The sequence below is a fragment of the Apteryx rowi genome, unplaced genomic scaffold, assembly GCF_003343035.1.
Source record: "Apteryx rowi isolate R43461 unplaced genomic scaffold, aptRow1 scaffold_192, whole genome shotgun sequence".
Classification (NCBI taxonomy): domain Eukaryota; kingdom Metazoa; phylum Chordata; class Aves; order Apterygiformes; family Apterygidae; genus Apteryx; species Apteryx rowi.
This window is the reverse complement of record NW_020448219.1, coordinates 87544-159632: the sequence shown is the minus strand read 5'-3', so window position 1 is coordinate 159632 and position 72089 is coordinate 87544. Positions and strand designations below refer to the sequence as shown.

Genomic DNA, 72089 nt, shown 5'->3' with positions numbered 1-72089 from the left:
GATCTCTTTAAAAAATTAGAGACCAACTCTATACAGTAAAGAACCCTGTTGGCTTTATCACTTTTAAGAACAACTGAGAGAAGTGATTCTGTAAGGCTGGTGATTAGGAAACTCTTCTGAGAGATTGTAGCTGTTGCTGTAAATCTGCTCCACATCTGTTATGGCAAAAAAGGGGGAATCCAGCTTCCCAAATCTCCCATCTCCCAGCTGAATGCTTTTATTACCGGACATGGGCAGGACATTACCCATCTGCTTCCTGGCTACGTTTTAAGGGAGGGTTAGGCATGCTCTGGCTATTCCTGCTAGACCAGGATCAACAGGTGACAAAGACCGGAGAACTCCTGTGTTTGCATCTCCCTTGCTCTCACCTGTGAGGTAGGCTCTGAGCACCCTTGTGACTCAAGGGGTGACTTTAGATGCCTGTAGGGTTAGTTCACAGCTGATCACAGAGATATTATGAATACGCCTGAGTGCCAATATCTAAGCGCCAATATCTAAAAAGCCTGCTAGGCATCTAAGACTTCCTTGTGAATCTGACTCATGATGGATACTGTGATAGAACTCTAACTCTTCAGCCCCGATTCTTCCTAACTGCATTTCCATAATTTTACTCATCTTTGGTAAGACTTGCTTGCTCAGATGCTTAATCCGACACATGTAATTGTTTGGAAGATGGGAAGCTTCTCATTCCTCTGTAGCCTGCTTCTGGCAGAACCATGTTGTTCATTATTCTTGCACTTTGATCTTTTGGAACATACCTATATTTGAATGTCTCATAAAAAATGTGTGTGTGTGTGCATGTGCACACACACACATATATGTATTTATCTGATTAAATAAAACTATTTTCATTTTAATTCAGTTCAGCACTAGATTTTAGTGTGAGCAGTAAAAAAAAAGCCAAGGTGTTCTAGACAAATTATGAGGTGTTAGACAGAGGGCTCTTCTGCCATCAGTGCAGTTCAAAGTTGTATATGGATTCTGAGCCTGCGGAGGTGGAARTGCAGCTCTGGAAACAGTGAAAGAACTGTCAGTGGGAGTACAGGAGAAAGGAAACAAAGGAAATGCAGAGGCATCCCCTGGCATGCTTAGTAAATGAAGAGCATATACGTGATTTTATCAGTTTTAAGTGTTCAGGTCTTGTAAGAAACATTTTGAAACACAATGGTGAAGGAGTACTGTGTATGTGGTGGTAGGAGAAGGAGAAATGGAGGACCCTCATCTGAAAGCATCCGAAAAGCCAATGAGTGCAACACCTGAAGTGAAAGGTTCAGTGAATTGCCCTAAAAAAGATTAGTATCAATTACAAAAGCATTTTGAATAACATTTCACAGTGGAAGAAAATTGTGGATTCCTTTTTTTTTTTTTTTTTTTTAAACAGGAAGAAAGATGACACAGATGGATTAGAATATTCCAACATGAAGATCCTGGATAAACTAACTCGGCATCAGTGCTTCAGGCTTTCTCAAAGGACATGACAGGGTATCTAGAACAAAAACATGCTGAGAAAGGCCATGGATTCCAGACACACAGTGACTCATGCATTTCCAAAACAGTGTTATAGCAAGTTGCTGTCCAAATTTCCTGCTGTATTATATATACTGCACATTCAGTGGTGCTGCTGGCACACTTCCCTCTGAGTCAGTATTGAACCAGTGCCCCAATTCAGAGTTAGGCGACCACTGTGCTGCTGGAGCTTCTGTTGTTACAAACAGATGCAAAACAAATGTCCAAATTCCTTGTAGTCAATAGTGTCCCCTTACAAATGGTACAGTCTAATTCATGTCTGACCTGATGATCACATTTAAAGGTGTGCAATTACCTTTTGCATTTCTGTGCCCTACCAGTTGGTTATGATGATAATTTTCACTTGGATTAAAGTGACATTTAACATTGCTCTGGGGAACTGTACTCTAACTTAAGGAAAGAGAACAGAAAGCCAGAAAGGAGAATTACTCTATACATGTTTTCTCTTATTTTAAGTACCTAATGAAAAGATATTATGTCTTAATGCTGTGTGACCTTTCCTGTGGATCCTCCTTGCACTGTGTGTTTGACAAGCTCTTAAAGGCATGGGAAAGCATGGGGAGTGGTGGGATGAAGTGGAGAGAATTACAAGTACTGGCCTTACCAATACAGACATGAAGGGATTCACAGATTCCAGGCACAAAATAACCTGCTTACTACACAAGCCCTGGAGTAATCCCCCACGGGAATTCCTCTCAGATTCTCTCTTTTTTCTATCCTGAGTTTTACTGTTAAAAGAGGTACTCTGGCTTTTGGGAATTCTTGACCTGTCTACGGGWAGTTCACTACAGCTTGTAAATGGACTAGAGAAAAAGGCAGTAATATCGAATTAGCACCAAGGAGCTTGAACTGAAACAACCATATCCAAATATTTTGAAGTTGCACAAAGTAAGGAACCAGATTCCAGTCCAAAATTTAGTCCCCTCTCTAATTATTAGATGCCATCACCAATATGAAAAAAGAATAGCAAATGCCTCCTCTTTTCCTTTTTTTCTTTCCTATGAATGTTTTGGTGGTTTCCTTGAACAAAAGACATCATGAGGGTCTATGTGCCTCCCTAGTAAAACTTTTGCCCTCTGTAAATGTGAATCTGTTTCATACCATGTGGAAATCTGGAAATGAGAAATTGTATCCTAAAGGCAGTCTAGTTGAACTGATAGTCTGGTTTTAAGGAACCAAGTTTGAATTTTTCCCAGAGCACATTACTTGTCTGCTGAAATAGAGTGAATTTTTCATAGGTTAGGTGTTGCCTCATGTGTGCTGGAAAACCACCTTTTGTAGATTTGCACTGAGGCAAGATGGTATTTGAATTTGCTGGAATGCTTTACATATTCATATAGCCTGAAGGTTGGAAACTTTATCACCAGCAGAGCAGCACAGATGACAGTAAAGATACAGTTCAGGCAATGGAAAATGAGATGAGACTCAAATTTTCGTCAAAACACTTTTTGAATACAGAAGTCCAGATGTCTTTTGCGATTTGCAGGTTATGTTGCACTGGATCCCAGAGACATCTCAGATTAAGTACAGTTTGGTCCCTGAATGGATTTTAGACATAAATATGGCTAATGCAGCAGCTTTTCCTGGCCCTAAGGAGAAGAGTGACGTGCCATGTCCCTGCAGCTCAGACTAAAGTGAATAACTACCTACTGCATTTCCTACTGGCCAGATCACAATTAGTTTTTTAGCACTGATGGCTTCAAAAAATCCTACTCTTGGGCATATAAGCATTCCTCCAAGAACCTAGTCTGAATGGCAGAGCACTAAAAATTAGACATTGTAATAGACAGCAACCTAAATCTGGTATCTTTTTTAACGTAGCGCTTTTTTAACCTACTGCTTAGAAGTCCAGGAAAACCAGTTTACAATCTGTTTTACTCCTGTCTGAAGTAATCCAGATAGACATCTTGCAATTGTCCATTTTTGCAAAGACCATTCTACAGCATGACTCTTAAAAATGTTTAGTTGCAAAATCAGATGAGGCTGAGAACAGAGTTACTGAAGAAATGAGGAAAGGACACGGGTGGCTCTCATACTAACGCTTAGTTTCTGGTCCTGCAGCTGACAGAATCCATAAGCTTTATTGATGTCTCCAGATCTCTGGGTGTGTGCAGCCACATTCCTGTGCATACAATAGCTGGAAAAATTGCTGTTGCAGCCTTGGAAAATATGGCTTTTTTCACAATTACGATTCATTTATATAACAACAAGATGCAAACCTAAGACTGCACAGCAAATAATTAGGTGTATGCTTTACCTTGTGGGATATATTCATGAGTCATATTAAATAAAGTGTTACGTGCTCACATTAAATAAGAATATTCATGTACTCTATTACATGACATATTTAAAAAAAAAAACCCAAAACAGAGTACGATGCAACATGCACACACCCAGGAAAGAGAAAGAAAGAAAACCTGTTGARTAAGTAGTGCTATAAAAAACTGCAAAACGTTTGCCAGAGAACTTGTAGGCTCTTATACAGATTTACAATTGTGTTTGATCCTCCTTTTCCAGTTTCTCATGGGACCCTTGTCTAGCTTTGTCATTCTTTATTACGAGACTGACATCAGTCAGCTGGTTTGTAGCCAACTGCACTAATAATAAACTGGCAGGGAGATCAGAAATTACTGGAACTATTTGGTCATCTCAAAACTGAAAAAGGAGGACTACTCCAAAACTCTTGAAGGCAGAAAAGGAACACTCTTAAATGCCATTTCTGTAATAGTAGTTTCACAGCAGAAAAGTGTACAAAGTTCAAATTGCTTCACTTTATTTAATGCTATGCTGCCCTTAAAGTTGTGAGTTGGGCCCAAGCAACAGAATCTAGCTCCTCCAAAAGAGATTCATTTAATATTAGTAAACAAAAATATATATTTTTGAGGATCCAAACCTTTAAAAATAAGAAATAAGATGCTAAGGAGAAAGACTTTCCATATCATATTGTCTACAGCTTTATAAATAATGTACTCCATTTGTCTCATATGGTTTATAGTCTAAAACCAAACCTTAATAGAGACTGCATAAGCTTTTGCCTCAGCTACACATGCACACTCTTAGTTTGATGATTTGCATCTCTGACTTCCYCACTTGCACTGTTTCTGAAGACACTCAGCTCTGCTGTGCTGAGGTCATTCACTTACAGCTTTATAGTGCTAATTTGGCTAAACTGGTGTATGTATTGCTTTGGGATATCTGGCTGATTGCTTTTAACTAGCTGAAAGGAGAGCTTAGTGAAGCTCAGGAGTATCTTACTAATACTCTTGAGAGTGGTAAGAAGATAGAAACTATCACCCAGTGCTCTTCTCTATCTCTGTGCATCTTCAGGTTTTTGGGTGGAACTCCCCATGTCCTGAAGTAGCTTTTGTCCTGACATGCCACTTTTCTATTCATTTTCTACTACTTCTTCTACAGCTTTGGTGTGCTTCAGTAAGACATCTAACAAATTTTATCCCTTTTGAAAGTTCCTGGAGTAAGAACAGCAAAGCAATCCAGGTTTAGCAGTGATGATGTAACTTTTCAGTCGGAGGGCACCACCTTGTGTGTGTGTGTGGCTGGAAAATGGATATAGCCTGGAGCAGCTGCAACTGTGTGTACCTGTATTATACCAGCAGATCTGCTTATTGCTTCTTCTTTTATTGCCAGCAGGAAACGTGACTCTTGAAGTCACTCATGCCATCATGGCTAAGACACAGCATTAAACCAAAAGCCTCAGACCTAAAAGCACGAGGTTTTATTGAGAGCTAGGCTGTCATGTTGACAGTTGTTACATACTCATCTTCTTGGTGCACTAGATATCAAAATGGAAGCATAATGCAAGCAATGACAGGCCAGCATGACAAAAAGGTGTAATGTATACTTTGGGGATGCATGCAACAGAACATAGCTGCACGTTATTGGTGTGTAAGGCACACCCGGCTGTGCCCTCTCTAAGTATGGCAGCAGAAGAATGTAGACGCTTAGGCCTCTAAATCCCAAGAGATTCTTTGTACTTGAGCTGCACAGTCAGTGGCCCCTCTGTAGCCCAGTCAGTGGAGAAGAGCTTGACATAGACATACCTAAAGGGCTTTACAACCACTCATTCATCTGGTATAGGAAAATTGTGATCAGGAATGCTGGATCAAGGATAGTTTATAGTTAGATTAAGCAAAACTGGATTAGCTACTCTAAAAAGCAGTGTAATATAATGGACAAGCTGTGGTGCTGACTGAGAAGCCTATGCTGGAAAGCTGAGTTCTGGGTCTTCTGTGACCCTATATATACTTAGGTGTAACATTTTAAAATAAATGTGGTCCGGAAAGTTCACAGCTCCTTTCCAGCTGTCTGCTGGTTTGAGGTTTGTGGCTCTAGTCAGTAATGAAGGTAGTGAACTGCATGGAAATTCACACAGCACTTCAGAAAGGGCGGATCTTTTGCAGCTCTGGGATCATTCCTTACAAGTGTATTTGAAGAGGAAAGAGTGCTCTTAGTGTTTTTTTTTCTTCCCCAGAAATACATGGCAACATCTACACACGACAGATTATTCATCAAGTTTAGCCTGTTCAGCCTGGTGCATACTTTCCATGTGGTTAAAATGCTATAAAATACTCCATAGACAAACACTGACGAATACCTAACATGCAAAGAACAAGCACGTAAGAGAACAACAATATAACTAAGCACAAATCCCAGACTGCTTACGCATTTTTGTCCAGAGTCAAAGAGCAAAATACCCTGGCATAAAATAGCCAGCAGGGGCATCTTTAAAGGTATTATGGTTCTTCCTGTATGAGTTATCACTGCATCAGAAAAAGATAAAAAATTCGGGTTGCGCTTCCCACTTACACTCTGTTTTTTTCTTTGGTACTTTCCTTTTCAATTAGATGACTTTTAAAAAGTAAATCTGTTATATTACACTCTACAACATAAGGTTAACTGTGATACATGTCCCATTGTACCTGAATAAAAGCTGGTGAAGTATATCCAGCTTCTTGCTTGGAAAGCTGAGTCCAGCTGTTTCTGCTGGAATCTTTTCGTGACTGCCAAAATTTTTTCAAGACCAATTTCTCCAAGGCCTGAACCACTGCCCATTGAAAGCAAAGGGAAAGATTCCGACTGATGGCAGTGGGCCCAAGTAAGCCAGAGGTTTAGACTGCCCTTGCCAGAAAATTTTGTTTATGTGCATTCTGATGACCTTTAAAGCTTCTCCTTTGTAGTTGTCTTTCTTATGGATCCTACTTTTCAGTGAATTTTTCTGGACACTTTGCTTACTGGATAAAATGGGGTTGATAGGTTTCTATTCCTGATCCAGCACAGAAGATAATTTTATTGGATTCATTTTTTAGAGACCCTCTTTAGTCAGGTTGTAACATGAAGCATAAGCAATGTTAAAACATTCTGCCATCCACTGACCTGATTTTCTCTGTATAAACACATGGGATGAAGGTAAAAGACTCAGTCATGTGCTAAAGAAAACTAAGCAGTGCCTTCACAATAAAACCATAGAAGCCAGGTTTTTAACAAGTTCACCGAACAGCTGAAGTTTAGCTGCAGTTTGGCCTAGGAGGTAAGCATAGACATTGCAGTGTGAACAGGGATTGAGGGCAGATTTCAGTGTGGAAAGAACTAGGACAGTCTCATAAGCTACTAGGGAAGGTGGAGGAGCCTGTGGTCAGGTACATACTCCTTTGATGCCACTAAAAGGTAATTTACTACACTAACCTGCAAATCAGGTGAACAAACCTGTCTGAAAGAGGCTCACTGGGGCAGCTGAGTTATCTGTGAAAGCATACAGGAAGGGAATGAAAAACTGTGCATCTTGTAAACTGCTAGGTAAGAGTTTATTTTYGGAGGACAACTAACCCATCATTCTTGCAGTCAATATGATGGGGTAGTTGGCTGTCTGCAGAAGTGCTTTCCAGGGTATAAACAAGTGCACTCAGAGCACAAAGACTGTCTTCATCTGTCTTTCTTTAAACTTATTTTCTTCAAACTTACTTTCTGCTGTTGGAATAGAAGTCTACACAACTGCATTGTTTTCATCATAGATCAGCATTGTTTTAGCCCAGACATATTAATTAAAAAAGGGGGGGAGGGAAACAGAAAAAAGCCCAGTATTAAGAATAGCAAATGTTGCTACCCTTTGATATCACAGCTAATTATTCAAACAGCAAATCATAGCTAGCTGGAGTTTGGCTATCAGAAAATACTCCTCCATTTCACACTGCTTTCGTGTAAGACATGCCTGAAGGAGGGACAAGATAGCACTTGAACCTGAACCGCTATTAAAAAAAAAAAAAGGTTAGGGAATTGGTGGCACTATAAAAAAAAAAAAAAGAAATGATGTCAAGGGTTCAATAAGTTTAGTTTCAGGAAGAAGACAGCAGCTTCCTGGGCAAGCGTAAACCTCTCATAGTAACTTTCACAGAAGCAGGACTTGATCTTTAGCCCATTGTGGTCTATCTGGCTGCCACTCTAAATAGCAGCTACATTTCCATAACAGAGGAGGACTTTAGTCATGTAAATTTTTCCTCTCAAGCCAAAGGGCTGCACACAGGATAGGTGAGATTCAGCCTTCAGTTTGTAAAGAATGTTGTGCTCCTGTATGAGAAAAGGTACTGTGTGAAATTAAGCTCCCCCAAACCCAGACCTTATAATGCCAACACAGAGGAGCAAGGGGGATCATCCTTACTGCCTCCGTGACCCTCCACCAGCCCAGACCCCTAGATCTCTCATGCTGGAAGGTGAAGGGATCTCTCCCTGAGGTTATGCTAACTTGCTATCCTGAATCTGGGGCTTTTATTACAAATCTGTATGCAAACAACTAGATATTCACCAAAAAGATAAAAACAGTCTCAAAGCAAAACACTCTTCCCCTCTCCTCCCATAACTGGCCTGTAACTTGAATCTCTTGTGGTAATTTTGTAATACAATCTCACTTTGCTCTAAAAGCTGAAGCCAGCTGGGCAGTGGGGACAATGTTTCTGTTTTGTGTGGCATTTAGTATCTGGTAGGGAACTTGGTGTGTAGGCATTTCTCCTCCCCTCATATTGCAGCTGAATGGCTCTGCTGTGTTGATTTGAAATGACCTGACTAATCTCAACTTCCTCTAACAGTTTAATGAAATGTCAGAAGTGAACAAGGTCCACAGAACTGAAAAAAGACCATTCAAACAATCTTGAAAAGAAACACACGGACAGCAGTTTTTAAATGGTCTTTGGGCAACTGGAAATAATTCAATTAGCTTTAGCCAAGTTGCAGTATAAACACAGTAAGAAGCAACTGAAAAATGTTTTATACAAAGCTGCATTTTTCATCTGGATTCTAATCTAATTCAGGATTACAAAACGAGACATATGGGAAAAGCTACCGTTAGGTAAGTGAAGAAAAAGATCCTCCCTTACCCCCTCAGATCAGCTGGTGTTTGGAAATACAAACCACAGAGCAACTGCTACGTAGCCCTGGTTCCACCATCTGAAATTACAGCAGTTCATGGTAGAAAGGTTCTGGCAGAAGTGAGTCCTGTTCCTTTCCAAGAAAATTTTAATGGTGTTCTCAACTGCAGAAGAAATTAAATATGCTGATCGTGATTCCAACCTCACGGAATACCAACTCAAAGGGAAAAGCTTATACTACACTCCCCAGTCAAGCATAGTACAATGAGCTATGATAAACACTTGTTGGTGTTTGGCAGTATCATTAATATTTTACTTCATATTAGGAAGTTATTTAGAGCTCTGCTACAATAGCATTTTCACTACAGCCCCCACTTTTCAAGAACTATCCCATGGAAATAAATTTCTGCTTTTCACTGCAAGAGGGACACTGCTTTCCTGGTATGGCATAAAATCTCTTAGCTATTACCTGAGCATAAATCTTCCCCATTACTATTTTTCCTCAGGTGCCTTCATATCCATTACAACCGCAATAGATGTTTAGTACAATTGTCCTGTAGAATAAAACATCCCAAAAGGCAAAAATTTGCTTTCCAGAGTTTAACATATCTCTCACCTCCCATATTACTATTTGACTGCAGAACAAATGTAGCCTTTGCAGCAAGAGTCTGACAGTACAATAAACGGGAGTCTTTCAGACTTCCCTGAATGCAGACCATATTGGAAAGATTTGGCTGTCTAAATTATTATGGGAAGCCTCCTTCCTGTAGCAGCTCCAGCATCCAAATACAGTCACTGCCTCTCAACTTTCCACTGTTATGCAAAGTTGAATGGACATTCACCAACACAGGCCTCAAGGGAGTTCTAAGTGACCTTCAAGCTGACTGCACATTCCTGAATTTTAATTAATGTTTGCCCAAAGTCCAACACTCAAAGTTGGGAGGTACCAAATCTAAGCAATGGTAGAGAACCAACCATCCTTGCAACCTTTAAACTCTCAAGCTGACACCCTATGGAAAAGGAGTTACATGATCATGTAATCAAAAGCCAACCATCGTGAAGAAACCTAGCAGAAGAGGGGGCAATCTGGAGGTTGGGCAGGCAAACTGTCAATTCAACAAAGCCTTCAGCATTGCAACCAACTGCCATTATCCTGATGTAGTTTTTGTATGTGGAGTTTGAAAGGCTGAATTTCAAGAAAAAAAGAAAAATGTTACGTTGAACAACCTCCCTTAACCCCCACCTCCCATCTAAATGATACAGTGTTTGAACCCTGAATGCTCATTTCTTCTGCACAGATCATTTAAGTTACAGGATGAAATACATTAACTGGCACCCAGGCACATATTAATCCAGATACAGCAGGAAAAATGAATTTGTAGGAACAGATGCATCTGTGGGTGACTGACAAAAGCAAGGGGAAACAGAACTAATAAACAAAGGAGAGATTTTGAAGCCTGCTCAAAGCTGAAAGGACAAATCTGGATCACGACAATATTAACAAACTGGAACAGATGATTTTAGGTCATTACAGAAAGGCAATGAGGTTAGTACAAGCTAGAACGTGGAAAAGGTAGTTTGTTCTTTCACCCTTGCTAAGAGCTGTAATACTGCAATGGCAGAAGGGCTGAAGGCTGACATAGAAGCCCAGTCATCTGTGTCCTTAGACAGAAAGGCTATTTCTGCTCAACACAAAGCTCTCACTGAAAAACTAATCTCTTACATTAGGTCCTTAGGCCACATGTAATCACCCGGACTTTCCTGCACAGACATGTCAGTAACTGCTCTTGGAGCTTCCTAGGATTGTCCCTGGATCCTGATGCTTTGGCAATGCTTAAAGGTCATGTTGGGTTAATTCCTTATGCATCCTGAGATCTGSATTTTAACTTGACGATATCAGCAGAGATGATTACAGCTACTTGAGCCTCACAATGAAAACTTCAGTTTGCATCACAGAGTTACCACACAATATGGAGGGCAATGAGGTGGGGTTGCTGCCAAACAAAGAGCCTGGTAACCTTATAAAGGAAAATATGGAATCTTACTCAAGGCATGGCACCTTCCAGAGCTGACAGTTTTTCACCTCTTGGCTTACTCCAGCAAAACTCAAATGTAAAGACAGAATACAGTATTTCCAGAAGAATTTCTTTTTCCTCTCTAAAAAAAAAAAGATAATGACATTGCACAATATACCATTGGGTCAATGTATTATTTTTTTCTGCTATAAATTACATGATGATTTGCTGGAACAGAGAATATAAGGAACTGGAATTAGCAGACCATCACTGGAGGTTGCATGGGCAAGTGGGATGAAGCATGTGTGTTTGTGGAGAACTACATTTTGTGCTAGCATGAAAGGAGACACTGCAATTTACTTCTGGTCTAACTTTTAAGCTGGCATTTAAGCTGCCATTAAATTTTAAAACATTACTTTTTAATTTAAGATGTTATGATTGCTGACAAAGAAAAGAAAGCATAGAAAACTTTGCTCTATTTACACACTCATAACTCGCTTCTGGCACTTGTGAATATCCCAACTGCATGTAGTAAAATGAAAAAAATACTTTCACCTAAGTGTACGTACTTCAGGTGATGTCAATGTAATGAAATATTTGCTATCACTTTAATACTTATCAGTTTATAATTCAAATCAAAACTGTTAGAAAGGATTGTATAAATAAACAGTGCAGCAAAAAAAAAAAAAAAAAGTATCTTTGTAACCCAGATCTAACATGGGCTTTTAAAAATGTACAGAGTAATTTGCTTCCAAATATTAACTCAATATCATTGTACGTTGCACAACTGGAAAAGTGACAAACAGAAGATGCAATTAAGACACCTCACCATGAACTTTGGTCTTATCTGGGAATTTCTGTTGAACTACTAGATCCTATCAAAATTTAACTCCACTGAAATCAACAGGCACTTTACTCTCAACTTCAATAGTACAAATACTCATGGGATCAAATCCAGATGGAATATAGAAGGGCATCAAATTGAAGTACCTGCATACATCAGAGTTTGTACCTAAATTAAGCATTGGACCAGTAATAAGCAAGCATAGAAAACTCCAGCTTAGCTTAATGCGAGTCAGACCAATGATGCTTGAAATCTTGCAACTTCTGCCCTTTTAGTTTGGTGTTCAATTACTCTTCTTCTCTATCAAAGAGCTGCTGAGGTTTAGCAACATTACAGCTGTGGAATGATATAAATTTCTCAAAAAAGGGGAAGGTTTTTGGAAAATAACAAAATACAGAGGGGGTGATTTATGAAATGCACTACTGAGAATGCTGAAGAAATGCAGCCATCATGTTGCGTGTAGAGATGACTACCTAGACATTCAAAGAAGCTTTACTCAGATTTTCTGGGAAAGGTCAGACCCAGTCCCTAAAGAGCTGATGTGTAGGACAGTGCTAATGGTTCAGCACTGCAGGATACACTCATTCTGAGGCAGTGAAAAGGGTGGGCAGATATGCCTTAGAGAATATGGAAACCAAGCAGTGGAAGATAAGAGTACACAGGGAAAATGACAAGGATGGGGGCAAATGTCTCTCTCTAATACAGAACAGATGGTGGGTGTATTCTCCAGTTCTGATTTTAAAGGCACAAGACAAAAAAGAGAATTTGAAATAATTATTCTGTTCTGCAGATATTATTCCAAATCTATTTGCTCCTGTATTTCATACAAATCAAAGAACATTTAAGAAAGCCAGCTTCTGCACAGTTTGAGGAGCCTAACTCAAACAGGTCTACAAAACTACTACAAAAATTCATGTCATTTCCTAGAGGAACATAGTAAATTATCTAGGTTATGCTTTTCACTATCTTTCAGATAAAAATAAAAATTCTTATCCTGCCATTTAATTTGCTTTCCCAACTCAACTCCCACTTCACAAACATTGGATCACTCCAACTTTTTTCCTCTTTTACTCATTTTGGAGTTTAGTGTTGCTTAGAGTCCTCTTTCAATTATTTTACATTTGCTGACTTTTTTTAATAGACTGAAATTCTGTACAGAAGAGTTTTTGCTCTTTCTCTCACCTTAAAAGATGAGATTCCACTAGTACCTGGCAACCTAATTAATGATCATTTTGGGTTAAGACTCAGACCCACAGGTGGCAGGTGAAGGAAAGCACATGCTTGTGCGTACACACACACACACACACACAGCCTCTCAGTTAGTAAACAAGAAGTTAAAAAAACAACAAAGCCTTTTCCAGATTCCTCCAACTTCTGTTAAGAATTATCTAAAACAAATTATTTGATTTAGTCCACAATTCAAGTGTTCTAGCTTTGTCTATACTTTCTGTTCAGGCCCAAAACATTTGGGCTAATGTAGTTGAAGAGCACAGTGAGAGATCACTGATTACCAGATTAAGACTGTACAGGGGAGGAAGGAAGCCTATGATGGACATTGTATCCACAATTACACCCATAAAAGCACACTCAACTCCTGACAAGACACGTCACAGCACATAACAGCCCAGGTAACGGAGCTGAAGTGAGGTCAAGCCTGGAATTCTGATTTTAATTGAGCTACTGTCTGGTTTAAAATTTTTTTACCCTCCTGATTTTTTTCATTGTAAGTTCACAAATAACTTGTGTACATATTGGTTCTGAATAAAACACTGAGACATTAGTTTATTGTTTCTCTGATTTGGAATTTCCTAGAGGAAAAATGTTGCCAAAAAATTAATAGCATATTCAAAGTTAAGAGTGCATTTTGATCCAAATGACTATAAATTAACCTAAAAAATACATATACAACCATTTTTTCCATTTTCCAAACAAAACAGGAAAACAACTGCAACAAAGAGCATTTCAAACAGTTGCTGAATAATACTGTGAAAGCATGTTTGTTAATGAAGGTAAGAACACTTCTTTTAGAAAAAAAAGAGTTCTACAGCCTAAGGCTGAAAGCTGAGCGTTTTGAGACATGGGCTGTAGGAAATTAAAATATTTGGGCTTAATTAATCCTTGATGCATGCTCAACAAAAACAGTGGAACTACCCCACTCAAATTTGAACTATTTCACTTCTCACAAAGTCACGTTTATAGAGGAGCAAGCAGGTTTCCTTTCAAATGCCTAGAAGACGTGATCCAAATTCGTTTCAAAGGCGCAGCTTTTCTCAGGAAGTTCATGTTGAGGACTGCTCAGTTCTCCTGTGTGATAGTGTTGCTCAAGGCTGTTGTGCCAAATGTCACAGTACCACTTGTGACAGCCACAGAGAGAAGGGGGAGTTTTCACAATAGGAATTGTGCAATCAGATTAGCCAGTCCAAGGAGGATTATAAAGATGTGAATGATCAATGCTGGCCACGTCAGCTGCCCAGCACGATGCAGGGAGATCACGTAGATGAGGGATGGATACACAAACACAAAGGCCAGACCACATGTTGCTCCAGAGTATCTGGGGAAGGAGGGGAGGAAAAGAAAAAAAGAAAAGAAAAAGAACACTTTGTGTTATCTCGTTTCTTGTTGCTTTTTTTCCTCCTTCAAACCAACGAACAGTTTGACTGAACAATGACTATTTGCAGTCACTGAACACTGATTTCTGTTCTTTGCTGTCCTCCACCTCCTTCACTGACATTTAACTACCTCTCCCCCGCTTCCCCAAGTAGCTACACTCTGATATTTCTCTGATGTTTCAGTCACATTCCCAGATGCTTCTGGGGACTGACTCCCTACCTTTGACTTTTATGTTTTTACTTTCTTTTGGGAAATCTGTCAACACACAACACAAAACGACTGGACAGTGCATCCTTTGTTAAGCATCCTTTACTGTCAGGACTCCTAACAAATCATTCTCCAGACCCGAAAGAAAAATCAACATGCCCCTCCTGGTAATGTGATCAACCACAGCTACTGAAACATTCAGCTGCTCTTATTACCACTCCCTTGCTTACCAAAACCTTCTCATTATTTTCCCTACTGTGGGTTTCCACCTACTAGCTATACTGCAGCCAAATGTGCATTATTAACTAGCACCATTTGTGCATTATTAACTAACACTATTTGTTATTTCAAATATTTGAACTGTCCCTTCAGACAGTGGAAACATTATAGTAGTGAGTAATCACCTGCACAACAGAAAAGGCAAATATATAAGTTAGATTGTATATAGACAGTTTATCAGCTGAAAATTCATTGTTCAAAATGTTTGATTATGATGCACGATGAATAAATCAGCAGAGGTCAGGATCATTTTGCAAACAGAAAAATGTATTGTGTATTTTTTTTTGCAGTTAATAACTGGACCCTCTCTATTACTGGAAAAAGAAAGTTTTCACTAAAAGAAGAACAACAAAAAGAAGAAATGGAGAAAAAACTCAAAGATCAGCTATTGAGCAAAAGTAAATTAGTCTGCTACACTGGTCGGATCCATGCCTGTGATTGTGGTTTTATAATTGCAGATTTCTATATTTTTAAATACCTCCCTCTCCTGGTTGCTGTAGGAAAGATGCAAACTAGCAATAAATGAAAATGATTACATATATAGTGGTGTCAAATGTAGAAGATAAAACTGATTAGATAACTTCCTCTAATATTTCTCAATTATAGAAAACCTAGGTGTTTATAAACATGGTAAATTTAAGACATCATTTAGAAAGCAATTTTACGTCAGCTTTCCCTTTGGAGTTCTTTACTTGCTTGGATTTTTATCACAGACTTTCAAATCAACTTCAAATGGCCTTAAAAGAAAAACTGAAAGAAACTACATGGTAACTGGACAACTTTTATACTGACACAATATTCTTTAGCCTGGATAATTACCAGGTCCTCAGATAAGGCTTCAGTGAAACTTGGGGAATCATCCCAATCAGATACAAAGCAACAATTACAGACAGCTGCTTGTCAGAGCTTTAAAAGAGCTGATCTTTTTTTTTTAAAATCATTATTTACAACTTATAAAAGCATAAGCCCCACAAAATATAAAGATACAATTACTCACTCTCTTATAGTTCCTTTTGAACACAAAGAGGTAAACATATAGTAACACCACAGGTAAATTCAATGTGCAAGCAACACTTACCTTATGATACCTCCTATATTTGGATAAAACCTCGCCATTGCTACTCCAGCTCCTACAATTGCTATGTTCAGGACCAGCACATGGAAAACACTAAGGGAGGTTAGGAAACAGTGTTAAAATCTATGCTCTATTATTACAAAATAAGACCATCATCCTTCATTTACATTAGCATTTAACTGGTACGTGGATGGCGTTGCCATTTACGTGACTTGTTCTATTAAAGCTGATTAATTTCATAGCAAACATAACATCTACAGAATATTCTGAGTGCCAAACTCTAAATATCTACTGTTTGGACTCAAAATATTATTAAGGAGCAAGTATGTGTAATTTGGCAATTCTTCTGAAAACACCATACATGGTACTCAGCACACTAGTATTTCAGATGGATATTCAAATACCAAAGAAACAATACTGTATAACACAAGAAAGAAATAGCTCGTTCCAGAGAATGATCCAAGTTGGTCAAAGTGAACTAATGGAAACCAGAAGAAAAGAAAGGATACATGACTGAGTGGAAAACATGACACAATAATAATAAAAAAAGTTAATATTTAGCCCCTAATGTATTTTGATAAGAGGACAAACATTTAGGATATTGGACCTAATTTAATGCATGACCTACATACTATTTATACTAGATCTTTTGTTGATTTTGTTTTTATAAATCATTTCCTGCTGCTTTCCTTTTTGCATTAAGGATGAAAAAACTGGAAAGTTTTTGTTCTGCACAAGCAGCTTTTAATGCATGAGACTAACTCAGTGTAGTGATTATGCACAGAGCTCAGACTCAGGAGAGTATCATTTTCTTTAGAGAATATAAAATGATTTATCTTAACATAAGGTAAAGTCAGGAAATATAACAGAAAACAGTGAGATATTTTGTCCATTCAGCTGTTTCTGTGAAAGGAGAAAAGAATTCACACAAAGAAAACGTACATACACTTACAGTTTTTGTTTATTCTTCTGGATAATTTGATTTCTTAAAATAAACAAAACCTGTAAGCTGACACTATTTTTTTTCTTAACTATAGAAAGTATCTGTGTTATGGAGGATGTCACCACCTAACAAGCTTTCAAGGGGATTACATCTGAAGTGCCAAGAGTGACCGCTTCCTTAGCTGAAAGCCTGGGTGTCAATTTGGCAGACAGAAAGAAAAATCAGGAGGAGTCTCATTAAAGTTTAGGGGAATGGAGATAATTCAAACACAAAGGAAAATTTTAAGATTTAGACTACTTCTAATGTCTGTTCTTAAAAGCATATTTCAAAAAGACAGACATAACATCCTTAATTTTGCACACAGTGTTTTGATTGTGGTTCAAGAAGAGGTAGACCTCAGAGACTGAAGATAGCAGTGGGAATACAGCAGCTCAAATTTCAACAAAAACATCATCAGATATCATAAACCTAGTAAAATCCCAAGATTCAGACTGTAAGTGTTAGGGAAAGATGGACCAAGCATTTACTGCTTCTCTCATTTGCAGAAGAAAATCAATTACCTAAACTGTTCACAAAAACGTAAGAGTTTGCAATTAAAATTTACTTCCTCTCTCCCCATACACATGGCAGATTGCAAATCTTACTATCAGACAACACAATTGAAGCTAAAAGTTGATGAACACAGAAAATGATGGCACTATTTTCATTCTTTTTTGGCTTGCAAGAGTTATGAAAAAGAGTACAGGCTTAGTAATTCAGAAATGTTTTGCAAATTTGGATCAGTTCAGAATATTTTAGAACAAAAACTGAAAAGTCTGAAGTATTTCATTCTGACATGCTTTAAAACAGAGAAAGTGATTTTTGAATTCAAAGTTGTTGCTTTTTAAAAAATTCATTCTAGCTTCTTAAAAACAACTGTTCAAGAGCAAACGTGTGTATGTGTGTTTGATGCGAAATGATGCATTTTTAAACTTCTTGATTTGGGAAATAATTAGGGCGGGGTGTGTGTTTTGGCTCAGTTGAAAAAAAAAAATCTCAAAATGCTGGAGTCTCTGAAACAATCCATGACTTGCACAGTACTGCTCTGCAGTTTTAATTGTTACAAATAAGGAGCATCCTCAAGAACAATACCAAAATCAAAAAGCCTGAAAAGGACTTAAATCCACCTGTTTCAGGGTAAAAGGTTATGCTATATTTCTTCCCTGGAATACCCTGCATCTTTTTCTATCACTTTGATAGCAGCCCAAGTTGGAACCATGTTATTGGACCAGATAAGCAATGGTCTAAGAGGATACCTACACATTTAAGCTGCAACCCCCTTCTTTTACCTATATAGATATTCATAGTTCATCTTCCCTCCAAGAAAGGAGGAAAAGGCTCATTCTCAATGGAGAGAAAGGCATCAGCATTTAGAAAAAAAACTACACAGAATAAATAAGAGTCAAATACCTAGGGCTACGAGCAGCTGTATTATTTCTGATAATAACTAGGCTTCATAAGATTCTGAGTTTTATGCAGGTGTGCTCCAGATGGGACAAGCATTACTTACAGCTACTGACATTTTAACAGGTTCTAAATGGCTCGGTTTAAGTCTGACACTAGCTTACAGTACACTTCACAGTCACCACACACTGCAGAAGGGCAGTCGGGAAAGCAGTATTTTTTCTGGGCATATCCCTACTACCTCTATTATAACTACAAAGGGAAAAGTATTTAGAAGACATGAGAGATTAGAAGAGATTCACTCCCTTTTTACCTATCCAACCTGCTGGCACGTAGTTCTTCTCTAAGCAACACTATAACCTTCCTCCTTATGGGCAATGGCAGTAAAGAGTTGGGTGGCCCAGGCAAGGGCTGGATTGCCCACCTGAGCAGCCTGCTTATGGTTGCTGCACTGAGGCACACATTGCATTGCCTCAAGGAGGCTGTAAGTCACAAAAAAGGCATATCTACAGCAATCTGAATGTGGCACACATGGCTCAATCTTTTCTACTCTGTCCCCAATCTCAATATTCTAAGTTGGAAAGATTTTTTAAGGGAATCATTGCTGTCCTGCAAAACCCCACAAAAAGAGAGAACCGCCCTCCCATCCAACTTTTCCCAAATTTTGCTGATTTTCCTTATTGCAAGGTTAACCTTTCAGATTGATGGAGTCCAAAAACAACCTGGCATGCCAAAAGACCACTGGAGGATTTGCTACAGCAAGTACTCTCCTAGGGCAGTAGTAACTACAGTTAAGTCACTAAGTGATAGTGACCATACACATTTAGTTAACTTCAGCATCCTCAAAAGATAATCATGCCGAAAACTATGAAACCAAACTCTAGGGAGGGGGGATTTAAAGAAAGAGATAAGAAACTGATTTAAAACTCCCTCAAGTCAGAAGCAAGGAAATTAAAAATGCTAGACTCACAGGGTGAACACACACAATTAAACAATACAGGAAACAGGAAAGCAAGGAAAAAAACAAATCAGGATGATTTAAGTGACAATTTTGGAAAGGTTACTAAATCAAAAAACACATTTTCTTCCTGGAAATCTCACTCCAGTGACATGAGTCAAAGGCTATAAACCACAGCAGGTAAGATGCAGATGAAGCTAGGTGAAAAACAAATAGCCAAATATGCACACGAACAGCAGAAATGTATTTCATTGCATCAGAAGAAATACATCTGCAGAAGAACTGGCAGGTCTGCTGGGCTACCATGGAGTGAAGGGAGGACAATCTTAAGAAAGCCAAGTGATTTCCTCCCTTCAATTTATTTAACCTTTCAGAACAAGATGTTAAAAAAGTTTTAAAAACTGATCAGTACAAAGTATTTTATACACAGCATATAATTAATCAAGGGAACTCTCTGACACAAATATCACGGTAGCCAAGAGCCAACAACAACAAAAAATTAGCTTTCTATACATCCAAGAAGATCCACAATCACATAAGAGAACAGATAAACCACATGCCTCTGGCCCCAAGTCACCCATTAAATGATGCCATTGCAAACATACTTTAGAAAGAAAGCTATTTCCCAATACAGGACATTTTCGGCATCTTTTACAGCATCAGAGAGAGAATAAGAAAATAATCCTTGGATTCTGTCCCAGGATGTCACTTTCTGTGCTGTGATTGTCACTGGCATCCATCTTGCAAAATGAGAGCAGCAATTAAGGTACTTACCTTTTATCTCAAGTCTTTTGTAGGAAGCACAGAAAAGCAGCAGATTTTGTGATGATACTTGTCAGAAGACTACTGTGTCCAGCATGTCTACGCTCGTATAGGCTTTTAAGGCAGGCAGAGAGTTTGACACCAGTACACAACAGGAAGGAGAATCCCCCTTCCTGGGGGGCAGGGGTGGGGTGTGTGTGTGGATTTTGTTCTCATAAGAGAAAGTTGATTCTCTGTCAACAGGTGGAATTTAGACCAGTTGGGCTCTTTGAAATCAGCATCACAAACTCGCCTCTGGAGGACATATGATGCTACTTATTTCCCCTCAGCTTCAGACAAGCTGTAGCTGTTCAGCTGACCCCCAACATGAAATGTCGGAGTTTCAGTTCTATTTGAAGAAAAAATATGTATCTTCTGCCTAAGCTTTGATGTTTGGAAAGAATGAACTTTTTGGTCACACAAGACTACAGAGAAGTAAGTTACAACATGGCTAAGCACAACAAAGCTTTATTGCAGCACTGTTGCATTGCTAGTGCGCTGTTAGCAGCGCTGTAAAATATCTAGAGTGTGTGGGACAGAAGAGTTGGGGATCAGTCTTCAGGCAAGAAAGGCTCTTCTAAAGTTGAAGAGGTGGTTCGTCATTACCATCCAGTTGTAATCTATGGCCTACCAGCGAAAGCCAGGATATGAAACAGGATGCTGCTTTCGTTGGAAATAGCCTTGGATAGACCAGTTGTCAAGGCTAAGAACTACAAAGCAGCAAACTAATAGCTCCTCATTATACCCAGTGACAGACAAATAGTAAAGAAAACACAGTTAAAGCAAAGAACCAAATTGATCTGAGCAATAAAGTCACTGCTAGGAAATAAAAATTATCTGGCAGCCCTGCAGCACGTGGGTGATCAAGCTCTTCAGTCAACAGCCAGCTTTAATATGCATCAATCCAGAGTTCAACTGCTCCAGCGGATACCTAAAACACCTTCCCTTAACTCCATCCATAGCAGCAGCAGGTACCCACATCTGCAAACAATGGTTCATATGAAAGAAGTTTGGCTTTTAATATAAGAGAGCTTCCAGTTCATGTGAAACCTGCAGCGTGTCCATATGGAGCAACCTAGAGCTTAAAAATGAAGATAGGAAAATTTACCATGGGGACTGGGTCCAAAAGATTTTTTTTTTAAAGAGGAAAAAATGGATGGTTATAGAGAGAAGGTAAATTTATAGCATTCTTTCAGCTGCAAAGGAAATTTAATATAAGAAGGATACAACTGTTGAAATACAAGTGATTTAGCATGTTGAGTCATGGCGGGGTTAAACAAGTTGCCAAGTTGCCAAGTAAGAGAGATCCTCAAACACACAATCCATATGAAATCAACACATTGTCAAATGTGCCATATACACAGATAGGTGCATGCACCATCAGTGACAATCCTGTACCCTACTTCCACAGAGTGTAAAAACAAAAGGCAGAAAACCATGTAAACATCCAGAACCAGTCATAAGAAAAGACAAGATTTTAAAGTGTTTTCATATTTTTAATCCTTATAGAACCTCACGTTCTGCTCTGCTCTTTCTTCTCCTGCCTCATCCTTTCTGTTCCTTAATTACACACAAATTTTCACCTCCCTCCATACACATACCCAAAGCACACACCTAAGAGCAAAGGCTTGAGTCTTTGCAGGTCAGTCTTATTGCCTGAGAATCCTTAGCCCTTGACACGGATGATTTTCATAAAAGAAGACAAATATCTACAATTACTGGTGGAAAACTCTTTCTCATATGTAAAAGTCATGAAACTTCTTATAGCCAGCTAGGTTCTTCAGGGTGGATAAACAGGCTTCTCAGTGAGACATCAGTTTGTGTCAATAAGAGCTACTCCTTTCTATTTGCAAAAAGTTTCCCCACAAAAACCGAGACCTATGGGAAACCTGCTTAGCCACTGGCTGTCAGTCTGATAGAATAGCAGAGAAATCACATGAATATGAAAACATCTAACAAGTTCTTCTGGAAGCACGGGCATAGGAATCCTGCACAGGGACCACCAGTGCTCTAGAACGGCCTGTAGTAGAATTTAGCTGGTGACAGGTGACGAACAAAGCAGTACATTCACAGGCTCTCTCTGACAGACACTGGGGCCATGGTCCTGCTTTTCTCAAAGGGGATTTTCTAGACTAGCTAGTGGTAGGAAAATTCAGAATATTGAAATTCTTACTAAAAAGGCAATATAAATAAAGTGCTGCTAAAGGACCTTCATCAGCTTCAGCTGCTGGTGAAAAATAGGCAATCATCAAAAGAGATATTTCACAATCAGGTAGTAAGAACTTTGCTAGTAAAGACTTAAATCAGCCAGGCACTTCCTCCCAGAAACAAGTCCTGTGCTCACTACCAGCGTTCAGTTAGTCCCTATTGCATGGAAAAACTAAGGGCTGACCTTGTCTGGCTGTAAACATACAGAAGCTGGAGCTTGGGGATCAGTCAAGTGGTTTTTGTGCTACATGTTTGAAAGGTCTGGGATACAATACAGACAGACACACACAGCCAGCCAGGATGTATTACCTTACCACCATAGGCTGGGAGCAATTTAACTTTAAATACCTCCCTTTAAGGAGTCTTTAAGACAAACACACAACAAAAAAGTGAGTGAAGCACCTCCACAAGGACATCCTGGAGACAAGAACCAAGTATTTGTATCATATCACAATGGTGAAACCATGAAAGCTTAGAACAGTAAACCTAAGACAACCTGAGCAGAGACTGGTGGGAAGCTGGAGATTCTAGGAGAGGGCATGAGGGAAATGAAAATCATACTGGTCAGTGAGTAACTGGAGGGAGGAGATGGGAAGAGGCACATCTACAGAATATAAAGAACATGACTGTTTTTCAGAGGCTGTGAAATCCATGTTTAGCACTTAAATCAATGGCCTTGTTTCCAAAGGTAACTTGCAGCAGTTTCTAACTAATGTTGAATTGCTTACAATTTAGCATCAAAAAAAAGCAGGCACTTATTTTGCTGCCTAATTTTAGGCATCCARTTTCTGGACCTTTGCGTACATATTTTAGGATCCAGAAGAAACATGAAATTTATAACAACCTCCTCCCAGACCTGTATGCTACTGCTGATGCCACAGAGGAAATACACGTTTCTTCTTGGGGTATTGTTTTCCTTCCCTCCATCAACAGTAATTCACAATATAAAATAAGAAACTCACTTAGAGATAAATGCCAACTTCTCAGCTGTGAYGAAGTCAGACAATACTCCAAATATATAACATCCTAGGTTTTATTTAGGAAACCTAAAATTGAGATTCAGATCAGCTCTTCCCTGGAGTTCACACAGCATTCAAATGCAAGGGTGGGACCCACCTCTAAAATTAGCATGTGAAAAGCTATTTTTATAAGCAGAGCACCAATCTAGATAACACAGCTAACAATTCATGTAGCTATTAGCTCTGTTTAAAAACAGAAGGATGATTACAAAGTAATGCACAACCAAAAAGCATTCTGAACCCCAAAAGCTTAATCTGCGCAATGCACATGTGCATGCCCTTCGCAATTTAAAGACTACTTGATGAAATACTTCTGAACTGAACAAAGAGACTTTTTTCTGTACAATTTTCTTCTGCCATACAAATGCACAACACAAAGGAACTGTGTTGACAAAATTCCTACGGTTATCGAAAAAACATTCAGATAAAACAAAAGAATCCCCCATTCTGCTCTGTGAAGCTGCAGCAGTCCTGATCTGCAGGCAAGAGTTCATTTTACATACCCGTTCATTCCTTGACTCTAAAAACATTGTGAAATTAGCTTTTGAAATGTACCTAATACTGCAAAGGAAACCCCTGAGAGCTCAGCCAAATTTTTGATAACAAACAGGAGGCCAGTTAAGAAAGTGTGCCAAACTCTTGCCAAAGGGTAGACTTCTTACCTTGGGTAAACATTTCCAAAAACTTGTCCTAATAGCTGAACTCGTGCCAGATAGCCCAACAGTGGGTATACAGTCATCATCTGGAACAGCAGGAATATTCTTGCAACAAACGACATGATGTCATTGCTGGGAAAATTGTCTAGAAAATTCTAAACACAGGAATAATGTTACATTTATCAATGGTGACTTGATAACATGTATCAGCTGATTTTTAATAGCTCGGTGCAAGAAAGAAGAATAAAACCAAATGATTAAAATTCCCAAATCAACTCCATAAAATGTAATGTTCTCTCTCTCTCTCCTTTGCAATGTTATACCACCAAATAGCACCTAATGCTTGAATATTAAGGAGATATATCATTTTTAAGGTTAGCATTAAAGATGGAATTACTTTCTTCTTCTGAGCATCCTTAAATAGTCAAGGCTATGCAATGGCCACCTGATTTCTTAGGCAAATAAATTTATATGCTCCTATTATCCACCATATCATCTCTAGATATTAAAAAAGTTATTTAATTAGTAAAATTGGATCATATACAAGTGAGGAATGGACCATACTCTACAAGGGGAAATCCCTGAAAAACAGTATACATAAAACTCAGATATCATGGAAATACATACACAGCTCCATAACTATTTAGTATAATTACAGGCAGTAAAGTTAAAGGTTTGTCATCTATTATTTAACTGTGGATTTCCCCCCATGAGATTATTTCAAATGGCTCTCAAAATCATTTCATGGTTAAACAACAGGATCAGTTCTTACTGACCTACAGTCAGAGGAAGCCTTTAAACGCCACTTTTGGGGTAAATATTACACAAGAGATGTTGAACACCTTGCATAATATGAATCACATTTTCCTAACTTATGTCCTTGAAGAAGCTTAGGGCATGGGAATCAGCCTTGCCTGTAGGCCGATAAGAGTTTAATAGCCTTAACAGCAGCGTTACCTGCATGGTGCTATTATGTTAAGAACTTTGTTGGCAAGGCCCAACATAACACTAGACTCCACACCTATTCACAGTGAGGACTCCTGTCTAAAAGAGCTATCATTCACCCCATGTTTCTATTTTTGAGCACCTGCAGCTAGTCCCAGTGATGACTGGGACTGGTCATGGCACACAGAATTAAATATACCCATAATACTTAATACTCTTTAAGATTAAAGTAACTAAAGAAATTAAAGCTTGAACTGTTCATTTGTTCATTTCTGTCCTTTCTTGATCACTTTTGCATTTGTTTTTAGGGAACTCCTGGCAAGCAGGCATGAATGCTAATGAGAGAACGCTAGCGTTACTCATATGCTTGTGGTAGCGCCCACAAGGCATTAGGCACCTGACCAGAATCAAGAAGGGACCTGTCTGCTAGAGGGAGTCATGAAGCAAGAAGCAGGAGCAGGKTTTTTTTTAATACATATTTATTAAAAGCTCAAGGATGAATATATAGTGCAGTAAAACACCTTACCTGTTCTATACATTCTTTGGATAATGGTGGGGAAGGAAAAGATGCAAAAATTATCACGCCAACATACAGATATGTCAATCCCACCAGGAAATAAGCAACAGAGAGGTCTCTCACCTGAGGAGAAATAAAATCTTATTTTGGCCAGCACTGACATACTGAAAGAGACAAAATAAAAATGTCATGAGAAGACTTCTATTGCATTAAACAGAAGATTTACTTGAGTAGGGACTTCAAATTTGGTCCTGGATCAGGTCAGAAAGCTACAAGAAGGTACTCCAAAGTGGAGCCAGACAAATATTACACATCTATCTACATACAGAAAAGACAGCAAGCAACAGCTGTGTCAATAGATGTAGCATGTTACTGCTGGACTCACACACACACACAAGTTATTAAAACTAAAAATACTCTCTGCTTTCTTACACTCCCCTATTATTACTAAAAGGATTGGGACACAGAGACAACTGTCAAAGACAGAAAGCCCATCAATGCCATATGTTAAATATCTTGTCAGGACTAAAATTTTGCAATTGAAGACATCAATATACCCAAATGCAGACATAACAAAGGACATTTTTAACAAGATGCTTTGAAACCCAAGAGGACGATCTACATATACACATGGTCTCCAAAACAGACACCAATACGACAGGCATCTGTATGAATGCTGGGATAATGGAAGACATAGCTAATACACAATTACATAAAATACAAATTAAAAAAACAAATAAAACAGAAAGGGATGGGTACACAAAAGGGTATATATATATGTCCTTTAGCTTCCTTACTGTATCTTATAATGACTCTTCTATTTGAATTTGCCTATCTGCTCTATTACCGAATTTATATAAACATCCCAGATAAGTGCACTAAATGACAGTCAAAGATTTTCAGGCATGAGTGCTGAAGCTAGGGTCCTAAATCCATATTTAACTGTATTATAGATACCTAAGTATGGGTTTAAAAGCTTAACTTCCATGTTCACTTCTGAAAATTTTGACTATATTTATAATGTATTTATCATGGCAACTTCATAAAATTATTAATAAAGTTTGTGAGCAACATTTAGTATTATGAAATAAGCACCAAATCTATTCAAGCACTTTTTGAAATTGCAGAATGTACATACACATTAGAGTGACCTAATAGCAATGTACTTGATGGATTATTTTCCTGCATCATTTTCTTTTTTTTTTTCTTTTTTGCAAATAGAGAGACCATTTGTTTCTAGTTATTAACTAACTAGATTCTGCTTAAGCTTATACTACACTACAGGACATTTATTACCTTTTACCAAACCATTTGCTCAGCTGCTGCTAATAATCAGCTTCTTAAAGGATTACTGCTAATACCTTCGATACGTGACCCTATTTTCCTTTGACTGAGGAGCAAGCCTTATTAGCTCAGGCACAAGCACCAAAGTAACGAGACTATATGGCTTCCAGACCAGGATTTTATGGAATCCAGCCAGCTCAAGAGGGTGAGCAAAGCTTGCTCACTTTTGTGCAAGAAAGCGATTCCCTAAGTGTTTATCCACACTATCTCCTTGATAAAAGCAGCACATCTTGTACCTCTCTGGAGTCTTCTGAGGGCAAGTGGTCCCCAAGGAAAGTGTAAACATGCTAGATTACACATTGGAAGGAAAGTTCAGAAGGAAGCCAGTTTTTAGTAAGGGAACTGGGATCTCTTGTTCATTTTGCCAGTGCATTTCTGGTAGAAGACTGATGCCCTTTTCCCATCAGTCCTCAACAAACCAATGTTTTTGCTAATCAGACAACTGTCTGCTGTTAATGCACTGTCCCAGGACAGTCTTCATACCCTCTGGCAGCTGTCTTCTCCCAGCTACAACCTCTTCCTGTGGCTTCCCAGTTATATACAGCTGGTAGATGCTTCTCCAGTCTTTACTCTCCTAGTGCTGGTCACTGAGTAAGGCCTACTAACCTCCATCAGAAGCTAAGCATTAAAATTTTCTTAAAATTATTCCCAGAATGTCTCCTCAGTGACCCGAGAACCTGTACAGCTTTTTATATTACAGCTACATCTTCAAAGACACCCATGGCCCAGCATATAACATTATTTTAGGAATAATGAATCTAAACATCTAGATTTTTATAGGTATTTATGAGTAATTCTCATTAACTGCAAGTATTAGAGACTAATCAGGGTAAGGTCATTTTGCAGACACATGGGCTCTCATCTCTTAAAGATAGGACTTGACAACTTTTCAAAATGCAACCAAAATCCTGTAAAAGAACATCACCTGACAGAACCTGTTTTCAGGTTTTTATCCAAATTTTGCTTTAAATTAGATAGTTTAGGTATATTCCTTGTGTATAAAGATTGCAGTTTCTTATGCAAAATGCACAGTAAGTCACAGTTGTCATTGTATGTGCTCTGCATATAAGTTTCAAGCACTAAGTGTCAAACTATCTTTGCTGTGGCAAGTACTTGCAGTTATAAGGCAAAGTGATCTGAAAGGGAAGGAAATTCATGCCACTTCCTTTGGACTAGACTTGATTAAGGATAGACAGGTGGTATGCTACTACCTCTGATTACACTAACCAGTTCACGCTCACACAGTTTTTTAAGAGTACCTGTTTTACTCTGTAACAAAACTAAATGCAGGGATAATTTTGATTATGTATTTTTATAGCACATAAAACATGGATTTGACCTCAGGAGCTGCCATAATACAAAGAACGCCCTGATCTYGATTTCTATAAGCAACAAGAAAAATAGTAACAGTAACTCAACCTGAATTTATCTTTGCTCAAACATCCATCAGCTCCCTTGCAAATATCTTTTTCCGTATAAGAAAGAAGCTGCTAAGACAGTTACCTTTGTACAAATGTGTGTGTGTGTGTGTGTGTGTGCGTGCACACGTGCGTGTTTAACAAGAACACCTTTTGATTACACTGTTCAGGAGACCCGAGTTCACTCTCTAAAGACCTTGACTATAAGTACTATTTAGACAATATAACTCCAGATAAAACCCTAGGGTACATGGAGAAAGATAAAAGGATTACTTTTTAAATAACACAGCAATAAACCCATTTGTCTATTTTAAAGCCTATAGCCAGATTGGGCATCACAGTGGCAAGAACTGTCTAAATAAATAGAATATTACTGTCCCTGCACCTAAAAGTTTACAATGTAAGAATCAAATATAAAACAGAAGGTTGAAAGAAGCAAGGACAGGGGGGGATCAGAGTGGAAGCGAAGTAAAGATAACATGCAGTGCATATGAAGGTCACYGTTCATAAGGGTCACAGCTTGCCACCTACCAAGCCCTTGGCAAGTATGCCTGAAGTAATAGGCAGATTCTGAGGTGGAACTTGAAGGACACAACAGCTACAGTTACTGCTGACCAGAGGCTGTTCTGGTGAGATGCACAGGACAGTGTTTAAGCACCTCTGGAGGAACAGAAAATTGGGCGACTGAGGCTGGCAGCAGCAGTAAAACAAAGGCAGGAATCAGCTCTAACAAAAGGATGAGTCTGATAAATCATGTAGAGCTAACCTGAAGAGAACTTTGAAAGTACATGACTTCATATCACAACTCAAGGATGAGTATCCAGGCGGAGGTTAGGCCTGTTGCGCAGGACTGGAAGTACCATAGTGTAGGTTCCACGGCTTCTCTACAGGTATTTCTTATGCGATGCTGAAAAGAACAGGCAACTTTCAGGCCTTGTTTTCCCTGCTGCGTGTCATGGGCATAATAGTTGGTTTTTTTCCTCAGCGGCACAGTTGAAGTTAGTTTGTAGAGTCCCTTGTTGGGTGGAGGAGCCTCTATCAGTCCACAGTAATTATCACCATATTAGAAGGAGCAGCTTTTGATTATCTCATTTCAGATTGGTCACTTTTGAAAAGACAGGTGCCGCCCCTGTAATATCTCAACTGGACTCTGTCCCTAYTGTACAAAGGGCCTTCACTTGTTCCAGTTTCAACAGCAAGCGATAATGTCTAACAGGATGACAAAGAAGTAGTTCAAGATGCACAACACTGTGCACTATTTTGGCTGGAAGGAGAAACTGATGGTAGGGTAGCATCAAGGGAAGCTCACTGTATTTAGACCGAGTAAGCAGTATTTGTAAACGATATTTCTATTTTGTAGAAAATAGAAAAGAACGCACAGTCCCAGGCCTTCTGCAGTCACCACCTGGACAAAAACATCTCCCCCTCACCACCCCGTCCCCCCCCGCCAGCTTTCCCTTGAGTAGGTTCACAAACAACCGCTAGGTGACAGCATTGAGTGCGCTCCTAGTCCTTCCTCTCATTCCTGCTCTGGGCTTACACAAGCACTTGGACAGCAGCTCAGGGAACCAGATCACAGAAATGAATCATGTGAAAAAAATATATCACCTTTGCTATCTGGGCTAGTTTGCCACCCAGTTTCCAACCTAGTTCATTGTGGAGTTGCAAACGCTTATACTGACATATACAACGGGACAGCGGTGGGAGAGCGGAACAGGGAAAACATTACTTAACCAGCAGTGCTACTAAACACTGAACTGCAGACTAAGAACCATGCTCACAGGGCTTCTCCAGGCCGTGCTGCTGCTATTTGGCTTATTCTAGAGTATTTGCTCATTGCTCCTTTCACACCCACACCACTGTACTGCAATAGTAGCCAGAAGACTCCTCCTCCCATGCGTGTTTTAACCTTGAGCAGTGATACCTCTCTGTGACCAGACTGGAAGCTGCTATTGTTTTGGATTTCTGACTCCATAAAAGGAATGTAACTGTTTTTCTTACTTTTTTACCCTTCCCCCAAAAGTGGTTCTTACCACCCCTAGTTTCAGCAAGTTTTATTCAAACTAAAACAGTACTCTTCCAGCTTGTCAAGTTCTATGTCTTTTAACAGAATTCTGATTGAAGTGATCTTTTAACATGTTTATACATAAAAAATGGGGTCTCCATCTGACTCCCTGTGAGGTATTGATATAATGAAAACATTTTACTGATGTAAATATGTATGAAACAAATATCCTCAAAACTATGACTTTCACAGAGATTGGGAGCTGTATACATATGTAAAACTCCTAATTGGTCCAGCAGCTCAATGAAATAATCACAAAACAATTAGTTCTTCAAGGATATCAATGCTTCATTAACATCTGCAAAACACTTTGGAGACCTAGGTGACAGGGTCCTACACAGCTACAAACAGCAAGGAAGGAAATTATGAATACTGTCTAGTGATGTTAAAAGTTACTGTGACCCTGTATAAGCAAAGGAATCTACAGCCAAATAAAGCTCCTGAAGGAACTAAGCACATTTGGCTTCCCATTACAGATCTTTCCTGCCATACTTGAAGGTGCTCTTCCTGTGCAATTCAAACACTTTTCTGCAGTGCGAGTCTTGTTCAGGGCTTGGGATGCATGCTAAGGCTGACCTGGAAATCCAGCTCAAATCCCAGGAGGAGCATTTGGAAAAGCTGATTCAAATACAGGCAGCAGTTTCCTCATCCTTAACACAGTAAAAGGAAGTTGGATGATATTCCAGGTGCTGCTCTTTGGAGCTCTGATTGCTTCCTCCAGTGTCAGTGGAGCAGGAATAGGCACAGGAAGAGTCTTGAAGGTGGTATGGAGGCATTAGGCCTCCTCTGCGTATAGGACTGATTGCAGGAGTGATTATTCCTTCAGAATTTGAAAGCCAAAACTAACAGGAAAGAGAAAACTTGCCCCTTTTCCACATCATAAGAGTTTCTTAAGAAAACTCTTTGAGAAGAAATTTACTAAATTGTCTTTCTCCAGAGCTCCATTAATCAATTGTTTAGTTGTTAAACTACTTTCAGAAGTGCCCATAAAACACAAGAAGCTTTCTAGGGGGGTCACTCTCAGCTGGCCTTGGTTTACAAGGACAAGAAAGTTACCTTGGGGATTATTAAAGCAAAATGTCATCTTACTGCATTGGCACATAACCTGCAATTCACCTCTGAATCAGATGTACCAGCTTCTGATACAGATAATAGTTAAAAATCTTTGTATGTCAACATAGTTACCTTTCCAACTAAGATTTTGATGAAGCTGGACAAAGTAGGGGAGGAAAAACACACGATAATTAGATTAAAAATGTACTCTAAGACTCTAACATTCTATCATATTTACTTCATTTTATATTTTACCAGTCAAAAGAAAACTTCCTGCCTGCCTCATAAGATGGGAAGATACTAAAGAGGAATGCAGTTTCATCTAGATAAGCAGGACATAACATTTTCAAAGAGTAAAGAACCAGTCCAAAGCCTACATATCACACAGGTTCCCAAACCAGGCTTCAACTTCAAAGATTTCTTAAATAAGGTCAGGTTTCCCTACTGACCTTGGCTTGAGTTGTGGCAGAAAACTACTGAAGCAACTCTGAAAAAAGACATTATCTAGACTCCAACATTAGCATTCAGAACCCTTAACTAGAACTAGCCCTATGTTCAAAATGCTCAACCATTTTTCATTCTAAAATTTGTCACTTTTCCTGGAGCCTTACAACATTGTCAAGCCTTCTGCCTGTTGTGTATAATTTGTCCATTTACTGTCAGTCTGAGCACAAATAATTTTGCACCCCTCCTCAGGGGTTTCATCTGAATAAATTTGTAATGCATCTATTACTCACTGGCAGCCAGTGAAAAGTATGTATAACTGCTTTCTTATCAGATCACAAGAGAAATTTACATTTTCTGAAGCTATTACAGTCCCTGGATGAACTGCAAGAGAGGCAGACAAGAAAATATTAGTGTCGCCTGGCAATCTAGATACAAATCAGCAAAGTCTTGTGAAATTACTTACATTGTTTTCTTGATTCCTGTTATTCTGAAGAAGAGTGATGATACAATTGTGGATGAAGAAGGCAAGTGTCAGAACCCCTGTGAGCTGAGGAAACAGAATTCTGAACTCTAAGGGGGAGAAAAAAAGTGTGTTAATAACTTGCTTCTGTGAAATAAATAATGCCAAAATGCAGAGAACATATAGCATTGGAGTCTACTGCCAGAAACGTGAACTGCCATGTTGAAATGGGACAATATCTTGTCATTGAGCATAGTGAATCCAGATATTTAATCATGAAGTACAAAATGCATGAAGACAGTGGTTACTATATAACAGTCTCCAAGAGTCTGACAAGACCTCAACAATCAAAGATTATTTGGTTAATCTTGGACTTTTATATAAAGCTTTTCTGCTTCTCAACAGTGTAATTAGAAAGCATTTTGAGGCAGGAATCAGCTCCAGGGAGATTGTATGTGTACCAGTCCCTGAGAAAGGAAACAGGGAGAAGGTATCTTTTGTCTCCTGGAATGACCAAGATCAACAAGTTAGTTATGCTACAAGTAGAAAACTGACAGCTGTAGATGCGTAAACAAGAGATGCTGCTTCCAAACTAGAGCACTAAGAAAGGCAAAGGAACTTCTTATCATACCCCACTACTACTTTTTTTTTTTTTTTTGGTCTCCATGGGAATATCATTGCTTTGCTTCTTTTCATACTCAAAGCATTATGTCCACAAGACTGTGTTTCTGGAACTGCTGCAAATATTCTAGGAATTTACCAGTGCTGTAACATCAATAAAGCACCATCTTGGTTGGTAATATATAAGGATACACCTACACTTCAGAGTGTTATACCAATTAGAGATCCCTGAGCTAGCTCAGCTTCTGGAAAGCATCCAGCAATGCAGCAATACACTTATCAAAGTCTCACAAATCCTCACAGATCAAATTGTACAGAGCTCCAGGCAAACACATCTGGACCAGATTTCTCTAAACTGCAATGAAATCTGCAAGGTAAAGGCACCCCAGGTAATTAAGCAGAGGGCTCCTCCAGCCTGACGGAACGTACCTTCCGGAGGGCATTATGCTGGATTCACTGCATCTAAAGTATCTAACCAGCATGATGCGATACCAAGAGAACTCAGAGAATGCAAGCGAGTCTTGGGCTTGTTTTCCACTACTTTAATCTCAGTAATAAAATCAAACTGACAGATGCAGAATCTCTCTCAGCACTGTGTTTTCCCCACCACTATAACAACCAGTTGTAGCTGGATGTGTATGCATTAGCTACGTGCTGACCTTGTCTCCTAGCAGTACTAGTCACATTGCCAAAATCATCAAACTACTGGGTATTCTATTTCTTACAGTAACCTGCAGCACATATGTATTACTATAATTCATACTAAGATTGCTTAAGAGAGCTTTGGACTCGAACCTCAAGACACTTAAAACCAGTCTGGTTTCTGGTTTACGTGGGTTTATTTGCGAACCATAGTTTGGGTGAATTTTCTCCTGCATTACAAAGAATCTGCAGATATGAATTCACCAAGACTGCTGGTACAGTTCACAATCAAACCCTGCTTTCAGAGAAAGGTTATATGGGGTTTCTCAGAGAGAGATGGCAGCAGTGCGTTGTATTTTACCTAACTTCCCTGTTGTATTTTCTTTAAATCTTAGCTTTTGTGTGCAGTACTATCAGCAGAGGCCAACTTTAGCACTTTGTATTTCTTGATTTCATCAGCTAGTTGGAAATCAAATCTTGTAGCAAGCCAACAAATCATTAACTAGAATCCAGTTTCTTAAAAACTCATTTTATCCCATATTACTGTAAGACTTTGGATACTGGCAACTCTTCACTTGCCAAGCCTTCACTCCTGAATCTATGTACAGCAGTTCTCCCTGTCTACATAAATCTTGCTTTGGAGCAAGACTAAACATTTTGGTCTACCTACCTACTGACTTTGAGCAGTGCAGGCTAGCATATTATTTCTACTTACAGATAGCATTAAGAATAATGCCATACCAAAATAAATTAGGTCATTAACATAGATGCTAATCATCCAGTGCTTTGAAATCCAAATTGTTACACTGCAAACAAAAGTAATTTGTTAGTCCATAAAATACACTCTAAAAGCAAACACAGTGATGGAGGAAAACAGACAAAACAGACTGCACTGTTTCAGACCTTACCTATATCTATCTATATGTTCGTACAGACGTTGCAGCAGCCAGGATTCTTAGGGAATTATAGAAAACTTTCTTACATCCAATTTATCCTCATAGCATCTGTGTTGGTCTTGTGCAAAGGGATACTTGGCAAAAATTGCTTGGCTTTGAAGACTCAAGCCAGAACAGACCATCATTTTCCTTCTCAGTGACATAACCGAGCTAAAGAAAATGTTTTACCAAGACTTTCACTTGTTTCTCAGCATTCAGATCTTGAAATAGGGTTCTAAAAGCCTGTCTAAGATGAGGAAGCAATGACCTTCAGCAGCCATGCAAGAATGAATAAACAGAATTGATGACAGCTCTTCCCACTGAGAGGTGGGGAGAAGAAAGACACTGGGTTATATGAGCAGAGTTCCTTGCCAAAAATACACAGAATACACTAAGCTGTTTATTTGGCTTATTATTTTATCAGACCAATTTAAGTTCAACTGTAGAGCTGAATCAACCAAATGGGAGTGGTAGAAGAAGAAAAAGCATAACTGCTGCAAGACTAACGCAACTCTCATGTGAACACACTTAAATTAAACGAATTTTGTATCATTTACTCAGTGACTACTACCTGTAGTTTAGCTATCGAGCTAGAATGCCTGTTGCCACAGTGTGTTATCATGATTTCACAGATTAGAATAGATTCTACTGCCAACTGTGGAACAGCTCTGGTGTTTCTGTTTTGATCCCCACCTTGCTATAGTAATTTAAAATTCTTCCTAATGTTTTAAATCATTCTGRTTCTCTTCTTCAGTTCTACATTCTCAGTCCTAACAATAGTTTGCATCCCCTGTGTAAAACTAGTACAGCGCTTATCATGATTAGGAAACTAAAAGTATCCTTGCTACTTAAGCCACATACTGCTGGGAAGAATGACACAAAACCACAGAAGAAATCCTAAGAAGGTGCCTACCTATCTCTGAACTTGCCTTACTGAAGTAAATAAGTAACTTTTAAAGAAAGATAAAACTACTTTTGCTCCTAAGCATTTGAGAGTGATCCAATTCAGCAGGACAGCACACAGTTCCTCGAAGCTAACTGGCAGTGCAATTTTTCCTGTTGTAAAGTGTGGGGGCGGGGAAACAACAGCTAAACCCTGGCCCTGATCCCTCTTTCCAAGTCTCCTAAAACAAGAAACTGATCTCTCTAGGCTCCCTGTTCATGCAGTAGCACTGCTTATATGACTGTGACATCTCACACAGTGATTTGTAATATCACTGGGAGGGAAGGGGAGGAAGAGAAACTCATACTTTAAAGAAAGGAAAGATAAACATACTGGAGAGCTAGTAGGCATTTAAAAGCGAAGGGCTAAGAGCAAGGACTAAAACCTGCAAGAGGTTGGAAAGTAAGGGAAAGCATACTCATAAATCATGGTGAACAAGCTACTTCATTTAAGCAAGACAATGTGTAGAGAATTTATAACACCTTTACCAGTCAGTCTATCTAAAGTTTGTCAGTTGTAACTACTGCTGAAATAGGTAAGGTCTGAAAACACAGCAGCTAGAACTTACTATAATATAGGTGAGATGGGGCTATGGCAAGCTCCCTGTTACATGATAAAGGCTGGAGATACCTCTAATGGTTGCTCCTCCTCTTCTCCAGCATTGATACTGTCTCCTAAATAAGCAACATCACTGCGAAAGGGATTCCCTGTCTCTTTGTCACAAGAAATCCTTCCTGAGCTTCTAGATGCAACATCAGACAGCACTTCCTCACTCTGGTTACCTCCCAGAGGTGTTAATAGGCAAATGAGACAGACATTTATGAATTCCTTTAAGAAGTCTAAACCCCACAATATACATGTTTCATTACTGCATTTTAACTATCTTACCTGGTACAAAATATTCGTTCTCTGTAAACCAGTTGTATTCTAAGTGGATCCCGAGATGAGCAGCCTTCACAGTGACAAGAAAAACTAAGTAGACAACTGAAACCGTACCTAAACAAGACAAGAGCCAAACAAACACCATAAAACAGTAGAAAGTATGCTCTGTTTTATTCTTACTTCAGCCTATTAATTATCAGAAGTCCAAACAGTTAGGGTTGGTATTCATTCTTAAAAATACAGGGTAAGTGTGAATTCCTTTCTTTTAGCTCAGAAGTCAGAGAGAGAGAAAGAGCAACATGCACCCATGCAAGCTCTCGGTATGTTTAATACTCTCCAGATGCTGCATTAGTGATGGTAGATGGGGTGCCCAGTAATCCCCAGCACTGGGTAAGTAGGGAGGTCTCTAGGCAGTAGAAGAAGGGTTCCAGCTTCAGCTATCAGGATTTCAATCTGACAGGGGACACAGCCGGCTGAGGAAGTGCAGGTTTTACAGTGTCCATTCAGTCCTTAACTTTTGAACCAAATGGCACAGTGAGATACCAATTAATGCTAACTGTAATTGCAAACTTTACACTGAGAGTCAGAAGCTGAATAACTACATTTGACCGCTATGGATTTAATCCTTGTCTTGAACATAACCTAAGCACACAGGATCTGTATTCCATCTGATTGGTCCAGAGTCACCCAGCAATACTTTGCACAGCATGAGAACTACAAGTAAGATCAGAGATGGATACAAATGTCTTCCTGTGTCTGCATGTGGGACAGACAGCATATGATCTTGGCTCCTGTCATTTAAAGAGACATGGACAGAAGAAGGGCAATAATAACTACCCAAAAACTGAAGGAAACTACATCAACAGTAATTAAGACTACTGTGATGAAACATCTCAGCTAACAATCCTGCTAGTCAGAGAACAGGCTATAAGTAAATGCTGATTCTTTACCCCTTCACTTATATAGGTTAGAATACAGATTCAGAGAAGACACTGTTTCATTCCAGCAATATCTCCAAGATTACAAAATAAATTAAGGAAATATTTCATTTGATTACACAGAGAGGAATCCAGGAGTTAAGTAGGGAAAAGGTTCTGTACTTGAGGATCAGGTGAACAGCTAAAATAGCCTGTAGTTTCCTAATTATTCAACTTTCTGTAAGGGTAAAGATCAGTTAAAAAAAAACACTTTTATTTCAGCACCTCAAAAATTGCCTTCCACTTTTCCTTGTACTGTAAGCTTTAAGGTTTACCAAAATTAAGGCAACTTTGAACAGTTTTTGCATTACATATTAATCTTCTGAATATTAAAACATGAAATTTCTCATAACTGCAGATTAGTCCTTAAATAAAAAATAGCTGCCCATGATAATACACTTTGAGCATATTTTAAAAACAGGTACAGTTATGGCCAGATCTCACTTGAAAAAGTATTTTCTTATTCCTAATCTATTAATGCCTGATATTTTCTATATAAAAACCTTACTTTTTATATAGAAGCACTGTCACTTATCCAAGTTCCTATGTTGTATTTTTATTTGGCAGCTCCAGCAGCAGCAGATCCAAGCTCTAAGTAGGTGTCACACCAGAATAGAAGACAAACTAGGCCCTCAATTCCCTGTCCTCTACCCCCTCTACCATACACCTCTATTTTTTTCAACCAATTCTGTGTTCCCCATCTCCTTTTTGCCTCCTCTTCACCATGGGCTTCAACACTATGCCCTCCTACCTCTCTTTTTCCATAAACTGGGACCAACCCCACCCATCATCCATGCACTTTATTTCCCCCCTACCAATCCCTGTCTTGGTTTGTATCTCAAGACAGAGAAACAAGGGCAAATGACAAATGTTGGTCCTTGTAGCACAGAACAGACCAGGGAACAGGGAGCTGTGGCAAAGCACAGCAGCAAGTTACAGTGATTGACTAATGTTGCTACTAATTAACCAGCTGATTGGTAGCAAACAACTTCAGGTCAAAGGCAATTACTCTTTGAAAGTAACCATCTGCGTTGAAGCATTTACCAGATGAAGGATATGTCTGACTGCTTGTGCCAAGGTACCATGCATCAAATGCTGCTCTGAAGTATGTGTACCATAGTTTAGAAAAATCTGTCGTAAATACAGTAGAACTTGTTTTACAGGATTATCAAGGAAGTAAAAGAAAAAAAATTAACTCCTCATTAATATCAAGGTGCAAACAAAGCAGGACAGAAAGCCTGTGGGTGATTTAACAAACCAATCAATGAACCACTTTGAGGTAGGATATTGGCTACTGGAAGATTGCTCACTAGAGTAGCTTTCACTGCTTGTAGGTATTTTAACCACAATGAACCTATTCTTTCAGAGTACTTGTTACCTACCTAGGACATTAAACTTTGCAAAGAAAGATGGAGACTTCAGATTTAGCAGGGGCAGAAGAACAGCAATCAGGTAAAATGGTACTGTTCGTGACTTGTCCCACCACTCCTCAAAGAGCTCAAAACCTGTATTGTTGCCAGAAAGGAATGTCACACTCCCGTTCTGTGGTGGGTTATCTCTAGCAGCACCCGGACAAATAACTGGAACAAAGGAAAACAAAAATATCCCCTGATGAAAAAAAGTGTTATTTGCACATAATCTTCACAACCAAGAGCCCATAACTTCAGAGAAGTGTTTTAGCAGGACGGAGTAGGATCACTCAGAAGCAATGTTTGACAGCTCAGCTCTGTTACCCTGGTAACACTACTTTTATTTTTTTCTTTATCAGGCGTTCAGTGCTAAAATTTCACTGCTAGGCTACACTGCCAGGGTCCTTGCACGGTAAGCTGACAAACGTTAATGTGTTTTCGGCTGAACATAAGCAAGCAAGATGCTAATTCCTTTGTAGTGTGAGCTGTTGCACAGGATCAGCCTTAAAGGTCACATACTACAACTAGGTGTGTCTGTTCAATGCCCACATGCACGTGTTGGAATCCAGTCATAGCAGTGCACCTTGGCGTCTGGATGCATATTTAGCATCATGATCCGCCTCTGCACACTTAAATAAGATAATACAAACCAATGCAAGTGCCTCTGCATACAGAAGAGCCTGTATTAGTGTATGTTGCCCTGGGAACACACAAGCTGAGGATGACAAGAAAGCTGCTGCAATCAATAGCAGGTCTAAAACTCATGAACTAAAGCAAAACACCCTGTCACCTTGGTGCCTTGCCAGATACAAGCAATTCACTGCTAGACAACACCACAGAAGCAATTTGACATATGCATCATAACGCTGCCAGAAGGGAATGTCCTGTTGTGTGGTGGCTCATCACTGGCAGCACCTGGACGAGTGACTGGGACAAAGAAAACCAAAAATATCTCTTGATGAAAAGGGGTTTATTTGCTTATTGCTAATATAAGCATTTGTTTCTAAGAGATGCCTACAAAATTATGTGCTGAAATATGAACCTGTCTTATTGTTCTCTTACTTCCTTTTTTGAATCCTGGCACCCCATAATATTTCATAGCCTCCCTCCCACACTAGCTTCATGCCTATTCTGTTACAAAGAAAAAGGTGTAGAAAATGTCCTATCAAACTTCTTAAGAGACCATCACATTACTTTACTTAGATTTCTCATTTGCTTTCTCTCCATTGCTTATAAGAGGGTCGTTTCACAAACCTTGAAAAATGCTTTCATTGTTACTGATCTCTTTGCTAGCCCTGAATGCCTTGCCAAGAGCCATTCAAACATCTGACAGCCCTTAATTTTATGCAGCAGCTGAATTAAATCTTCCAGTCACTGGAAGATGCTGTGGAATATGGTTTTCTACTTCATCTCTAAGTTATACCTCCTGCTGTATATGAATGGACAGAACAGCAGAAGCAAGAGAGTACAAAAGGAAGAACACAGCAGTAGCTATTGGTGCCTAGCTGGTAAGGACTGTAGAGGAAACAGGATTCAGCACAAGCTCAAATGCAAATCAACTAGTTTTCAAAGTTTTCTCAACTCCTTTGCCTGACTCTAAACAGCTGCTCTCCAGAAACAATGCTGCAGCACTGTGACACACAGCTGTCTGACTGGTTTTGAAATGTTTCCCCATTCCCATATGCACCTGGGATAGAGATAATTTACTGCTTCATAACAAAGAACTACATGGCCAGTTACTATACAAAGGCATAAAAATCAGATGCTGACAATATCCGAGCTCCTACCTTCATTGTACATTATTCTGTCTACTTAAGATTTCTCAGCAGACCTATCTCCATACTCAGCTGCGGCGTTTTGCCTTAGTCATGAAAATGTCAGCCTCTCCCCAAAAGCAAGTGGACACTTGTGCAGCTTGACACTTGCTTCTTCTTGTGTTCAGCATCATTAAAGCTGTGGTTACAGCATTTTTTAAAAGAATATTGTAGAGCTGTGAGGAGCACAGATGCCCTAGCCAAGATTTTCAAAAGCAAACAGATCAGCCATGCCGCAGCTTCGGGGTGCCAAAGTTAAAATTCCTTAAGGGAATTCCTCATTGTACAACTACTGTTAGAAGTCTAACATTCATGATCTCAAGGACAATCTAGCTGGGTACACAAACATGTAATTTACTTTAAGCCTTGCATCCAATTTTTTGTTTTAATTATTAGGCTTGCCAAGTATGTAGTTATTTGTGGAAATACAAATCCCAGATAGAAAAATTAGTTTTTAAAAATAGGTAGCTAGACCTTAAATTACATTTTATAACTGAAACGTGGATAAAAACTAGGCATGAAACCATGCTGATTTGCCTTTAAGCCCCTGCAAACAAACAGGGAACACAATACTAATAAGTGATTCTTACCTTTGTTACTTTCATTAGTGCCAGGAACGATTTCTGTTACATTAATACCATGAACAAAGTCTGAAAAGAAGAAGAAAATCTTATGATAGATGTTCTACACCTGCTATTAGACTGCTATCTGTTGCCTTAAGAAAAATCAGTTAAGGAAACATTTTGGAATACGACAGAGATATAATACAGCAGCTTGCACCCCTCACTCCCAAGTAGGTATTTTTGAACTTTCATCTTAAAAACCCAGAATGTTTAACTAGGAATCTGAAAGAATCTGAAGCTGCCTTTAAAGCTACTGCTTATTTGTGTCAGTTCTCACATATTGGAGCTTTTTTTGACAACACTTTCTAAGACAGCTATAACAAAGCACTATCGGGAAAATCTTTCACGACATCTGTGACATTCTCCTGGACATGGAGGCAGAGCCTCCATTCAGACACTAATTATATTGTTGTTTTTAAAAACGGAGTCTCTATCACTTGTTTTTGAACATTGATGACATTTTTTGAGACTGATCACTTTACAGTACTGTAGTTTCCTAGATGGTTACTTCTCCTGAATGCTGTACTGTAATGAGCCTAATGACACACACACACACACACGCAGCAAAGGGTTTTCATGTTCTACTTCTAGCACAAAGTGTTTTAAACTAGTCCCACCCTTCTGCACTTTCTTCTCAGCAGCCCTGTCCATTTATAAGTCCCCACGCTTCCCCTCCCAGCTGCTCATTCTTGTTTCCCCAGTATACCTTTGCTTGTCCCAGCCAACCTGTCTGCAGTGCTGCATAGTAGATTAGTGAACAGATCCATCTTAAAAAGAGCCTCTTTTGGGATAGAAAAAAGGTTTATGGAACCATACCCTTAGTCCACACAGTATTATATGGAAAAAACTTCCCCTACTGATTTTTCTAATCTTGTTTTAGAAGAGGCTGCTGGACTTTTTTCCATTGTATTATAAGTAAGGGAATCTCTGGAAAAAGGTTTAAGTCTCACTACCTACAGTCATCTCTAGCACTACTTTGTTTCAAGTACACTCCTGTGATACTTTACTGTTCTGTCACAGTAGGTATTTTCGAGTTTCTGCAACTTTGCCAGTTCCAGACTTCTGGACAGCAATTTCCTTCTTTGCAATCTGAAGTTTAAGTCAATCAACTGAATCCTACTCTTTCTATGGCCCAAAGAATTGTTTCTACTTGTGTATCAAAGAAACTAACACAAGCTGGCAGTGGCAGCACCCTGAGAAGATGCACAGGAAGCACCATTCTCACGGGCGGCACATTAAGTGTTACACGAGAGATTCTGTTCTGGGTGTCTGAATCCTTTAGGGGATTGCTGCTACGAAAAATTAGATAGACTCACTGAATGGATCTTAAGAGCAAAAGACTACGCACTTAGAAATGTGCTCCTAACGCTCTCTTAAATCTCTGACCTACGACCTCCAAAATACACAAACACACACACACACACAATAAAACAAGAAACAGAACAAAAACATAGGACGCTATGTTTAAAAAAAAAAAAAGACAAGCTATCATATTTTGCTTAGAGTCTTTGCATTCTGTAAATATTACTATGTCCTAGAACATCCTCCCTCAGGAAACTGATTTGTTCCTACCTGAATTGTGTGAGTAAACAAAAAGTCACCTGAGTGGATTAGAATTAAATACAGTAGCCTGCTTATGATAACCTAGAAACACATGGCTAGAAGATGCCAATGGGTCAAACCCACATCCTATTATTACTTTTATAACTTAATAATTAAATAGTCACAATGAAAGTTAGGACAAAACTCCAACCATTGAAGTTACCACAGAGCAAATAACTTGAATAAGAACCCCTCTAGAATATAGTTAAGTGATAAAATAACATGATAAGGACATAGAAAAGTAGATTTTTTTTCTAGTAAAGGAACTCTTTTGAGCATTCTGAGGTTTACTTATGAAAATCATAGAATAATTTGGTTTAGAATAACTTATGATTAATATGTTAACATTATAAAACAAAAAAAACCCTAAGATGAAATAGCCTTAGGAATGTATGAATTAGATCAGCTGTAAAACACACCAGCCATTAACCAATAAAGTAATGTATGTCCTTCAGGGATGGTGGGAACCCTAAGTAAACCTTAAGAGGTTTAAGGATCTGTGCTGCTATTTGCTTCAAAATCAAAAGAGATCTGTTAATTATTGTGAAAACAGAAACTCTTAAATCTTAGTTGTACTATTCAACGCTATGATTCAGACTTTCAAAGCTCTCAATTCCATCATTTATTCCCACAGCTCTACATACCTAATTGATTGTATCCACGCAAGCCTGTGGGCCTGTGCATGTACAAGGGTGTAACTACCTGACAGGTTCTCTTCTGCAGCAATGTCAGACTAAGAATTGTTCTTTCACTGTGTTACAGCGCATCATCACTTCAGGGATGCTTACAGAAACTGTAYGGCAGCAGTGTAACTGCGCTTGCAGAGATCTGGGTTAAAATGGAATTTTTTTTTGGCAGAGATTCTTTTTCTTAACCTGGACCATTTCAACAGCCTGGTTTGCCATATGGCTGCTCAAATAGTTACACCAGTGCAAACAAGGGGGGAAGTGAAAATAAGAAGTGTGAATAAGCAGCTAGGCTTAGGTTAGGATTTTTTAAGCCCACCAAAGAAAACACATTGTTAAAACTACACCAAGAAGCCTGATTACTCACATGCAAGTCAGATGACTAGTACTTAAAATGTCTCTCATTAGAACCACGCTTTGAAGGATAGAGAAACTGGCTTTGAAAATATGCACCAGTGTGTGCCCACAGCTCACACATAGTTACCTATTCTGATTTAACTTTTCACACAAAGTAACAGAAATTTAAGATTAATAAACTGGAAAATTCCATGTCAGTGTAAAGCAAAGTCTTGATCTTTAAACAAGATAGCTGTAAACCTTAACTAAATATTAATACTTACTGTATATAAACTTTCCTGTGTTGAACAGAAAGTTAGACATAAGCACCCAGTAAACTACCATGGCTCCAACAAGTGACACCATAGAAAACAAGAGGCTTGACCACTGACCAAAGGATCCAAAATAATACTTGCAAACATCTGGAAATTCCCAGTCCGAGGTATCTATTAGAGCTGAAGAAAATATAAAAAAGAAGATATAAAAAATGTAAACATATCTAAACAAAAAATTACATTAAAGATTTAGATATTAAGACTCTTCATAACAGGATTTTTTTTGTGTGAGAATATTCTGACACAAATTCACAGTGCTTCCTCATGCTAAGAAAATGCACTAACTTTAAAGGATAACACTTGTCAGGAAACACTCTTCTGTTCCAAACTGGCTGTTACATTAATGTTGGGTGCTCGACTGAAGGAGCCTGAAAAAGTAGAGACTTTTTTTTGGCCATACTAAAACTCTGAGTACTTTCAGAAACACTAGAATTAGGCATAGTCGCAAATCTGCACCTAAAGCCTCCACGAGAAGTTATGGCAGAGTAGGCCAGACCATGAACTAGTCCTCAACAACACTCTTGAATGAGTTGTCACAAATTGGAGTAGTGGCTCTTAATTGCCTTCATTCAAGTAAATCAGAAGGTAGTTTACACATAAAAGCACCAACTACAAGAGCTGCAAAATGGGTTTTGAACAATGAAAGTACATTCAAAGTAGAAATACTGTCAGCAAGGCAACTGTCCATAAATTGCATCCACCACCAAATGCACAGTATACAGATGCAGTCAGCTGTACACATTTTAGAGACAGCAGTATTACAGCTTTCAGGCAGCTCAATAATGAGCATCTTGTTCCTTTTTACACAGAAACAGACTTGGACATTTTCTTCTTTGCTATACACAAACCTTAGGGTAGTACAGAACACAGAGGTGGAAGCAGCTACAGTGCACCCTCTCCTACTACAGAACGTGCTCAGAAATACACGCAGAGAACTGGACAGGGCTTATGGAAAGGCAGTGGGAACTCATAACTCCATAAGTCCCCAAACACTTAGTAAATGAGCATCTTAAAGCTTGCTTGTTAGAGTTTGATTTTGGTTATAATACTTAAGTTCCAAGGAAATGAAGAATAATCTAACAAGAGAAAATAAGACATTTAATTTACAGAGCTTAGATCCAGACTGCAAAAGGAGCGACATTCAAAGGAACAGCTTTATTTGAGGGTCAGGTGTAAGTAGAAAGACAGACAAACTAAGAATCTATTAGATCTCTAGATTTCTCACTTAGAGGAAATGTTTGTATTATGAAGCTTTGCATTTCTTACGTATCATATTCCGTGATTTCACAACTCTGTAACAGCAATAAAGTGTCAAAATGCCCATCAGTAAGATGAGAATGATTCCAGAAGTAAAGCCTGCCTGTTAAGAGGGAGAAATATGGTTTACTTCATTCATCAATAATACTATAGACAAAGTGAACAAGAGCAAGCCAGAAAACATTTTCATAAACATATTTTTTCCCTAGTTTTACCTGTTTTATTCCCCATGGGATACTTAATATAGATGTACCCATCATTGTATTCCATATCATAAATCTAGGAGGAAAAGAAAATAGCCAGTGAATGACTTAAGAAGCACTCTTATTCCATACTGTTTTCTCACCTAAATTAAGCATACAATACACTACTTTCAGAATAATGCATTTTCTGGCTACTATATGGGAAGGTGCTTAACATACATTGTCACTATACTGGAGTTTTTACCATAGCCATCTGTGCAACTGTCAATTTTAAAAGCAGTTCCTAATGGACTGTACACATAGATTTCATCAGGAGCTGGAAGTACATGATCAGGAGCAATCTAATAGATGGATAAAAAAGAACAAGAAGAATTATTAGTAATGTCAGAATAATTATTGTTCCAATTACAGCAAGCCAACTGTTGCCAAACACAAAATCTTCCCACAAAAACTGTGTTTTTAAAGAAAAGATGTTGGACTGCATTACTTTCAACCCATAAAAAACAATTACCAAAATTCTAAGCTGGGTAGCAGAAAATCAGATTTTCTTCTGCAAAGCACCTCTAACATATTATACACGGACACTGCAAGTTCAATCATCACAACTGACCATTGTTTAAATCCACTCACAGACAACAGGAGTGAATACACACATCTGGACAGCCTGGACCACTGCTGCAAAACTCAAATTGTTTGTATCTTTTCTTTGGACAGTGAAGATATTGCACAAGAAGTCAGTCATGACTTTTGGTAACACAAAACCTCATTAAGGCCCTCAGCTACTAGATATTTACTTAAAAGCAAGCTGCAAAGTAATTCTCCCCCTACCTTTGTGTTTCTTTTATACACCTAAGCTGTGCAAGACCCAACACGCCAGAAACCACTCAGTTAATCTGGCCCTGTCTTTGCCTTACCAATGCCCTGTCTGCAGGAGAGGCRAGCCTGCTGTAGTAATGAATCCGCTTATTCATTGCTGAGGCTTCATCAGTGACTCTTTGCATGTCATCATTCACGCTAACTATGTTTGTAGGCTCTACATGGAATGGTCTAAAGGAGAAAAAAATAAAAGGAAAAACATTAAAAACCTGAGAACACTACAGCTAACATATAATTCAGGGAACAGTTTAGCATCACTCAGGATGAATCTTTCATTCACTAACACAAAGCAAATGCAAAAACATCAGTGCCATGAGGGAAAGTGCTATCCACAAATGAACCATGTGTTTACATCATCCATATTAAAATGACTTCTTGCCCAGATTCTGCGGGGCAACTTAGCATCAAAATTCAGGCCTAATATCCAGTCTACTAGTTCTCAACCATGAGTCATACCAAAACTACATGTTAATAAGCTTGGCCAAACTTATTAGTGTTTGTAACTGGTGTCGCCAGAGCTAGTGATGAGGAACAGAGGTAGAAACAGGAGGTGTGAGAATGCAGAAGCAGAAAGAACACAGAGGACAAGAAGAATGAGGGGTGGCAATGAGGACCCACTATAGAAAGGTTGGGAACTACTAATATAGCCAAAACCACTGTATCGAACTGTGTTTAACGGAGAAAAAAAACAAGCACAAATAAGTCAATGTGATCATGCTATCTTTATGCCAATGTAAACAAGAATAGAATTTGGCACAAATCATTGAACAACAGATGTCCATTTTTAGTTCTCATGATTTCCTCAAAATTTCACTTCAAATTTAATTAGATTAACCACAGAGAACATGGGGCAGAGAATCTCTCTCATTCAGAGATGTACAGAATTCAGGTGGTCTCCCTCCACTCTTTTCTACTTAAAAGTCAGACTGCAGGCAGGGTCATAACCACTGCAGAAGAATGCAGCTACACAACCCATGTTTTCTTTGTGTACACGTATGTATGGAGCAAGCAGAGGGAAAGCTGCAGTTGTTCGTGCATTGCTCCTGAAGTTGCAGCACAACATAAATCTAATTCCATGCAAGAGGCACTACCAGAGATATGTAATCCCGATTAAGATATTGCAACTAATATATATTTTTAAAAACAGCAAGTATAATTTATTTGTGCATAGGCATACTACACTGAGACATTCATTCCAGCCACTGATAGGCTGGACAACAACAGAAGGGATACTGATGACCTGTAAAGCCTTGCTACACTTATTTTTTCCTTTCACCAGTGCTTTTAATTTCTAAAGCAATCCCAAAAGTATTCTGACCTTCTTATTCAAGGCAGGTGTTTAAATCATTTAGAAACAAGAACCCCCAAAGCAGAACCCACAAAAATGTATTGCAACCAGAGTTTCAGGCCACTAACAGCAGAAACTAAGTCTGCAATGAATCCATGCCATTTTTCCTGTAGTAAGTGCAAAGCCTATTTGAATTGACTGTTTTCCAATACCCATTTGTGGCCCAGACTACAAAGGAAGTTGGCCAACCCCTCCTGCCACAGCTTTCAATAGCATGACAATCTCTCCTTAGATCTGGGATACCATTTTCTCCTGGCAGAGGTCTCATTCTCTTTCCCAGTGAATCATTAAAAGGTGGTGTCAAAGTGCAAATGCTTATCTGGAGGTAAACAAAGGAATGAAGCTCTGTTGTTGTATCTTTTAAAGAGATGAAGCTACATCCTCAAGCCTTTAACATCGGAGCCTCATTTCTGTGTGCTTAACGGAGAAGGGGAGGTATGAATACTTACGGAACTAATTTAAACTGACAAAAGCAGAAAAAAACTTTCTTTCTCACAAATTAGAGAAAAACAACTTGCTTCTGCACAAATTAGAGCAATTCATTCTTTCCTTCATCTTAGACTTCATTAATTCTCACATCTTTCTTCATTATGAAAAAAAGCTTAGATTTTCTAAGTCATTTCCCATGCACTGAGAAGAAAGTGAATACATTTTTAATTAAAAAAAAATATTCCTGATTGATACTTTTTTTCAAATGTCAATGAAATGAAGGGGGAAATGCTGATTTTATGTGGGGACCTCTGGGGTGTTCCTATAAATAATTAGGAGAGATACCCCAACTAAAAGAGTGCTACAACTATTGCTTAAAATTTAATTCTGAAGCACACCAGCTAATTCCACATGTAGGTAACAAACAGAAATATTCATGGACTGTCAGCTCCGAGGAGCTTTACTTGTTTTAGCTCAAAACTTTTTGGGCTGTTCCAATCATACTGAAAAATGTTTCACTAAAAGAGCTGTAAAATCAAGATTGAAGCTATGTAAAGAGAAACTGTAATATGTTTGAATGGCCCCCATGAGTGAGCTTTCTGCTGCCTTCTTTTTGGATCACTGGCATACATTCTATTTAGAACATGAAAAGTATTTGCTATTTACACATCAGCTGCTTAGTACAAAGAGCTTCATGAGGACTACCTCTCTCCCCACCTCAAGTTAGTATTATTGGTACATCCCCTAAATCTTCCATTGCTGGTGTGGAAAAGTTACACTGAAACTGTATATTTTTTGAAAGGTTTATATTTTGCTTCAAAGAAAGGAGATCTGTGGCAAAGACTTCCTTTGGAATGGCATTCAAGAACTGTTGACATGGCTGTTAAAACTCTTCTAGATGGGGAGAGAGTGGAAGAATATTTTTTAAAGCAATTCAAGTCAAAGCCATGGATGACCTTAAAGATAAAGAACAGAAAATGGGAATCTGGCATCTTATTTTATGGGGAAAGCAGTGCTGTTAGTCCAAGACCAAAGAAATATGCTCTTCTGGATACAAAAATTGATGTGTAGCAAAAAATACGAATAGCTATCTGTACATAGGAAAATTTTAGAGAAAAAGATTTTATTTTCTTCAGCAGCATGAACATAGCCTGGACTGAACAAGCAATTTATGGTCCAGTACAAAACATAAAGGTATGATTCAGAATGTAGTCTATGGGGGGGCGGGGGGAAGAAACAGTGCCAAGGAAATTCTATATATCAGTTTATCTGTTGCTGTTCCTTCCTGCCTGAAGAGCACACATATTTAATGCTAATAGCACTTGGGCTGCTTCCCCCCTCTTGCTCCCTTCCGGTGTGCAACTGCTGAGAATGATAATGATCTAAAGGAATAATTAGAGAGGCAGGGCAGGAATTTTTTGTTTTTGTTTTTCAGAGTACCACTGCACCTACAGTCCTACTGAACAAGTGACTATGCTTAAATAGATCTTCCCCTCATCAGTTTTGTGATTGCTAGAGATGTCGCTGAAAACATCAGCCTGACTCAGAAGTTATGTGGGCAGACTGGGATGCAATCTTCCTCTCCAATCTCCACTAGGGGAGGGTAGCACCCTGTCTAGGATCGAGGCCACTTCATGGCCCCCCAGTTGCACCCAGATCAAAGACTGGTTGTAGGGCATACTCAGACATCTGTCTGAATAGCTCTCAAAGGATTACCCCAGGATGCCCAAAGCAGGTAGGATACAATTTGGGCTGTATCTTGTGAAACTGTCTCTAGGGACCTTAAGTCTAGCAGCCAAGCACTCTGTCCATGCAAGGATCAGCAGCTCCAGCAGATCCCTAGGGAACTGTCTTTTTTGGACTGGCAATCACATTAGACACTCACAAGGCAAGAGGAATATGAAGAGGATGAGTGACAATGTAATCTGGGGAAAGGGAGAGTTTGTATTACTGGAGGGTGTGACTATTAATGCAAAACAGTGCAGACTGTCTATGCATCGAGATAGAATATAGTCTCCAATGAATTTATTAAATCTACACTAAGAAACACAATTACAATTTATATTTCAATGTCTAACCCAAATAACAATGCTTTTTACCAGGGCAAACACACCACTAAAACCCTGCTGTTTTCCACGGCACAGTGGGCATGGGCAAGATGCAGAAGGTCCACCCCTCCTATACACTATACCCTGCGCATGCTGCCTTGGCCACCAGTCCCCGCAAACCTGCAACACCATTCGTCTGCCAGCTCTGGCTCTCTCACACGAAGGAACGCAGCAAATGAGAAGTCTAGCACTGGCCCAGCAAAAGGAAGGAGAGGGCTTCTGTCCACTGTGAACTTGGGCTATGATTTTTGCAAGCAAGTGAAATGAAAAAAGATGCTCATGATTAAAGGTGTTTCCAAATATTGTGTCCAGTAAAATTCAAGCACTGGATTTGGAGGACTGGGGGAAGGACACAATAGCAAAATTTGTTTGGCAACTATGTACAATCTTGCAACTGCTAGCAACCATAAGGATCTGGTTGGCACTACCACAGCTTCATAAAGAACTTCCAAAGGTTAAAATTTATTAAACAGTTTCTCAGGCCTATTATATTAACCTACTATATAATCTCCAAGTAAAAATCAATTGTAGTCTATATTTTTCTGTGTAATGTGAACATAAAGGCCACATCAATAAAACTGAAGGGAAAATAAAACAACTATTTAAAATTAAAAACTTTGTTGCAATTTATATGACTTTGCATATTCAAAATACCAGAATTTTCTAAGCTTTATTGTCATATATTATTTTTGGACATTTACTGAAATGCACTATATCTCACAAAACAATGGAGAAGTATGGCAAATAAATATTTCAAGTAAGTTTTAAAACTAAATTATTTTGTTTTCCCAGGACCTTTGTTAAATTACTTTTAAATAGCAAACAACTGATTTTGGACATCTATTCAAAAGTACTAATTGGGAGTACTGATCCTTTACAACATAAGAGAAATCTTCATTTTAGTGTGTTGTTTTAGCTCTAGAAGATGGTATTACAGACTTCAAATTATATAAACATTTCATATTTGAATAAATACAAATAAAAATAAACTCTTTACAGGATACTTAAGACAGTTTCTCTCCTCTCCTCCAAAAAAGAACATGAAAATCAACTTCAGCTTATTACAGAGATTTCTTTGATATCTCATATCCTTGAAAAATAACTGATTGACATGAAAGGATTGTTTAAGCACTACACAGAAATAAAGCTAGCAAATTCCTCTCTTTCTTCTTTTAAACAGTTACCAAACTGTTACAGAACTACTGCATATGGCACAGAAGAAACTGATCAAGGAGTAGAATTGATTCATTATCACTGAAATTAAAATAAGTACCATAACATAAAAAATTATTTCATAATCAGGAGCTGCCTATCTGGATAGAGGAACACCACAGATGTTAGAGAGCTTATCTTGAGGAAACCAGTTCCAAAAATTCCATGACTTGCATTTGCTTTTTTACTTTCTAAGCTGTCTAAATTTACCTAAGCATCATTTACATAAGCTTACAGTGTATCCTATGTCTTTACTTCCATGGCTACACATTTTATTTACACCTTTTCCACAGCTGTAATTCCATTATCATTATAATCATTACAGCATGACCATGCAAGTATCTTAAAATACTTGATGGCAGCAGAACCAAAATAACCTTTCAGAACACAATGCTAAGTCACCTCTGTTGCTCACAGGATACATATTCTGGTTTAACAAATACGGAATCACAAGCTTGATCATATCTCATTTTCAGCACTATTCTTTCTCCCTTTTGTGCCAAAGGCAAAGCATTCCATGCTGTTCTACATCTCTCTTACAGCAAGTAAGAAGGTTCTTAATCAGTCGGGCCTAATTAGGAATTAGAAGAAAGTAAAGATGTTGACAACACACAAAAATGAAAAGATAAGCTATGCACTAAAAAGACCACGTGGGTTTGGAAAGGCAAATGCAACTTCTTTAAGAGGTCAGACAGCACACTGAATGGAGAAACTGTAGCTATTGCACAGGTTAGTCCCTACCATTGTCAGCTTTTTCTAATTTCTTAACAACTCTGAAAATAAAAGGGAACTGCTTTTGAATGAAAAAGGCTTTCCTGACTGCCATCTACAGACATGTATATGTATATTTAATTTCACCTACTGATCTCTCCTGCATTGTGTAAGAAAATTATGCGATGTCAAGAGAATAGAAAAAAAAAAAGGAAGATGGCTTGTTCTCCCTTTAGCAGGGGGCATTGTCAAGTTTTTTCATATGCAAAACAACTAACACAAAACACCTTTCGTTTCTTTAGAGGTTCCAGTATTCCTGAAAACAACTACAGTATCTGTTGACACTAAGATTTAAAGAGCAGGAAGAAGCAAAAAAAGAAACTCCCTCTCTTGAATACAATAAGCATCAATAAACCACTGCAGCAATGATATTCTAGCTTTAAAAAAACCTACAAAATGGGCAAAACACACCTAACATGATGTGAGTAATTGGAGTCCTTACAGGCATTGTGAAGAACAATAACATCCACTTTAAGAGGATTAGAAGAGTCTTTATATATTCCCCAAATTTGCAGAAGAATACTAGACAAAATAATTTACAACTCTAAAATACAATTAGCTCATTGTTCTTATGTAAAGACTGAAAGCATGCCTTTCAAAAATCCCAGCCCCTCCGTGCTGTTAAGAAAACCAGATAACTATGGAAGTGCAGCCAAATCTAAAAGAACTCAAACAAAAGAAAGAAATAGCACCAAGAAAGACAAACAGTGATTATAAACAAGCCACACAAAACACTTCAATAGCTACTTCAAAGCAAAATAAGGATGCTGAAAATGACCACCCACCTACGTCTGATCACAGTTTCTGAAAAGCAGGTTAAAAAAAGGAGCAAACTAAGCAGAGCATATTATCTGCTACTGCACTTACACTATTCGGTAGTTTTATACAAGATAAATCTCTCTCCCTCAAGCTATAACTTCCTATAGCTCTAGTGAACAAGCCCTGCCAGCCGTGCTCCCAAGACTACAAGGCCCCCACAGTACTTCTGAGACCACGCCTGAGGCCAACCCTGATGGCCTGTTCTCCATTTCTACTTCTAAAGATTATGTCACCTCCTCCTAACCTACAGAGATGGAGTTTAGCTTTGTTTGGCACCACCCTATGACTTCCAGGCCTTCCTGATATCCCAGGCCTCATGTCCTTCATCTTTGTGCCTCTGTATGCTTGGAAAAGAACAAGGTAGGTGATACAAAACTCAATCAGAGTACACACTTCTGCTTTTGGGGGAGGGAACCAAATGCCAGGTGAAACATGAAGTCCTCCAACTATACCTTTTATGAAGCTGAGTCTCCAAACATAAGAAATCACACACAAAAATCCCTCCACAACCCCCCCCCCCCGTGAGGAAACAATAGCTAATCTCACTTTTCAAAAGTGGATCTTGGCATTTCCATATCACAAAGGTGAGAACTTCTCTCACTGCTCCTTTCTTACCGCAGTACCTGACACCCATCCTTCAAGAACACAACACATGCYGCCTTTGACACAAGCAGCTCCCCAAAGCCATATAAATTAGCAAACCTATTATGCCCGTTGGCCACTGAGGGGTTCAGACATTCTTCAGGCACAAGTTAAAACAAGAATTCCTTTTGCACATGTCCTTTTCCCATCCCAGAGTACTCTACTGTTTTCTGTTCTTCGCATACACAAATCTGTACATGCCCGAACCCATATTACATTTTCCTCCCTGGGCCAACTAAGACCCTTGTCCTTCCTCCATCCTTCTTCCCTTGCTCTCAGAGAGGTGACAAATTGTTTAGCCCCTGGCTAACCTAGAAGAAGCCTCTCACGACTTTCCAAAGCTGCAGACTGAGACAGTAGAAAATCACTATCATCGAAAACTCTCCCTTCTGCTGAAGTGGCTGTCAACAAAAGGATCTGAGATACAACAGTGCCATCTGCAGCTCCTTTAGGAAAACTGCACCACTGAAACGATGCTGGATAAAAAGGGGAAAAAAAGGTAGAGGAGCATAAATAAGGTCCAAGAGGTAGCAAGGGTCTGTTCCCTTATCTAACAATGCAGAGCTGGCGGCTTCAGCTAACATGAAGAGGGAAGTTCCCTCTTTGATCTCAGTTTTGGTTCCTGGACCAGCAACAGCTCACAGAAATCCTAACTGCAATAGCAGAGGAAGTCCTATTCAGAGCTCCTTCGGGGGACACAGCTGTTAAATTCTAAGAAAATGTGTAACACTGCAGTTTGGCTAGACACATATTATTTTTGCAGGCATGGCTGGCAAATTTTTCATGCTTGCTCCAACTCAAAGAATACTATAGCTTGTCTCAAAGGCAATAAAGGTAACTATTTCCTTAGTATAAGAAAATAATGTATTTTTCCCAGTATCACCTGCAGAATGCACACAGAGCCATTTACACATACTGACAGCCATTTATCTACACAGTCTGGCAAGCTTTCTTGCACAGTCAACATTTCAGTTTGTTGTGCTAAATCAAAAAATATCGTGCTTCAGCACGTACCCATTATATTTATTCAGTCTTTGAAAAGCATTTTAAAAGGCACATGCCGAATTCTTACGAGAGCACTGTCCCTGAAGTGATGTCAACAGAAAAGTCTCATCCTTAAAAACAAAAAACAATATGCACATCTGTTCTTCTGGTGCTTACAAATAACATCACATAAACACAAAGTAGGAACTGTTTGTATCCAGATACTGGTTTCTACACGTTCATCTTCTATCTGTCTTTATAGGGTTCTGTCTCTAAAGGCAAAGATTAAACAACTCATTACTGTATAACCATTCTGCATGCTTAGCCTTCCTCATACCTTTTGCATTTAAAATCTTCTGGATCAAATTGTATATTCATGATTCCATAATTGCTTTCATCACCTCCCACAGGAATCAAAAGAGGTTTGATATCCTCTTCCATATTTGAAGAATATGCTTCTTTTAGATTCTGACAGTTATTTTGACCTAAAGAAAGGAAATGAGACAATTATAGTTAAGTAAAACTGCATACTTGCTACGAATTTAACACAGGCAGAATCCCACCGCTGCACAAGCTCCTGGGGTGAAAGCACCCACAAAAATTACTTCAACTTGCCACTTGAAAATTCTTATTTCATAATGTAAACATCACAGGTCAGGTACAGTAGTGACAATATTTTTACGACACCCTACCCATTTAAGTAAAGTGGTCAGTGCGCCTTTGTGTTCTTAATTTCTTTTACTACTGCAACAGTCAATGCAAGTTTAAGGAATATGATGGATGCTGTAGTTTATATTGGGACCTGACATGTTTGCAACAAGCGAGGTTCAGAATTTGAATTTTCTCTGAGCTATGACAGCTGAGAATCAAGTCCATCATGTGCAAATTAAAGTTAAGTATATTCATATGTAGGTCTTATCTTACGGCTTTCACAGCATGGGACTCCTTTCCAATCCTGACCACCCCAGCCTAAGATCATGTATTTTTAAAGGAGGTATTTTCAATTTGTAAAAGCACAGCTGACAACAGTTTACCACAGTTATTAAAGACTGCTGTTTCATTAAATTAATTCAAACTTCGCAAAAAATACATATAGAGTTTTCTGGAGTACTTCCCAGAATAAAGATAAGATTATAGCAGTCTACCATGCTCAGACTCATTGAATTAAAGGCAACGAGCTGTTTAATAATGCACTGATAATAATGTATTATATGCATTCGGAGTACTCCTGAGAAAACAATAGGGAGCAGATGGCTTTTACACCGACGGAATTCTATTCCCATAAACTGGATTGCAGTCAGGTGACACACTGGGGGCTCGCATGCAGCTGAACAGCCATAATGGCTTTAACAGCTCTCATCCCTGCTATCTCCTGAAGAATTCCTGAGCCAGGACTCCTTCAAACAAAAATGGTAAAAAGGTACCTGCTTTTCACAGGGACAGTTTCCTGAAGCTTTAGTAAGTTAGACAGCCTGATGGAGGGTTCGATGCGAAACAGAGCTGGCACAAGATAATTAGAGGATGTTTGAAGCCTGGGGTGGGGATGGAGAAAGGCAGAAAGAATGAGGTGCGTATCAGCCTTCTGCATCCTCATGGAAACACACCCCAAAGGAACAACCCACAGATTACATCAGCCTAAGCACTCTATCCTCCTTGCTGTTTCTAGCTACATGTTCCCACTCCTCTTGCATTAGTTCGTCCTGCTAATGTCTCTGGCAAAAACCCAAGAATCTGAGAGAAAGAAAAAAGGGAGGAAAAAAGAAGAAAAAAAAGATAAGGAGAAGATGAGAGGAGGAAAAGAGGAGAAGAAAAAAGTTAGCAGCTTCCAACCAGGCTGACTCTCTGGCATCCAACAATTGCCAGTGGTAAAGGAGAAATGGGAACACACTGAAGGAGCAAGGCAGGATCTGCAGAAGCATTAAGATTGGCTCAGCCCACTGTGGAACTGCATTTTAGAGTACAGGTTCACAAGGTGCATTGAGCACAGGTAAAAAGCTGTCTGCTGTCAAGAGGTGACCACTGGAGGCTCCAGTCTCACAGAAATGCTGCTGAAAGTACTAGTCCTGCCCTTGCCGGCACACGCACTTTTGTGTGATCCCAGACTAAACTGGATTGTGAAGACTGATTCAGATGAAAAGTGACTATTTTTGCCCTTGCTTTAAATCTAGATCACTTCTGAGATTGGGCCATGCTGTCTGGCTGCCCACACTTGTATGCTTGTGCGAAGGAGGGGACAGTACATGAGTGAAGCCATTTCTTCTGCCAATGCTGCCAGTTTCTGCCTGCTTTCACCATCCGTGAAACTACAGCCCAAGACACAAGAGAATGGAATCAYGTTGTTAAGCTTAAAGATGCATGATTTTGTCTTGTTCATCTTAGTTCTTTAAGAGGGCATAATAAGCAATCAGTGATAATAAGTCAAGCAACCAAACAGCCTTCTTTGCATTCCCTGATAGTATCTTTTTCCTCTGGCACTTCATTTCTGCTTTCACACTCCAAAGCTTTTTTCAGCTCCTCTTCCCAGAGCATCTCTGGTGGGTGGTAGGGAGGGGAGGCAGGGAAGCTTCTCTTACCTAACTTAACTTACTGCTTCCCTTCTTCTGCCATTCTAGCCCTTCTTTAAGCCATCAGTCCAGACTCTTTACTCTAAAGCCCTTCCCTTCCACACCATTGCTCTTGGTTCTTTGCCCTCTAATTCATTGTCTTACATTCTCTCTTCTCAGCTCCTCTGGCAACCCCCAGTTTTCACATTCCTGCTTCTCATTTTCTACCTTCAGTCTCTCCTATATACTGCCTGTCTTTCATAAGCACTGTTTACAAAGAGGTTCCTTAATTCACAGAAATATTTATTTTCTTTTATGTTACACCCTGTTCCTTTCCAAAACACATTTACAGCTCTCCTTTTGTACATTCCTTTACTATTGACTTCCCTTATTTTTCTGTATTTCTAGGTTGCATCCTTCCTCCTTACTACTGATTCCACAGTAGCTTCAATTCCTTTTATACACTGCACCCTCCTGCTGTTACATTCACCTTAGTGCACATGAACTTCCTCCATCAGCTAACTACCTGAAAGAAAACCACGGGCCCCAGAGACTTTGCCCACTGTTACAGCTATCCACCTACTCCTCCGCCATTCCCGTTATCGTTATAAAACACTTTTACTTCCCTCTCACTGAACCTAAAGACAGCGGTCTTTATTTCTGACCTTGTTTTTTAAATGTTCATCTCTACTTTCTACAACCTTTTCCCTTCTGCATAAGACCTCACCAACTCTCTCAAGTAGAAGACTGATAATCTAGTGTTAACTTTATTACATTGCTTTCTCTTTTGCAGCTTAACATCCTGTATGCTGCTTCTAAACACGTACAGCTATGTCACAGAAACTGAGATCTCCCACTTATTCTGCACTTTGCAACGTCTTTTTTTGGAGCTTAAATCATACTTTGGATTGAACCATAAAAATGTGGATGAAGAGTCAAATCTCTAAGGGCAGAACTGAAACTAGCAAAAAATTCAAATGTCAAACATTCAGAAATGTTTTTAGTCAGAATTTTCCAGAAGACTGAGGAGCTCAGATCCCTTCCTTCTACAGGGCCTCGTTTATGGTGCAAATTAAGCAAACATTAAATGCTAATTTAAGCTTCTACTTTGAATCCATCCCTTCCTGAAAACCTGTTGTAAATAATGTATTTGTGCTTTACAAGTCAATCTGACAAATGCAGGCAACTTTGATCACTAGTTTGATTTCCTCTGCACTATGGTTACGAATAAAGAAATCGGAACATTTTATGATATTCTACAGAGAAAAGTAATCTTCCCAAGATACAGAATACATTAAGTTTGGCATGACAACATGATTCGGGGGTGATGGAGYTGTTGCTCATTTGCCTCCTTACGGTCCATTTAAAAGCTGCATTGGTGAAGAGAGTTTATTTTTAAGCGCTTACTGGAGAGCAGATAAGTGAAAGTTATGACCAGCAAATTAATGACTTTACAAATAAGACACAGATAACATGTATGTAAAGGCTGCAGCTGGAACCAGCGTAGCTTAAAAGAAAATTATAGGCAGAAGAGCAAAATTAACAAAAAGGAACCTGAATAACCTTCCTCTTACCCAATTTCTAGCCCTTTTGGTTGGATTGCGTTCTTGTTAAACATTTTTAGTACATGGGATGGAGCCAGCTGCACCATCTGGACTTACTGCCTGACACTTTCCATTACAAGACCCTCTTTTCATCTGCTTATTTTGCTAGCGTCCTAGTTACCTGAAGTTTTTATGCTGATCAAGGCTCACCTCATTCTGAAAAAATTTCAGATGAAATGACAAAGTCATTTGAAAAATGTTTGTGTATATGGGTTTTTAGCATAAAAAAGTGGATAACAAAATGCCACAGCTTCGAATTTTAGCAGGATTGTGGCCTTTATTAGGAATACTGAAAAGAAAAACCCCACTCACATCTCATCATGTTAGAACCTTTGCAAATATAGACCGATGGAAGGGATCTTCTCCTTGGGAGGGATACAGTGAGCTTGCTGCAAGACAGTAGAATGGAATAATACAAGAATTAGGATTCTCAAGAGGAAAACTGCAGCAGGGAATAGAAGAAAAGGACAGGCAGTAGACAGAAATGGAAGCATCTATGAAGGCAGACCAATTCTGTGATTCCATGACAGTTTAAGCCAATCTAAGTTGGGGTAGCTATGGTTCTGCCCCTTTCCCTAACTGTACAGTTTCACTCTCCTTTATGTTGGACCTGCAGTCAGCCAGGCTAAACCAAAACCATATCAGTCTCTGAAAGTGCTCATGTATGACATTAATGTTAGACCAGGCACAAGGGAGAGAACAGGAATGCATGGCTGTGAGGGCAAGAACATGGGAACCTGGACTCTGATTTAAGCTGCTATACAACAGCACTCAGGGTGAGGGGGAGGGCTGTTAGAGGTGAAATTAGAGCTGGTCTCTGCTCTAGCAAAGAGATCAGCTCTAAGGTAAGAAGCCTGAGTACTAAAGGTTGTTACCAAACAAAGTAAGTTGCACAAAATGAGGCAGGACTGGAGAAAAAACAGAGAACTAGGAGAAGAACTGGTAGAAAGCTGAGTAGGAAAGGGATCCAGAAGACTTTATTCCTACTATTCGCAATTTTATGTTCTCTCAGCTACTATCCCCCTATTAGAGAACGGAATAAAACATCTTTGAATCTCATCATTCCTCTATCAGGAATTATCCTTCAAACAGCACAAAGCWTCCACCTTCTTCTAATGCTGGTTCCCAGAGTACAACCTGCTACTGCTATCTTCTACTAGCTTAAAGAGGCAGTATGTACAAGATCAAATGCTGCTAGTAAATCCTTTGTATTTGGATATAAGGCAACCTTATTTTTTTTTATTTGTCTCTTAAAAACCTGTGATATGACATGCAGCATTCAGTATACATTAAAAAAGTCTATTATCAGGAGCAGGAATTCAAGCACTAAGAAGTCTTGCCAAAATCGAAGTTCTTTAACAAACCTCATTCTGTTTGTATACCTTACAATACTGTGTACAATCAGGTGGCAATAGCTTCCATGAGGCCACTGTTGCATTCAGAGAAAAATCAAGGACCTCTGGGGATGAGTGTATGGCTGTGTGGAAATGGAGACAGCTGTTTTAAGGATACCTGACTCATTTGTTGTAGAACTGAAAGGGACAAGAGATGGCCTTGGGCTAGCTGAATGCTGCAAAGGAGAAACAGGTGCTAGTCTTGCCACTGCCATGAAGAAGTTGTGTGCTATTGAGCCACACAAACCCAGACTTTCGTGGGAGCGGGAAAGAGTGGTATGAATTCACGGTACAAAGTCTTCAGCAGTGCTGTGAATTACAAATATTGCTGTTCCCTGCTGTTCATATTCACAGTCTTGCCTCCCCCTGTTTGTGCTGTCACAGCTATTTTTCTTCTTTTTTGTCTTGGTGCAATGAACAGGACTAGGGAATGGATCTGGCTGGGGAAGAAAAAAAAAAATCTAGAGACGTAGATAATTGTTTTAAATTGGCTGGATTCTCTGGGTTGTAGTTCTGCAGCACCAGCAATTTCACTGTCTAGTTGAAGTAGCACTGGTATGGTTTGTGGGGGAAGGGACAATACTGCTGAACAGCTTAAGTAAAACCACAGCCTGAGGGACCCCCTGCCTCTGACAGTATGTTCCCCCCCCCCTTTTTTTTTCTTCTGCATAGGACCTAATTTGCATTACACTGCAAAATGAAACAGCATTGTGCTGTGCACTGCTGAATGATGCTAAATACTTTGAGAGATACTGTGTTTGTTTCAAACTCAGCATTCAGAATCAGTGGATTTTTTTTCTGTGCCTTATTCCATATTTGTAGAATAACAATAATACTTGCCTTATCTCATAGACACATTGTAAAGAGAAATTAAGTTTCACTAAAAAATTAGCTGTAATTTCTGATAAGCACTGTAAAAAAAGTCCAAAAGGAACAGTTACAGATTATTGGGTAAATTCTCCATCCCGAGAACTACCCAGCCTAAAAGAAAATAGTGATCTGGTAACTAATAACTTCTAGTTACTATCATAATCCGTATGTACCAAGATGACTAAGACAGCCTGGGCAAGTTTATTTTTTACTAAACTTAGGCACGTTTAATACTCCAGCCTTTGAATACTTCTTTGACTTTCTAACCTCCGTCCTATTAAACACAGGTTTCTGCATTTAATCATCTATGGTCAGATACTGAGTTCATCTAGGAAGGTATTTGGTAATGAACAAGATGTAGAGGATTTTCTCCCCAACATATTGTACTCTAGATTTTTCTCCCTCTTCTAAAAAGTCTTCTCTCTCCAGGTCCTCTGCCATTTGCTCATCACCATTCTACTCTCCTGCAAGTTCTCATCTGCTCTTTCATGTGTAGAAACAAGCTTTCTGTCCCCTTCTGCCACAATCATGTCTTTCTTCTCTTAACTTCTACTAGTGACAGCAGTGATGAGGATCAGAGAGAGTGCTAACTGCGTTCTCCCACTAGTAAAAGCTTAGCGTTATGTCAGAAACGAAGGTAGAAAATTTGTTTTCCCCTGCAGCAGACAGTATTGCTGCTGAGGGGAAAAGGCTGTATAAATGTTTTCTTTGCTCCCATACTTTTTTTCCTTTTCAAATGGGCTTTGGGGAGAGAAGTGTAGGTTTCTGCTTGTGGAACTCCTAACCTATCTTACAACAGATATCTACTACTTAGCCCTCCAAGGATTTGACTCCAGGAGGAAATGCTCTAGCATCACTACTCCCATGGAAGACAGCATTAAGTGCTGTTGAAAGCACCTTCCTGACTTTCATGGCCCATATTCAGCATAATTAAGATAAAGAAGGTCTTCTGCAACAGTTATTAAAAATGAAATGTATTCTTGACATACATTTTTAGCATTAAAAAAAATCTTGGAGCAATGTTGATGCTAGCATCTTTTAAGCAACTGTTATATACCACCTTAAAGCACATTCAGTTGTCCTCCTTTCACATAGGAAGGAGTGGCTACATTTAAAATACTCTTCTAGGTATCCCAAATCTTTTGAAACTGTTATCATGCTAAAACAATAGTTTGGGATCTTCTTTAGGGTAAGGGCTTGAAACAGCAATTTTTGTTCCCAATCAGATGTTACCAATGCAGCCCTAAGCATCACTAATACCCAATGACCTAAATATTCAAACACCCACCATCAATCTCAAGATATATTTCAATGTTGAAGAGCCTGAGTAGACTCAGAACCCTATTATCCCTTTTCTTTTCAGGATATAATTTCATTGGACACTAACAGTGAAGCTGTCTTAGGATATCCTCCCTATTTATAGTTCTCCCACAAACATTTGAAGCAGTACATCAGAAAAGCAGCAAATTGCAGCATGGGAGTGGGGGAGGTTTAAAAAAAAAAAAGGACCTGAATTTATTAATCCAGATTTTCTGCGGCTGGTGATATACTGTAAAGCTATACCTAGAGGCATGCAAGGTGCTTTTCCCAAGTCCCACTCTGGGCTGCACACTACAAGGCTTTCAAGTGGTATTCAAGACAGGTGTGACTTTCACTAATCCTCAACAGCTTGTCCCTTTGAGTTCCTGCTTTCTCTGCCTTCAGGTTCTCGCTCTCTCTCCTAGATACAAAGCCTGAAAGGCTTCAAGGAGTGAAGCTTAGGACCAAGCAGATTGAACGCCCTCATTCTAGGTGATGGATTTAAACAAGGCAGCAATGTGATTTGGTCTTCTTCATACTGGATGACAAAACCACATTAGTTTGCTTATACTGTGAATTTAACAATCCTAATATCTGGCTTAGCTACAGGTATGTATATGTCAATGTTTTAAAACAAAACATCCACCTTTACAGATTAGTGCAATGAGACAGACTTACAGCCTAGGCCACGTAAAGAGGCTTACCAAACAGGTTTATCCCACAGCAGGAACAAAATTGTGTTCAGTTAGTCAGCCATCCTAGTCACTCTACAAGCACAGACTTTACTTAGCTGGTTTGTAGAATTGCTGTTTATCAGAGAACTCTAACAGGTGCATGAGGAGGGGAGAGGAAAGCAAAGGGGGGAACCACCACCATAAGTTCTAGTGTATGATCACGGGTACCAGTGCAACTGGCACTGAAAAACAGCAGCTGAAGCTCTGAGAGTTTATACTACAATTTTATGTTACTAAAGCTGAAGCTGATGCGCAGACACTGGCAGTGGTTTTGTAACAAATCCTTAGTGTAGGAGGCAATCAGCCATCATGAACAGAACCAGAACACTTACTTTGAAAGACATATCAAAACAAATGATCAAAGAACCAAGGTCAACTGTAATTTGATACTTTTTGATTGATACTTGATACCTGTTTAATTACAACTACAGCCTAAAACTATTCCAGTGGGGATTTTGCCACCAAAACCTGTTCTTATGCTTATGTGAAGCAGTAGTTTTCTTTGTTTTGTGGATTTCTAGTGGTTCTCATATGGCTAGCTCCCAGTCAATTAGATTACACAAATAAAAATGTGACATGTTAAATTGCGGACACCTACTCCTAAAACCCCACTTCACACTCACGGTTTAAACACAACAATTGGCTAATGAATATGGATGAATAATGAACAATTGGCTTATTCAGTCAGAATCGTGAAAATGGTTAAAATAAATGCAACCCAGTGTGACCTGGTCTTTTTTTAAATTCTGGACAGATGAATAAAGCTCAAAGCATAAATCTCAAGTAAACTGCAGAGAGATGGCTGTGCACAAAATTCATGAGAAATGAGCAGGCTCTGCAATGAATAACAGGAAGTTTGAAGTAGGACAGCAGAGCTCACAAGTTCCTTTTAGGGGGGGAATGAGTCCTCCATTAGAGGAGATGATAGATTGCTATACTGCTCCTAAGATTAGCATTTTACATTGAGGCCTCCTTAAAGCTGGGGCAGCTTGCCACCAATTAACTTGTTCATATGCTCCCATAACCAACTGTAGCAGGTTGAGAGTGGTTAAAGCTGTATAAGCAGTGTAAGTCAACAACTTACACTACTGTATTCTTAGTACATAGGCACAAGAACTTCAGAAATACTGGGATATGATACAAGTGGTGAGACACCAACAGAAGAGCAGTTGAATAGTGGATGTTCCCTAGAAAGATCAAGAGCAGATGGAAGTTAGACTAGCCCTTCCCCACGCTGTGACAGAAAGCAGGAGGCTGACAGCGTCCCTGCACACGGCCGTTCTGGGAGAAAAGCTCTCGTACACACAAGCTGTACCACTGCTGAGCTTCTGCATACCTCAGACTGAACCAGTGTGCATGTGGTAGGTGCCAGATGATAAAGCTAAGTAAAATTAAAAAGAACATGGAACAATAATTTGATCTCTCTTTAACAGATAAAACCTCTAYGGCTCTTTCTTTACAATCTCCACAAAAAGTCTATATACAAATAATAACTATAGTAAGGTAAAAAAAAAGAATCATCTTAGGGATTAATTTATATTTTTACCACCATTTTTCTTGGCTGAATGGATCCATATGGTCAGTACCACTGATTTAAGGTTGTCCATGAGCCTTCTGATTTACTAATTGCCTAAAACGCTTTCATGCCATCTCCGTGGGTTAGAAAACGCTGTGATTTTTGTTGTTTTTTTTCCACTTAAAATTTGACTCTTTGAACAGGCACCATTTCGGCAGTCAGTTTACACCGTCAGTCCCGCTCCCGCCTGGGCCCCTTCCCCGCGGAGCGACGCGCGCCCGGGCCCGCCCGCGCCCCCGGCCCGACTCCAGCCGCTGCCCGGCGCGGGTGAGGCCGCCCTCACCGCCGGCACCTTGTGCGTGCACGGGGCGTCCCGCGCCGCGCGCACCTAGCGAGCCGTCGCGCCCAGCCCGGCGGCAGCTCCGGCCCCAGGGCGCTGCCAACCGCCGCCATATAAGCAAACACGACCGCTCTACCTGCAGCGGCGGCACCGCCTCGCCCGGCTGCGGCAGCCGCGGACTCGCCCAGCGAGAACAGGAAGCACCGGGGCGAGGGCAGAGSCACGGGCGGGGCACCCCGCCCCGGGCGGCGCGCACGCCGGGCGGCGTAGTCCCCGAGGGCGGCTCCTCCTCCGAAGCCGCTTGAGCGTCGCCAAGCGCAGGACTACACTTCCCAGAGAGCCGTGCGCGACGCGAGGCAGCGGCGCTCCTCCCCTCGATGGCCTCGGCGGGGCGGGGCGGAGCACGGCAGCCGCCGCGGACGGGCGCAAGTCCGAGGCGCGGCTCCCCTTTTGCTTGCCTCCAGCTGTTTCAGCGCTTTTGACTTGTGTCTCCAGTCGGTGCCAAAGGGGGTTCTGCGAATCGGTTAAGTGGGGTGAACTGCGTGCATTCTGATCGGAAGCATGTCTTTCCTCTGACGGCAGGACTTGTGGCCAGCAAAATTGCACCTTAGACCCAAAGCTATGAGTTCTGCAGAGTGGAGTACGAGCTGATAGGCTATCTGGTTTAATAGGGTTAACACTAACTGTAAAACAAAAACAACATGCCGAATTTAATTAGATGAGTCTAGTAATTTGGTTTGGGCAGGAGATGTAATGGTTATTAGTGGGCATTTCATTTGCATCCACTTTTTTTGTAAATAGAACTATCCTATTGTGTAGCCAGGGGTACTATTCAAGGCCCTGGGATTCACTGGCAATGAGTAAGATGTGCTAAAACAAAACATGGTTTGAGTAAGTAATAAGGCTGTGGACAAGCACCTACTTACCACATAGCCATGATCTGGACTTGCTGGGGACATCCATGATTGATCAGATGCTCCTTCTTCATACATTTAGATTGACTCAAAATGTGCTGGTTATGACTGGCACTGTGGCTAGTATCTGGCATTACACTGCAGGCCACCACCTGTTGACTTCCTCTGGTGGACCATGGGATGCCACTGCCTCCTCTAGGATGTGGGCATCTTTCAGCATCCCTGTTGGGAAGCCAGCCTTTTGCCTCTTAACGCCCAATCCAAAAAACCACCTTACCCCACTTGCTTCCATGCTTTTGCAGTCTGCAGGTACATAAGCATAGACATAAAACATATTGGCTTGCTGATAGTCCCTGTAGTCTAGTCTGTTACCTGTCCTTTGCTCAGTATGTGTCGCATACCTCCCTGAGTAGGTCAAGAGAGTCATGATGCACCGCTCCTCACAAAGACCTTAGCCAGAAACAGTGCGGTTGGCTTTGGCAAGGATTATGTCTATGCTTGTGAAAAATCACTGAATTGCCTGTTAGGATGGCAGCAGAGATGCTTCCCCATGTAATGAATCTATTGCAAAACAAATTAGACACAAATCCCAGTCTGTACTTTTTGTTCAAGTGCAGCCCCAAAAAGATTGCGTGACCAGCAGTGGGACTATTCAGGAAAACTGCTGTGTAATCTGAATTTCAAACTGTGGGAGGAAATGAGGCAGCAGAGCAACACTACCAGTCATCCTGAAATTCAGCTGCACACAAGCTGAGTCTGACTAAAACCCTTGCTTCTATGTATCCCACCGAATTCACTGTGATCTTTTGCCTCTGAGCTGCTCTTGGAATTCAAATACCACATGTACCTTGTGGATCTTGAACACGGAAGATTTTGGTAAGTGAGCCAGGGAGTCTGGCCACTTACTCCTTGTGAATTTGAAAAGCAACAGTAACATTGAATGCTAGCGCTATCAAAGTGAATTCAACTGAACCACGCAAAAGCAGGCATGTGAATCCGTTCAACTTTTCAAGCATGCAAGCAGCTAGTCTTAATCTTGACATCTGTCCTGTGTTCTATACTATGAAATACTTACATAGCTACTGTAGCAGATATACAATATGTATTTCATTGAATCCTTGGTCACTAAGTACAGTCCTTTAAAGTGATACTTAGGAAAATTTACTGTGTGATTTATCAGCAAGCTAGCCTAACAGAAGCGTAGCAATTCTTCCTGTTCTCTTGTCAAAAACACTGCCAACAGCAAGCTGACTTCACAAAAGGGTATTCAACAACTGTCCTGCAATATTTGTGTTGTGCTGTTCTGTTGTGATGACATGTTAGCTTCTGGGTGATGAAACTGTCTCTTGCTATGTGCCTGGGCAGCATCCAGAAAAATGGGAACCTAAACTCCTTTAGGAGCACTTGGTACTTCAGAACGAGGAAGAGGGCATTAATACAGCTTTTCAGAGAAATTTCGATCTCACACTGTATATTGAATCTTTTGATTTAACCTTAAGGCATACCTGCAAGTACAAAGCAAAGTATAAAATAATTCTAATATGCACAAATTCATAAAACTGAAGTAATACAGAACTGGTATATTTTAGTGTATGAACCAAGACATTTTCCCATAATTGCAAACAGAGGCATGGCCATTTAGCTAATGAACTTCATATTTTGTTGCATTTTCTAGTTACATCTCTCTCCAGATTTTTCTGATATATACTGATAATATATCAGGAAGAGCATTTAAGCTGTAAATACTGTGTTATGCTCAAAATCTTGTTTATGGGCAAAGAGGAAGCATACCTTATATATAGAAGTAAAGCCAGAGCTTCCTGTTAGTGTAATTGAAATCTTGGTAGTTTAATCATTATTAGTCCAGATCTAACTGTTACACAAAAAGAAAGAATAAAATTGTTATACATACACTTCTTAGGTTCTATCCTTTTTCCTGGGGTTATACTTACCTTTCACTGCTCCTCTCAGTCCTAAGGTTGGTGGTTTCATCCTGGCAGTGGCGATTACAGTAAGTTGTAAGCATCTTGAATCCTTCACTGGGAAGAATGATACTCATGGTGGTGGTTTCCTCTTCTTTACTCCAGGATCCACTTGGGGTCCTTTTTATAAGTTTGCTAACATGCTTTTACACCTTTCTCCAGTGGTCTGCGGTTCCATGTTACATCCCTATTTACTATACATGGTGCCTTTTACATAGGTTAGATACTACTTCTCTGTTCTCTTTGTTATCCCTGAAACCAGTTTTGCCCAGCTCCAGGTCTGCATTTCTTTAACTGACCATGAGTGAATTGTTTTTAGCCATGGGGCCTCCAGTGCCAGCCTGTACCCCATCTCTGATCATCCCATGCCTGTACTCCTCTMCACCACATCCTGTGTCATCACTTCTCAAAGCCTCTGCTACCATACCAGGCCTGTATTTCACTATACTACACCATTGTGTTAGAGTCCTAAATGCTTCAATGTATATAGAATAACTGGTTTTTGCTGCTGTCTACGTAATTATTGTACCACACACATAACAAAGGTAAAATAAATTGGCCACAGACACCTGTGAGACATAATAACAACACAGACACCTGAGACATTCACTCAGAGAAACTGCTGTCACAGGTAAACCAAGTAAAACAAAGCAGTAGGCAGGTCAAGAAAAATTCAGAAAGACCAAGCCTGACAAGCCTCAGTCCTGAGACCTTGCAAATTCAGTGCAAAGATTATAGCCTGTTATTGGGAATGGCAATACTGTATTACAAGGCTACATCCTTACAACTGAACCCTTGATCATGCAGGGTAAAAATTTTCTGGGGGCATATAAACTCTAGCTGTAATATACAATTTTTGTTTTTGAAACCTCACCCACTGCAAAGAGAAAAAATATTCTAAAATATTTGTGTCCTCATGATAATAACTAAGAAAGGGCACTGCAGCATCCCATCACACTGTAGTGGGGAAATTTTAATGCAACCTCTTTAATAAACATGTATATATTTGTTATGATGACAGCAAAAAGCCAAAAAGGCTCACGCAACAGAAATGCTGGAAAGTCTTTTGATCTGTTCAAGTTCTTAAACATCTTAGCTAAAGCTCAGAAATGTTATATTTTTCTCTTTAATCAGTACAAAAGAAGAGAAATTAAACTGAGTATTTGGCTCTTGCAATTACAGTTAGAAACGAGGCATCCTAAGTGTTAAAGGCTTGTCTTTTTTGGAAAAGACTCAAGGGCAATTTCCTTGCTCACATACAAATGTTCATATGCCTCCACAAAAATAAATAAATATGCAGCTATGGATAAAACTCTTCACTAGCTCCACATTGCTGCCTCAAATATTTTGAAACACAAGTAGTACCTGTGCATGAGTTTACATGTTCAGAGGAGGGAAATAAGCAAATCAAATGTTCATTGGTTGCTAGCTCTTCTTTCATATGATGTGAGCATGTAGCTCAGGAGGAACCTGATCACAGAAAATAATCAGGTTTTAGCCTGATTTTTAGCCTAATTTCCTGGGGAAACAGAATATCATGCTGCTGCCTTGAGAGTCAAAAAGAAAGTTCAATATTTTAATTTTATGCAAGTTTTTACTGGATATATATGGCTGAAGAGAGAAAAGYCTAAAATTGGATACCTCTAAAGATGATCACTGTAACTACATGGGATAGAGACACGGTATTATAATAGAGATCTGATCTACCGCAGGAAAAGCTTCAAACAAGAGCTTGCACTTTATTAAACTTGTGGAACCCCATTATAAAATACAGAACAACAAGACACAAGACTTCTCACGCTATTCAAGGAACAATGCTTCTTTCTAAATTATTGTAGATAAGTAGTTTATAACAACATAATACATCTTACTCAAGAGGTTCAGAAATCTTTGCACTCAGCAAACATCTTGTGCAACTTAGATGCTAACTCAATGGCTTATATTGAGCTATTGGTAGTCTTAGGAAAAAAGAAAGTCCTTGAGGTTGTAGCTCCCTGAAGAATCTTCTGAGTTGAAGTAACTAGTTATATTTACCACACAGGTTCTTGACACTGACAGAATTTCATTGTTTGATTTCTCCTGAAGCTGTGTGAAGTGATTGGGAGGCAACAAAGAGAGAGTGTCCTACAATGAGCAGGATCAGAGCAGCAAAAGAAGAAAGTAGGAATTCTCCAAGTCTATCTACTATGAGAGTCCATGGGGAAATAGAAAATGCTGATTTTATCAGACATGAACTAAGAGATCACCCACCCATCAGTGCTTACAGATTTGCCACCATGACTGCATGCATAGTTGCTCCCTAAGCTTACCGTGAAAAAGTGTTAAGCTAAACTGTATCACTTTGAATAAATTAGGGAGTGCTGAACATGAAGTTATCATGGCAAATCTGAGAGCATGGTAACCTATGGATGGAAAGGAGGGTGAACAATTTGAAAACACACTAAATTTGGCATAGATGCACCAGAGTAATACATCCACCTTCAACCATAAATTTCTTAGAAAAACAGACATACTGTCCTTCGCCTTTACAAATGCCCAAAATAAAGCTTCTTCAATGCAACAAAAACAGAAGCCTTTTTGGCTGATGAAGTAGCCTGCTCTGCTTTCTTGATTAAGCACAAAGTAGATAATTCAGCATAGCACAGTGAGTGACATGTAGCTTCATACCTCCCTGCTAATTCCACATGCTGCTTCAGGAACTCACAAATTGCTTTATACACTTCCCACAGAGATGCTAGCACTGAGTTCTTCATCCTTGGACACAGTGTATCTTGCTGCATGATTACTTATTGACTGCTGGTAGCTCAAAGTGGTTAGCTTTGATATCTGCAGTAAGAACAGCCTCATGTGCATGTTCTGGTGAAACAGCTTTAAGTAAACTCTGAGGTAGAAAAGCTGGTTCTTAACTTTCACAGATGCTTTTTATTCTAGGTTCAACGCAACTTGGGTACTGTCCTGATGTTTCCAAAAGAGAAGCATCAAGAAAGGGTAGACTTTAACTGACAACAAATAAGGTAAAAGTCACCAGTTTTACTTCATAGACCACTCTTCAACAACCCCCATCAGCTGCAAGAATTTGCTTTACTGTTGTCCAAAGTCCTTACTAGACATTCAGATGCTCACTAAAAAGTGACAGAGATGCTTACCTTCTCCACAGCAGCAGAGAAGTTCTCAAACAGGCACACAGCTTTTCAGAAGAGTTCTCCTAACTTGAGGAAAGTATGTTGAACAGAGTGGAGCAGGTAAATGAAGATTTACCTTATTAGTGGGACAATATGCACTGCCTTTAAGCTTTTCCAGAATACAAACATTGCCATATTACTCCATAGCATAACAAAGACACAGTGAAGATGTATATTGCAGGCAGCTCAGAAACACAAGGCAAAGCATTAGTGTACCTGCCAAGATTTTTAGAAGATGAGCTGTACAAGTAAAGAGTCCTATTTATGAACTCCAGTACTTAATACAAATAAAACTTTTGTTCCAGGAATTTAGCCTCTTCCTTTTTTTCTACTTAAGCCTGGTTAAAAAAGGAAAAAAATTGGAAAGAGTGGCTTTTAATTTTTTTTTTTTTAATATGGTGTCTGTTTAATGCAATTAAACAAATTTGTTTTTACAAAGGGGCACTTTAATGATCTTATAAAGTTGTCTGTTATGCTTAAGTACTACTGTTTAAAACTTTTTTTGCAATACAGCAACCAATATCTTAGTTACAGCTCTGTCAAGCAGCTCTGATTTCATTGATTTTAGCAGATGTTTGTAAAATAAACCACATTTTAATAGTAACACATGCAGATAACCACAGAAACTCAGAGAATCAAGCAGGGGAATCAAAGTACACGAACACCTAAATACTAGGAAAAGTAACCTACTGAAACACTATGTTTTCCTGAGCTCTCTTTTCTTGCCACAGGCACCTCACCTCCCCCGAAGCCAACAGCCTCTCCACACAGCGATACGCACCACAGCGAAAGACTTCGTGTACCGCTTCCCTCCTTTTCGCACGTACAGAACAAGTCACTAGAGCAAGGAGCCCGGCCGGCCCGCCGGCTGGCTGGCTGGCTGGCTGGCTGGCTGGCTGGCTGGCTGGCTGGCTGGCTAGCCGGCCGCTGCTACACGAGCCCCACCCCGCACGCGTAGGAACGCGCCTACAGCGCAATAGCTGCAACGGCCACACGTTTTACCGCCGCCCAGCGCGCGCCGCCACCAGCGCATGCGCCGCGCTGGCGGAG

General features: G+C 39.5%; 1 protein-coding gene across 5 annotated transcripts; it reads right to left on the bottom strand.

Annotated features, from left to right (window-relative positions):
• Nucleotides 1-13514: 13514 nt before the first annotated feature.
• SLC38A9 (solute carrier family 38 member 9) lies at nucleotides 13515-65190 on the bottom strand. Of its 5 annotated transcripts, none has more exons than XM_026062721.1 (15): nucleotides 65098-65190; nucleotides 54999-55146; nucleotides 46387-46519; nucleotides 45692-45813; nucleotides 45485-45548; nucleotides 45279-45372; nucleotides 43962-44132; nucleotides 41021-41080; nucleotides 38590-38787; nucleotides 36237-36344; nucleotides 32211-32317; nucleotides 25430-25543; nucleotides 23965-24113; nucleotides 15934-16023; nucleotides 13515-14310 (listed from the first exon to the last, which is right to left on the bottom strand). In XM_026062721.1, the coding sequence occupies exons 2-15, from the start codon at nucleotides 55100-55102 to the stop codon at nucleotides 14145-14147; spliced, it is 1680 nt and encodes a 559-aa protein (XP_025918506.1). In that variant the 5' UTR covers nucleotides 55103-55146; nucleotides 65098-65190; the 3' UTR covers nucleotides 13515-14144. The 5 variants fall into 5 exon arrangements, with proteins under 5 accessions (XP_025918506.1, XP_025918507.1, XP_025918508.1 ...); XM_026062722.1 differs by lacking the exon at nucleotides 65098-65190 and adding an exon at nucleotides 56086-56179; XM_026062723.1 differs by lacking the exon at nucleotides 38590-38787.
• Nucleotides 65191-72089: the final 6899 nt, after the last annotated feature.